The 72,089-nt window shown below is 34.0% G+C and overlaps 1 protein-coding gene and 1 long non-coding RNA gene across 7 annotated transcripts; one reads left to right on the top strand and one right to left on the bottom strand.

Moving 5' to 3' along the window:
- Positions 1-22,379: 22,379 nt before the first annotated feature.
- Positions 22,380-27,855, bottom strand: LOC116422217. 3 transcript variants are annotated; one of them, XR_004232780.1, is made up of 4 exons: positions 27,440-27,855; positions 27,088-27,230; positions 25,870-25,946; positions 22,380-22,714 (listed from the first exon to the last, which is right to left on the bottom strand). It is a non-coding gene; the product is annotated as an uncharacterized LOC116422217 (long non-coding RNA). The 3 variants fall into 3 exon arrangements; XR_004232778.1 differs by having other exon boundaries at positions 27,550-27,854; XR_004232779.1 differs by having other exon boundaries at positions 27,620-27,854.
- Positions 27,856-27,891: 36 nt separating this feature from the next.
- DAW1 (dynein assembly factor with WD repeats 1) lies at positions 27,892-67,993 on the top strand. Of its 4 annotated transcripts, none has more exons than XM_031957895.1 (14): positions 27,892-27,969; positions 28,362-28,595; positions 35,092-35,164; positions 40,028-40,172; positions 44,456-44,514; positions 47,823-47,945; positions 50,168-50,267; positions 56,234-56,341; positions 58,633-58,739; positions 60,811-60,913; positions 61,520-61,634; positions 64,019-64,095; positions 64,958-65,120; positions 67,578-67,993. In XM_031957895.1, exons 2-14 carry the CDS (start codon positions 28,514-28,516, stop codon positions 67,610-67,612), a joined length of 1,290 nt encoding a protein of 429 aa, XP_031813755.1. In that variant the 5' UTR covers positions 27,892-27,969; positions 28,362-28,513; the 3' UTR covers positions 67,613-67,993. The 4 variants fall into 4 exon arrangements, with proteins under 4 accessions (XP_031813755.1, XP_031813753.1, XP_031813754.1 ...); XM_031957893.1 differs by lacking the exon at positions 27,892-27,969 and adding an exon at positions 27,973-28,050; XM_031957894.1 differs by lacking the exon at positions 27,892-27,969 and adding an exon at positions 27,979-27,997.
- Positions 67,994-72,089: the final 4,096 nt, after the last annotated feature.

Genomic DNA, 72,089 nt, shown 5'->3' with positions numbered 1-72,089 from the left:
ATGAGGAAACTGAGTCAAACAGGTTTAAGTGACCTGCACAGGGGCTAGTAAGTGTCTGAGGACAGATTTGAACTCGGGAAGAGGAGTCTCCCTTTAGAAAAGACAGTTTTTAGGACTTGGTGGGGAGCTTCCAAGGACATAGAGAACCTTTGTCCATTAATTTTGATTTCTTTAATGACAGATTTTCTTCCTTTTACTTTTGAAACGAACTGTTCTTTAACTAATTGCCTTGGGAACTGCTGTTATTTGGGATTATTTGTATATATTTTCATTAAATTGGATTATTTGAATCCTCACCCTCTAAGTGATTCATTGCATCAGAAGCAAAAGCAGGAAGTTTTGTATACTTTTGTCATCTCCTCCATTAGAGTATAAATTTATTATTGTTTCATGCTTTGTAACAGGATTCCCAATGTCTTGTATACTACTTTTCTGTTGTCCTACCATCTTTTGTGTCTTGACAAATACTAACCCAGGATTATTTCAAGCAGCTACTTTTTCTGTTCTATTCATGGGGTACTGAATGTTTCCATAGAATTTGGGCTAGATGGTGAACTCATTATTGCAAGGCAACCTTTTTATTCTTTCTTTATTAAAATCTCTATCACAATCTCTAAAACACCTGTCTTTTGACCTCCTATATCATCTCTTCCCTCCTCCTTGGGAGAGCACTAATATTCATAATTTATACATTATAAAGTATACATAATAGGTTAGTAAGTATAGTAAAGTACACATATAGGTTAGTAAGTATAAGTAACTATAAGCTAGTAAGGCATGACTATTAATCCTTTATATTCTTCATCTTCTCTTTTACTTTAATCTCTGATGAAGAGATAGGTCTTTTTCTTATGAAGACAAACTCCTTCTCTCATATTTTAGGTACTTTTAACAAATTCTTTTCCCCTTTTCTCCAGGGCCTTGTTCCATTAATCATATTCTTTTATTTGCTCATCTTCAAACTCTTCTTATCCATTGGCTTCTTCCCCAGCTCCTACAAAAATGTCCAAGTTTCCTTAGTCCTAAAAAACTTTCACTTGGCTTTGCATTCTCTCAAGCTGTCACTTTATATCTTATCTCCTTTATATAGTCAGACTTCTAGAAGGTTATCAATACTCACTGGCTTCTTTTCTTCACTTCCCACTCACTTCTCAATGCTTTGAAATCTGGCTGCCACCCCACTACTCAACTGCTTTCTCTCAGATTATCAAAAGATCTTTAAACTATTCAGTCTAAGGGCAATTACTCAATCATTGTTTCATCACAGCAACTTCTTTTTGACATTGTCAATTATCATCTCCTAGACATTGTTTTCTTATTTGACTTAATGCATCTGATATTTCTTGGTTTTCTTACTACTTTTCTGCTGGGATGAATGAGCTGTCCAAGGAGGTCTAGCATTTCTTATATGAGGTCTTGCCAAGCCCTTTTTAGGACTGCTCATCGACTTTTGGTGTCTATCTGGCAGTCAGCTCTCACCTGTGGATCCAAGAAGCTGGGATCCACACCCTGATAAACCATTTCAGCAGATGGGCTAAACTATGTAATCAATGGACCTCAAACCTGTTGGTGAGTTAGATGAGGTGTTTATACCACGCTGGTGAAAACTTCTCCTGGCTCATTGGGCAGTTGACAACAATGTGTTCCATTGGTCACAAAGGAAGCTGAAGCAGAATTTGTGGAGTGCTTAGAGCTTGGTCAGACATTGAAACCTCCAAGGTCATCCATTGCATCCCAAGCCACTGACATCCATCTTTACTTTTATCTTGCTATTATACTTCAATGACTCTGGAAGAGAGAGTGAGATTGATGACTCTGCAATTTTGCCTCACTTAAATCCAAGTCACAAAGGAATGAAGACATCATCTTATGATGTCATTGGTCCTCTCTAAGGACAAACAACAACAACAAACCTTTCTGCCTGTTCCTTCTCAGTCTCCTTTTCTAGATTCCTCCCTTCTTTCTACTAAGTAACTATGCCTTCGGCTCTCTCCTCTCTCCCCTCCTCTCTCTTCTCTCATATGGGTCCAAATATAATTTCTATGCATATGACTTCCAAATCTTTATCTATATCCAGCCCTAACTCTCTTTCCAGAACTCCAATCTGTTATTACCAACTGCTTTTTTCTGTATACCTACTTGCATGTCTTACTGGCATCTCAAAGTCAACATACTCAAAATGGAGCTAATTTTACTTAAAACCTTTCCCCCTTCAAACTTCCCTCTTCCTTTTGAGGTTACTACTGTCCCTCTAATTACCCAGGTATGCAATCTTCATGTTATACTTGATTCATTACTATCCTTCAACCTTCATATCTATTCAATTATCCAGTTTTTTCTATCTGTCCTCCATAATATTGCACATATCTGTTTATATGTAGTCATGTACACATGTGTGCATAAACTTATCTTTCTCCACTCACATAGCCTTTACTTGAGTTCAGACTTTCATCACGTCTCATTTTAACTATTGCCACATCCTCCTAATTGTATTTCCTGCCTCCAGTCTCTTACATCCTAACTCCTACCACTACACAATAGTCAAATAGACAGTTCTAAAGCCCAGAACTGATCATGTTATTGCCCTACTCAAAAATCTTCACTACTATATTTCTTCTAGGTTAGACTAAAAACTTTTCAGCCTAGCATTGAAAGACTTTCACAATCAGACTCTTCCCTTTTTAGTTTTATATCATATCACTTCTTTCCCTGCATTCTCCATTCCAATCAAGCTGGCTTGTTAGACATTCCCATGGATGATATTCCATTTCTTGTCTTTGCACCATTGCCCAACTGCTCCTCCATGTGTGGAGTGAACGTTATTTTTGCCTTCACAGTATAGAATATCTAGCTTCTTCTAAAACATTGCTTAGATGAGACCTTCGTTCCTTTGCCCCAAATGAATTTGGATATAAACTGATTGAGGGGGGAATGATGTGGTGTAGCTCCTAGGGAGGATGTAGAGATAACCCTAAAGTTACCTGGCCTTGGGAGTGCTGTAGTTTCACAAACATTGCTAGCTATCAGAAGCAATCTGTTGGTCAGTGATAACAAAGTTTGTGAGACAATGAGGTACATATCAGAACACTCCCCAACTCTATTTCTGAGCTATAAAATTAGCATTTTAGTGACATGAAGCACCTAATCTCTCTAACTTTTACATATAACTTTATCTTCTTCCTTCTGGTTCTTTGCTAACTTCTTTGGAACTTAGCCCACTTTAATTGTAGTTACAATTGTAATAAACTTTTCTCCTTGACTTGGAAAAACAAAAATAAAACAAAAAAAAACATTGCTTAAATACCACCTACTATACCAGGGTCTTTTCTGATTTCTTACATTATTAGTTTTCTTTTTCTCTCCTTTGAAATCATTTTGAAATATATAAATACATACATATATGGATATATTATATACACATACACATTATATGCCCGTATGTATACGTACACGTATATGTATGTATTTATAGTACTTGTGTATCTATGTTCCCACTTCTAACTCCATTAGAATGTAAACCCCTTGAGGACTTTTTCATTTTTATCCCCAGTGATTTGTACATAGGAGGCAGTATGGGCTTACTAAATGGAATTGAATGTTTTATTTTTTTTTAAATGAACAACAAATATGGATAAAAATGAATGTCTGAATTAGATGATTTCAAGGCTCTTTTACTTTCTTGGTTTCCCTTGTCCAGACTTGCCCTGGATTTCCAATGTTTTTCATAAAATGTACCCATCAGAACTGAACACAATGGTGCAAAGGTGGTCTGAAGACTACAAAGATAGAGCAGGACTATCACCTCATGTCCCAAATTCTACTTCTCTTCATGAGGCCTAAAATAACTTTTCCATATTGTTCACTCACATGGAGCCTTCAGTCAACTAAATCCTCCAGACTTTTTTTTGAATGAACTGTTCCCTAATAATTCTTTTCCTATAAAACCAATGATTTTGGGGCAGCTAGATGGTGCAGTGAATAAAGCACTGGCCTTGGAGTTGAGTGTGTGAGGTCAAATCTGGCCTCAAACACGTAATACTTCCTAGCTGTGTGACCCTTGGCAAATCATTTAACTCTAATTGCCTGCCCCCCCAAAAAAAACAAAAACAGCAAAAAAAAAAAAGCCCATTGACTTTTAAAAACTCAAACCATGAGACTTTATACTAAGCTTCATCTTATTAAATTTACTTGAAAATTTTAATGTGCAAAAAATTCTTTTAGATCATACTCCCAAGCAGTTAGCTTTCTTGCTTAATTTTGTATCACCTACAATTTTAAGAAGCATGCTATTTATACCAATAGAGAAGTTATTCATAAGTTCAAGACCAAGTTTAATAAAATAGATCCACAAATTATGGATTTCAGGCAACTTTTGTTGTGTTTGTTTGCAAACAATAGTCCTGTGATAATAGCTGCAAGTAAACAAGGCTTCTGAAAAAAAATTCTAGAAAATTCATTTGTGGAAGAAAACATGGAAGATTTTTTAAAAGAGAGAACAAATACCATAAGTTTTAAATGATTGATGCTAAAAATCTGAAAAAAAAAAGTAAAAAGTACAGAAAGGAAGAAAACAGACCCAAAGACATCCTATATTTCATTATTCCAAGGCAATGAACACAGGGAAAATCAAAGAAATGGAAGAAACTTGAAAAGATTGGGAGGAGGACGGGGGAAAACCAAGTTGAGGAATGTCATGCTCATTAAGACTCTCCCTTTTCTCCCTCCCAGCCTCTCCCCCCCTTTCCACCACATAACCATAACTGAACTGCCTGGAAAGACAGGTTCCAATCATGCAAAAGTATCAGATAGGAAGTAACTTGATGAAAATCTTCCTCTGCTTTAGGCTAATTTGAGCCTTTGATGATTTAATTCTGTCTACCACATATTGACCTAGTTGAAAACTGGGTCACATATAGCTGTTTTTCTTTTCTTCTTTTTTTTTTTTTTTAAAGGAAGCCTAAAATCCCCTTTCCTTTAAGCAAAATAATTTTTAGGTTTTTTAACAATAATAATAATAATATTCAGTTTCTCTTCCACCCTCTCATAGATAATTATAGAAATTGTTTCATTCAACCAAAGGGTTAGATTTTTGTATTAGCAGAACATTAAAAAAAAGAGTTAAGAAAACTAACAGGTATTTATAGTATCCTACCATATGTGAAGCACCGAATTTTCATTTTAATTCTATAAACCTTGCTACTGTGTTTTAAATTCACAAAGTAATGGATTTAGAGACAGAAGGAACCTTATAGACCATCTAATCAATCCCTCCCCTCTCTTACAGATGAAGAAACTGAAGCCGAAAGAAGTCATATGACTTATCCAAGATCATAGTAAATGTTGGAAACAAGGATTCTAATCCATGTCCTACTCAAATTCAGTACTTTTCTTACTGGACTTTTTTTTTTTTTTTTTTTTTTACTTTGCAGCATTTAGATCTCTTCTTCTTTTTCCTCCTCCACCTCTTCCTCCTCTTCATCCTCATCCTCATCTTTCTCTTCCTCTTCCTCCTCCTCTCTTCTTCTTCCTCTCCTTTTTCTTCTTCATCTCTAGTACTTAACATAGTGCCTAGCTCTTAGAAGAAATTAAGGTTTATGTATAGCACTATCTAACATTATTAAAACTTTACATCAGAATTAAGCTGATTAATATTATCAACAGATGAACTTTTGTTCTGGGTATTTTTATTGGGATTTTTTTCTCTCTCCCATGCCATTTGCTGTTATATCATCCTAAGTGATAATTCTTCCTTCCTTTTTGACAAGGATCAATGACATCATGGAGTGATGTTTTGACTTGTGCATGAATTAGATTTAGATGAGGCAGATTTGCACAAAACCACCAGCTTTATTCTTTCTTCCAGAGTCATTTCCAGTGGCAAGACAAAAGTCAGGATGACTGGTGATGGCCTGGGATATGATGGATGACACTTGCATCTTCAAGTCAGGATGACTGGTGATGGCCTGGGATATGATGGATGACACTTGCATCTTCAAGTCAGGATGACTGGTGATGGCCTGGGATATGATGGATGACACTTGCATCTTCTAAGTATGACTAAGCTGCTTTCAGTGAACAAATTTTTCTCTTCCACTTATTTTGCCAGGGAAAGTCATTACAAAGTTGGGGGAGATGTCCCCCTAACTCACTAATGGTTACCCTCAACCTGGTTTAGCACCTTGGCTGAGATGGTTTCACTGGAAGGTGGCATGCTACAGCTTCTTGGAGCTACAGGTGAAACCTGGGTGACAGGTAGATAGATACCTGTTAAAAATAACACTCAACACTAAAAATCAGATATCAAAGGAAAAAAAAGAATCTTAAGGAATTGTCTTAACGTTTCTTGCCAGAGGCAAGGCCCCACTCCTCTTCAGGAAGAGGGAGCACTGAGAACAGAAATGAGGGAATCTTTATACTTGCTCATGGGAAGCAGCTTCTCCCTTCAGAAAATGGATTGGTCCCACTACATGTTTCCCCTTAATATGTATAAAAGACTCTCCCCCCCATCATATATCCCATGTTCAAAAATGGTGGAAAACTCCTCCTCTGGGGTGTGTTGTTTAATATTCAATTAGCCTATTAAGCCAGGGCAGTAGTGATTTGGTCAAGTTGGATCATTGACCCCAACTAGTTTGGGCTGGATGGGCTATTATTTTAAGTTTGAGGTTTTTTCAAAACCACAAGACTCCTTCTGATTGGCTGAATCCACCTATGCCTTCCTAGCCCCACAATTTCTTGTTTGCTCAAGGCTTCTATTGATGACTTAATTGTTCTGTGAATCCTAATCTTCCTTAACCTCTCATATTCTGAAAACTTCTTGGTCAGTGGTACCCACTATCTCACTCAAAACTTGCAATACTATGGAAATCCACCTTTTCAGAATTTTTCACAATACCAAACATGGATGAGCAACCCTGAAAAGGAGAGAAGAGGCAACAAACCTTGGCAACAGATTGGACATGGGGGTGAGAGGTAATAAGGACAACTTGGGGGCCTAAAAGGATGATGGTACCCTCAGTCGTATAAGGACATTTGGAAATGAGAATGGTTTAGGGGAAAGATGAGTAGAGTTTGGGGCATATTTAGTGTAATATCTGCTAATACTAGTTCAAGGTATTTGAAAGACAAAGATATGAATCTGGAGGTCAGCTGAGAAGTTAGCACTGCAGAAGCAAATTTGAAAATCATCTGGTAATTAAATTGATGATAATTAAATGATGAGATTTATAAGTGGAGTGTTATAGAGAAAGAAGAGAAAAGGGCTCAGAACTGAGCACAATCTGAATAAAGTTCCAATAGAAAGAGACTGAGAAGGCGTGAAGAAGAGCTGTTAGAAAGATAGAACCAAGAGAAAGAGTGTCATGAAAACCTAGAGAGACGAGAGTATTAAGGAAAAATTGACAGTGTCAATTGCTGCAAAGAGGTCAAGAAAAATGAAAAATAAGAAAGAACATTGGATTTAGTACTTACGAGATCATTTTTCACCTTGGAAAGAGTAGTTTTGGTTGAATAAAGAGGTCAAAAGTCGGATTATAAAGTGTTAAGAAGCAAATAAGAGATTAAGTGGAAACATTATGGATAACCTTCTCAAGGAATTTAGCTACAAAAGGTGGAAAGAAATAAATATCATCCATGTTGAATTTATCTGATACTTTAATTTAAAAAATCCTCAAATTTAGTTCTTATGACCTTCATTTTCACTTCATTACTGAAATATCCCAGGCAATAAAATTCAGGACAGCCAAGGTGTTTGCAAGCACCATGCAAGGTGCTGGCCGAGACAGATCTCTGAATCGAGTTCCGTGCTGAACCCAAGTAGAGATAGGCTTATAAGCAATTCTTGTTCTGCCTTGTGGTTATAACAGTGACTCGACTTCTCGCTCAAGAAAGGGGATGCTAGGGAGCTTATAGGATGTCTGACATTGTAGGGCAAGCATTATGTCTGAACATAATATTTCCCTTAATTTAGTTTAAGTAACATTTTCCTATAAGCCTGAGGCCCTTTGACCCAGGGATGAGGGGGCCAGTCTTTTGTCCATTTCACTCCCCTCTTTTTATTTCATAGTTGTGACTCATCTGAGGTCAACAGGGAATAAGTACGCAGGGAGCTATGAGGAGGAGGGGAAGGAACAAGAGGACTGGACCTGTGATTAGAGTGACTGATACCAGGACATTGAAGCCTTACAACTGGCCTCCCCGTATTCCAACCACTGAGGCAAGGAGGTGAGCAACTCACTAATGACCCCCACTGACTTGACAACCGCTAGGGAGTCCACTGATTTTTCTAAATGGGTGATGAGACTCTCTAGAGTCTGCATCAACCTGAGAGCTAAGAAGGCAAATGTAAGGCTGGAGAAACTGAGGCAAGATAGAGATCAGAGAGCTCCCAACATTCTATTAATTGGAGAGTTTGATTGACTGGACAGGATTCTATTCTCAAAGTATCCAGTGGTGAATGTGAGTTAGACCAAGGCAGGGGTGGGGTCAGAACATTGAGAGTGGGATCTGGTTCTGACAGTGTGGTTTGAGACACTGGACATTCTGATAGGAGCCAGGAAGTCTGAACTCCCCCTTATCTTGAGTCTCACACTAACAATTTATAACCTTAGAGCAAGTGGCCCTCAGTCTTCAATGAATCAGAGGGGGATTTTGCAACTAAGGGGATTGAGTCAGAACAGTTAAGGAAACTGAGGCAGAACCAATTAGGGAAACTGAGTCAGGACAATTAAAGAGGACTGTGGCACAACATTCCACACTTTCTTTCTTCTGAATCCTGTGTGAAGCAAATGAAGCAAAATAAAACTATAAAAAAAAATTCAAGGACAAGTCTTTCCCTGTCAACCCCAGAGTTATCAGCAGTACAAAGGCTCCCTGTTGCAAGCATGTCAGATCCTCTGCAGTTAGGGCACCATCTCAGCCAGAGAATCCAGTTTGAGATGGACAGTTCACTGTGAGTTAGGTGGTCTGTAGTCATTTGTGCACTTAACTTTGTCTCTGCTTACAGAGCAGCAGGGCTCAAGGGCTCAAGGCCCAGTCAGAGGGGCAACCCTTTCCATGGGAGAAGGGTGAGGCTTGGAATAGCTTCACTTGTCCCTGCCCAGAGGAATAGACAGGGCTGCAGAAAGGATCAGATTGCAGAGCAGATTATGCACAGTTAGACCATCAAGGCAGGCAAACCCCAAACTTTTAGATGCCTGATATCAAACTACAAGATGCTTTGAGATTGCTGAAATACTAATTAATGAACTGGGTTACAGGACTGGAAAAACAGATCAGGGAGACTGTCAGTCCCAGGACAGGTGTCTGATTTCTGGTTGTTTAAAAAAAAAATCCCAAGAACTAAGTCTGTCAGGGTAATTCTGACAGAATAAGGGGTACCAAAGCTAAAGCATCTGAACTAGTGAGATAGGGGGTGAGGTAGAAGTGCCTAAGGCAAAGTGAATAGGAACTAGGGGTTCCCATTCTTTCAGGTATTTTTAGAAAAATATACCAGTTTCCCCAATGTTCTATTTCTTCCTCCCTTTTTTTTTTTTCTCATGGAAAGGAATTATCAAATGACATTCCACATATAAATCCCAAGAGTGAATCAAAATCCCTATACATAACAGACCAGTACAGTAGCATTTCCTAAAAGTCCCTCAAACATAACAGCAACAGTTACATAGTTGTAACAACTCCCATCCCAAATCTCAAACACACAGTAACAGATGACCCAGTCAAGGTTTAACAGTCAGTCATCAACCATTCCCACAGTCCCCCATATCAGTCCATCAGGTGTGAGGGGACAAAGTTTCTCCTGGCGAAGATGATTGGTGGCTCTCAGTCCATGCAGAAGGTGGGTGTGCCATGCTGACAATCGAAGCTGATCAAGGTCCCAGAAGCAAGTCACTATCTGTGATTTGACACAAATCTAACAAATAAAGGTTAGAATAGTCTGAAATAAAAAGACTGGTCTACAAGACTGTTGCAAAATGTGAAGAGCCAGCAGCTTCCTATGTGAAGAGATGACTGCTTTACAGGACAGTCACCAGCTGTAGTCTCAAGTCTTAACAGCAGTTAGGTCTCACAGACTACTGTTAATTGTCCTCTTATCATTTAGAAACCTTCAAAAAACAAAACACAAATACCCAATAACAGACAGATGACCAAGCTAAATAATTTGCCTAAGCATTTAGGATACAATGATTACATATAATCAGACTGAAAACAGCAAGGTATGACATAATTGAATTGCATTAACAATCCTATTGACCATTGCTCTGACCATAGAAATCAGTTAAGGGAGGAAAAATTGCAAGAACTTAACTATAACATAACATAAGCAGTCAAAACTCAACCTTCAGCACATACAGTATAAAATAGCTTTACCCTAGTTTTATTCCAATAAATTGTCCCACTGACCGTCAGAGAGTGGAGCTTTAAAACTCCCATAAAGCATTAACTAATAAACTATAAGCCCAAGAAATTTTACCTCCAATAACAGGTTCCATTAATCAAATTTCTGGTAAATCCTAAACAAATATTTACCATAACCTTATAGTGATAACAGTAATAAATCTGTCCCAATAATTTCACAGCTTAAACAATTATCCAAGTAGATGTTTCATAAGTGAACATTATACATACAAATCAGTTTGCTTTTAAAATACCCAATACATAGAAAAATATCCCAAATTGCATATTGTCCAAAACAGAAACATTTTCAAAAGGACAAAGAAAAATTATTATTTCCAGAGGCCCTTTAAATAATCTCAGAATGATCCAATACAATAAATTGAAAACTTGTACAGAATGTCCAAATACCACATAAGAGAATCTGAAGATTCTTTAAACTTTTAGAAACAATCCTACCCAAGTATGGATCACATTTATGACCATATTCCTCAAACAAGAAAACCATTATGTATCAAGAAACAAATATTCAGTCAATTAACCTAAAAGTAAGCCTGTCCCTTTAAATCAGTTTGTTGCACTGGCAGTAACTTGATTAAAAAAAATGGCTGGAACACATTTAGAGGGGGTGAGGGGAGGAGAGGATTCCTTGTGACCACCCTTCCCCCACTCCTGCACTCCTGGACAAAAATTTCCTCAGGTTCCCCACTCAGTTTCTTACATGGGAATCCTTCTCAAAATGTAGCCCATCAGTTTCTTCCCAAGTCTACCAGATTCCCAACTTTCTCCTTCTTTCATGCTACATACTTAAACAATCTCCAACAACTTTCCTAACTAGACTCTTCAGTGGTAAAGTAGCAGGAAGCAGTGGGGGGTGGGTGAGTCAAATCTTTATTTTTGAAGACAAAGGATCCTCTTCCCATTTCTCTTTCCCCCACCTCTTCTTCCTGCTGCCAAAAACCTTTCTCTTACTTCCTAAAATCATGCAAATCTTTAATTGTTCCTACAAACCAATCTTTCATAAATCACTTGGATTCTTCTTTCCAGTTCTCTTCAAAACTTTTAAGATTCACAATATAGTGAATAGCTAGATAACTCTATAAAACGTAACTTACAATGTTAACATCTAAACTGAATCAAATCAAACTTTTTACAGAAGTTTTTTTTTTTTTTTTTTTTTTCTGCCTAAGTGTTGTCTGACAGCAATTAGCATCTCTCTTATCTGTCCAGGCAGAACTTGAATTTTATTGCTCTTTCCCTTCCTCTCTAACTAAATCAGACTGCTTTTTTTTTCTTTAGTAATAAAGGCATCAATATTTAAACAAATTCCAAGATCTTATCCTCAGAATAAACAGATCTAGCATGGAAAGGCAATAGCAAAATTATTTCTCACGATTCAGAATCATCCCAAAGTTCCTAATCATTATTTTCTCCTGAGTCTCAATCAGATAAGGTTTTATTGCCCTCTACTCTAGCAGGCTCTGAAAACTGCTTTAAGGGAAAAACTTTCCTATCAGTTTAAAATGGCCAGGTTCCATTTACTTACAAATTAATGCAACAGGTTAAAAAGTTTAAAATCACAAGCAAATTTTCAAATAACCAATTCCCAAATTTCTTATTCATTGTTCTTAAAACTTAACAGAGCTCTTAAATTAACAAAACAAGACAGACAAATCAAACAGAACACGTACAACTAGAAGAGTACCCCCAAAAGGCACTCAGAATCAGATCGGACCAGATGTGTCTAGATTTAGACACCCAGGACCACCACACAGCGTTCTATGGAGGTCAGCAAGGGGACTTTAGTTCTGTGTCCAACTTACCCCACTTGCTACAGATACAGTACTCACCAGACCAGACAGGTGGCTGCAGGATAGTTAAGCAGCTGTAGGGGCCCCTCAAAATCTTATTAACCAGAACTGGCTTTTAGGATGCTCTGTGCCAATTTTGAACCAAATTCAAAAATTTGGGTCTCACTCTCCTGGTCCACAGAAAGAGATTTCTGGAAATTGGGGCCGAGGAACATCTCTCGGTGGCTACCCCTTAGGATCTATAACCTCTTTTGACCTCCAGGAAGAGGGGCTGGCCTTCAAACTGAGCCAAAGGCTTATCTCGGTGGGAACCTCCAAATGAAATAGCCCAGGCAATAAAATTCAGGACAGCCAAGGTGTTTGTAATTTAGAAATCATTTATTGTTTATTTACTGGCCTGGACAGACTCTCAGTAGAGTACCATCCCGAACCCAAGTAGAGACAGGCTTATAAGCAATTCTTGTTCTGCCTTGTGGTTACAACAGTGACTTGACTTCTGGATCAAGAAGGGGGATGCTGGGGAGCTTACAGGATGTCTGACATTGTTAGGCAAGCATTCTGTCTGAATATAAAAAAACACTTCCCTTAATTTAATTTAAGCAACATTTTCCTATAAGCCTGAGGCCCCTTGACCCAGGGATAAGGGGGCCAGTATTTTGTCCATTTCAATTACAGCCACTCAGTAGAACAAGCAAATTTTTGACCTTGGTATCCCCTGGAACTGTTCCATGATCCCTAATTTGTTTCCTGAATACACACTCCTTAACTTTTATCTCTGATTCCTTTGGAGAGACTGACACTGTTCTTTGTTCTCTATTCACTCCACATATACTTGATCTCCAAGTCCATATGTTCCTTTATGGTTCTTTACCTAATTACCTGGACCCTATAGTTCAGGGAGGTTTGTCTTGTGTTGCTACTGTACCAGTTTTCCAGATAATGTTTTCCTTTCAACCAACTTGCCTTTTCAGCCTTTCCCCAACAGAACCATTTCATGGAAGTTCTACATCAAACAAAATGGATTATTGGGAATTTGACATATTTATGTTTTACTTTTAAGATTTTGAACATATCTAGATTGCATTTCCCTCCATTCCAATCCAATCCCTGCTTGATCTAAGTCAACAGCCAAAGTCATTGTATATTTTTGAGTATGACTCCTGCATAAATGCATTCTCTTTTCCTAATGAACACATACTTCAAACTAAAGATCCCAAATGAGGAAAAATAATATTGTAATTACTTAATACAGTGTAACCAAAAGAGGTTAAATTTGAATTAGAACACAGAATTCTCTATAATAATATGTTATGTTAGGGAAGGCTTCAAAATTGTAATTTTGCCACCATCACCATCATTCAACAGAGGTTGATTCTAGGAATGAGTTGTATATCATCAATGCTTGTTACATTTGAACATGAAATATAGAAATATGAAGTTAATATATTTGTGCTAAAATTAAAAGTAATATAATTTCAATAACATTTCTCAATGTCATTCATTTTTTACAAGTATCATATAGTAAGTTGAATCCCCAGAAAAGAATTTTATAAATATTTTTAATATAACTGAGATTTGATCAAGCATTATTATAAAATATAATAAATGTTTAAATTTCTTTGAACAAAATATGAGCTGAGATCTACTCTTTAGTCGTTTTTCTCTGTTCCTCTCCAACTTTTTCTACCTTCTTTTCCCCAATCTTATCCCTCTTAAGTAGCCATAATGTGGAATCGAACTGTAGTTTTAAATAACTGATACATTGATATACTCATTATTTTTAATTTTTTAAAAAAAGTCAAATATTTATCTTTTTAAAAAGGGACAGCTAGATCACACAGTAGATAGAGCACTGACTCTGGAGTGAATAGAACCTGAGCTCAAATCCACCTTGAAACATTTAACATTTACTACTTGTAGGCAAGTCATTTAATCCCAATTGCCTACTAAAAACAAAACACCCTGCTTTTTACATTCGTTCATAACAAAATGATTTATGGAAAAATAATTTTTATAGGAAAAAAATTCCTACTCTGTTTGAAAGGAAGGTGAACTTTATCTGTTATCAAGATAATAGAAAAAAAATGTGTCACACATACTAGAAAATATAGTAGATATTGTATATGATGTGACTAATGCTGTTGTACCAGATTAGGGCTTAAAGACTTCCTCTTTTGTTTCTGGATGTTTGTATGCCTGTATTTGTAGAATGATAGTGACCCACACAGGGTGACTGCAGCAGCGTAATCATCTATAACAATCTTTATTGTATAAATGTTTAAATTGTGGGACTTTCCACTGTGAATAAAAATAGGTTTTGTTTGTCTTTTTTACGGTTTCTGGCAGTGAAAGTCAAGGGTAAATTTCTCTGCCAAAGGTTTCCAATAATTCTGGAATCACAGGACATGTAACAGCAGATTTTTTTCAAAAGCTTTTTATTTTCAAAACACTTGCATAGTTTTTGGTGTTCACCCTTGTAAAACCTTGTGTTCCAAGTTTTTTTTTCCTCCCTCCCTCCCTCCCTTCTGTCCTCCCCTAGATGGCAAGTAATAAAATATTTGTTAAACATGTGCTATTCTTCTATCTCTATTTCTACAATTATCATAGCTCAATAGAAAAATCAGATCAAAAAGGAAAAAAATGAGAAAGAAAACAAAATGCAGACAAACAACAACTAAAAAAAGTGAAAATATATTATGATCCACATTCAGTCCCCACAGTCCTCTCTTTGGGTGCAGATGGCTCTGTTCATCACAAAACCATTGAAACTGGCTGAATCACCTCACTATTGAAAAGAACCATGTCCATCAGGATTGATCACAGTATAAAGTTATTGTTTTAATGGCAGATTGTTAATGCCTTCACTTCTACCTTTAAAAAGTCATTCTAGGATGACCACTGTGTTATTGAAAATATAAATTCCTTCTTCAGGATTAGATGAGAAGAACAAATAGGAATATGGGAATTGCATTAGAAGAGAATTTTAGGACCCATGTGACCTCAAAGCATAAATGTCATTTAATAGAATGAAGTTGATTTTATGATATGGCCATATTATTTTAATGGAAATCAGATTTATTCTTCAAAGAATATTATACTTACATTTCAATAATTCATCAGATTTGTGATTTCATCCACTCACTGTCATATAGATCATATCCCTATGTGACTTTCTATGATCTCCTACATCTTTTGTTTTCCTTAAGCTGTCTTTTAGGACTTTTTATAGTTTGTGGATGCCAATGGAGTATCCAGGCTATCTGTCTTTCAGCCCTTACCACATGACCAGTCCTACTTCCTTTTCTTAGTTCCCATAAAATTACCCTATCCTTACATAAAAAGGAGCTGAATCTCAGCTGCTATTGTACTACCCTTGGATTATTAATATCTCTTGTCAATCATGCAATTTCCTTTCCCTTGTAGGATTCAGAGCTGGAAGAAATATGAAAAATTATTTGGTCCAATTCCTCTCTTGATGAATAAAGGAGCCAAGACCCAGAGAGAGAAGATGATTTGTCCAGATTTGGGCAGATTCCAAATCTAGTACTATGCATTTAAAATCAGAAGACCTAAATTTGAGTCTTGCCTCCTTTTACTTACTAGTTGTCTATTTTAGGCAAATTGATTAACCCCTCTTATTTTCAGTATCTTCACTGGCAAGTAGGTATAGCATTGCCAGTTCTGCCCTATATACCCCTGATTATGTAAAAAAAAAAAAAAAAAAAAAAGGATTGTGAGTGGAAAAAGTTTAAGAAGTGCTGGTCTAGAAAGTCTACACTTGTTACTACTTACCTCTGAGGGTGGGGACAAAGCTATATTTATTATTCCCCTTTCCATTTCCACTATGATCTTCATGAAACTAGTACACAAATTTGCCAGGGTCTTGGATAAACTTTAAGAAGGCATTAGAACTTGTACAAAGATAAGAAATAGGGAGCATAAACTCTCTTTCTCTATTAATATTGTCCCTATACAAACTACCATACATACCTCTTACAAGAAGAGAATAATAGTTGTCATTTAAAAAAAGCCCTATATGGTTTCCAAAGCATTTGATATTGCATACATTATCTCTCTTGATCATAATCAAAATGTTATTTCAGAAAGATGAATTAAGCAGAAGGATGTTTTGGAGCAAAGATAAATTGAAGATGAAGGGATCATTTGGAAGGTTATTTTTAGCTTAGTTCCTGGCACATGAAAGATGCTTCATAAATGCTTATCCCCTTTCTTTATTTTAATTGGGAAGAGATGAGGCCTGGAAGAAATGAGAAATAGTTTCCAGTAAGAAAGACTAGGACTTGGAAATTGTCAGTGGAAGATAAGTTGAATGAAGCTATGAGTGAGGTTTTGAACCTTGAAGATTGAAAGTATGAAGGAATCATCGACAAAAATAGAGAGATCTGTTGGGAAGAGCTAGGGTGTTTGGGGGTTGGGGAAGTGAAAGGATAATGAATTTGTTTTTAGATGTGTTGAGGTTAAAATGCTGGTGAGATATCCAGGTGTAAACGGTTAGTGGGGAATTGGAAGTGTGGAACCAAAAAAAAATTGGATTTAATCTTGGAGTTAATTGTGAGGCATAAGTGTCCAAGATGAAGAAAGTAATGGTGTCATTATACTTTGCCCTGATTGTGCTAACTTTAGAACGGGTATTATGTACAAAACACATATTTTAGGAAATGGGTAAATAATATCTATAATGAGAACCTTTCTTTCTATCTGCGGTGTTTAAAATAGTGTCTCACATATAATAAATAATTGCTTAAATAAGTGTTTGTTGACTTGCATAAACAGGGTAACTTGAAAGGTAATAGAATTGGAGAGTGTGACATCGGAGGATCAGTCTAAAGATGGAGAAGAGAAAAGTTGGGAAAGCTGTTATCAGAATATAAGAATTGGATGGCTACCGGGTCAAGTCTTTATTAGGTGTTATTACATTTAAAGGGCATTTATAAAGCATAAAAGGGAGCTGAATGTAAACTGGGGAAAGATGAAGGTATCTAACCTGGGGGCACCATAGAGAAAGTCTAGATTACAGCCTGGACAGAAAAGGGGTTAAATTTGTTTTGTTTGAATTTGGGTTAGCAGCAGGAGTAAAAAGCATAGATTCTACAGAGAAGCAGATTTAAGTAAAATTTCTTAACAATCAAAGCAAAATGAGTGATCTCGAGAAGCAATGATCTTGCTTTCATTGATCTGGAAGCTACTGGTTATTTCATGGGATCATAGACTTAAAATTGGAGACTTTGTAGTTCAACTAATTCAGTTTCCTAATTTACCAGATGAGGAAACTAAAACCCTTTTTTGTTGAGTTTTATGTAAGTACTAAATGGCATTGAAGATGTGGAAGAAGGGATTCTTGTTCAGGTACAGGTTGGACTAGAAGGTTTCTAATGCCTCTTCCAACTCTTAACAATAGATTTTATGATTCTATGAAAACTTGAGAGGATATTTAGGGCTGGAGTTCAATATTTGTTCATTATTCACAAGAAGACAACTGAAACCATGGAAGTGGATTAAATTACCAATGGATAAAGTATAGAAAGGAAAGTGTGCAAAAGACAAAAGGAATGGGAGAAGATGCTTACTTCTAGGAGTTAGAAGAATTAAGCAAAAGCACTACATAGAGATGAAGCCTTTAAAAGAGCACCATGAGCACATTCTCAGAAACCCAAGGGAGGACAAAATACAAGGAGGAGGTCAAATGATTGAGATGTGACAAGTGTTGCTGTAGAGAGGATGATACTTGAGAGAAAAGTAGGAACAATATATAAAAATTCTGGGGAATTATCCAGGTGTTCAATGAAAACTCTAGTTTTCAGACATTGGGGAATTGAAATAGCTGAAAACCTACACAAATATGAAACAATAAGTTATAAAAGAGGTATCATGGCAAGTGTATATAGGGCTGACCATAAAAATCCTGAGGAAGATCTGGATTCAAATTCTACAATTGACACACATTGACTTTATGGCCAAGGGTAAGTTCTTTGAATTTCTTAGGGCTTCAGGTAATACTCTAAGACTCTAATTTATAGAGTACTAGATAACTGACATCATTAAAAGAAGTTTTCTTATTGGGACTCTTCACAATAATAAAATGATAGATCTGGAATCTTTTCCTACACACATACCTGCATAAACACAAATAATTTGTATTTGAATGTCTCATTACATTTCAGAGGATGTTCACATAAAACTCTCTGGACCTCAATTTCTTATTCTTAAAAATGAGGAAGACTGCACTAGATAAGCTCTAGATTCTCTTCATCTTCTGGTTTCATGGTCTTGTAATTGTGTCAAGGAAATAAAAGTAATACTAAGTTTCCCACTCTTCACGTATTATTTTCTGAGTGTGCTCTCTGTTTAGCTGATAAGCTTTTTGATAACTTATCAAAAAATACCCAAGCTATCATTATGTATATAAATATTGGACAATTGTGAAGGGAACAATAGAGTTCTGTGACTTATGCACAATAAATTGAAAGTGAGGAAGCAGTATTATGGTTAATGTTTGCTGACAGAGAAGGAACTACCATTTTAAAGAGAAAAAAGAATATTGATTCTGGAGACAGGTTCAATTGGTTTTGTTTTATTTGACAAAGTAAAAGAAAAGCAAAGATACTACGGGAATTACCAATGATATGTAAAAATGGAAGACTTATGAAGCCATGAAGGAAATAGAAGAAAGGAAAATATTGATTAGCTTGTCTATGTGTGCAGTAGGATTGACTGTTCAAAAGCATCTTTTAATTCATCAGTGCCTACTTTCAAAAAAGAATAAGGATTTTCTGATTCTCTAAAATATATTAAACAATAAACAGAAATAGAGTATTCACAATTAGGAACATCAAATATAAGAAAAGAGGAGGGAAGGGATTAAAGAAAATCAAATTAAAAAAGGAAAAAAATCTCTTAAAAGCAAACAAATGGAAAATCCTTTAGAGAAACAAATCAAGAATCTATGTCTCTCCTATTTCCTCTTTTGGAAGCACTAAAGATTATTGTCTTCAAAGACAGACCGCAGGAAGCCACAAGGATATTATCATAGATCCATGGGGTTCTGAACTCTGCCCTTTACACACATTTGCTGATTTGCTCCTCCTGAGCATGGGAAATCCCTTTCTTTATCAGGAAATGTGTACACTGCTGCCCTCTGCTGCTCCTAAGACATTTAGCAAAGAAATTTAGCAAATGTTCCTCAATATTCATTCAACAAATTTATCTAGAATACATCAGGCATTTGCTATGTATAAATCATTTGCGATAAGTATTGGGGATTCAAAACTTAATCTGGTCTTTAGTGAACTTACATTCTACTGGTAAAGATGACAATAATAAAAATAAAAATAAAATAAACATCTATTCAGTGCTTTAAGGATTGCCAAACATTTTACAAGTATTACCTCGTGTTACACTCATAAAATAACACTGAGAGGTAAGTATTATTATCATTTCCTTTTATAGATGGGGAAACTGAGGGAAATAAAAGTTAAGTGGCTTGTCTAAGGTTTCCCTATCAGCAAGTATCCTAAGTCACATTTGAACTTGGATCCTCTTGACCTTAAATCCAGTCCTTCAGCCCACTGTACTATCTACGTGCTCAGATACACATAGTAATGCAAAATGATTTCATGAGAGAGAAGAAGGTTTAGTTTAAAAACTAGTCTAATAGACACCAGTTGAGTTATACTTTGAAGGAGGGTAAGGATTCTATAACACGAGGTAAAGAGGTAGCAAATTCTAGACATGTATCTGTGCAAAGCAATAAAGGTAAAAGATGGAATATTGTATATAGGGAATAGTAACTAGCTGGGCAGTTTGATTAAAAGGAATAAAAGGAAACAAGACTGGAAAGATAGGTCACAGTTGTATAGGGTGTTAAATGGTAGACTGGAGAACATAGAATAAAATGACTTTTATTGAAAGAGCATCATACTTCTCTTTTTCCATTTAAAAATTTCCCCCCCAGTCACATGTAAAACCACACAGTTATACATGTCATTTTTTACATATTTTTGTATGAATCATGTTGGGAGAGAAAAATCAGAATGAAAGGGAAAAAACATAAGAAAAACAAAACAGAAGAGAAAAAATATGAACATAGCACGTGTTGATTTACAACTGTCTCCACAATTCTCTCTCTGGATGCAGATGGTATTGAACATTCAAAGGTTTTGAGATTGCCTTAGACCACTGAAATGCTAAGAACCACCAAGTATACTATAGTTGATCATGGCACAGTCTTTCTGCTGCTGTGTACAGTATTTTCCAGTTCTGCTTGTTTCATTCATTGTGTTTAGTTCATGTAAAATCTCCCCATGTTTTTCTAAAATCAGCCTATTCATTGTTTTTTTAATGGAACAAAAATAGTTCAGAATGGCTGGATCATTTCATAACTCCATCAACAATGCATTAATGTCCCAATTTTCCTACAACCCCTCCAACATTTATCATTTTTTCCTGTCATCTTAGCCAGTCTGATAGGTGTGAATTGGTATCTTAGATTTGTTTTAATTTGCATTTACTTAATCAATAGTGAGTTAGAGCATTTTTTTATATGACTATAAAGAGCATTGTACTTTTTAAAAAAGCATGAGAGTTTATTATGATAGTGCTACTTTAAAAAATAATAACAACTTTTTATTTTTCAAAATAAAAGCAAAGATAGTTTTCAGCATCCACCCTTGCAAAATCTTGTGTTCCAAATTCTTCTCCTTCCCTTCCTATCTATCCCCTCTCTAAACAGCATGTAATCCAATATAGGTTAAATTGTGCAATTCTTCTAAACATCTATTTCCACATCTATCATGCTACATAAGAAAAATCATATTGATGCGGGAAAGATTCCAATCTTTGATTCCCAACCTCCTTCCCCCCCCCCCCCCCCAAGCTAATGTAAATTACCCTTTGACTCACAAATCCTGGTCCCTTTGAATTCCAATAGAAGGTCTGGACCTGTCCCAGCCCCACCCGGATCTGAGCTAACTTTGGGGCTACATCCCAAAGCCTCTCGAGCTAAGTCTCTGACTTAAAAGGACCACACTGGGAACCCCTCTTTGCAGAGATTCCAAACATGGTCGCTATGTGAGGACCCTCTGTCCACTGGACCCTCTGTCCAGTGCCCTCCTTATCTCTACCTTCCCCTATCTCCTACTTCTAAACTCAGTAATAAACCTCTTTTATTAATCTAGCTCTCTGGGCCAATAAATGCTTTTATTGGGAATTCCACGCCGCTACTAGACCTCATATACTGCCGTATCCTTGCCCCGAATCCAAGGGGGTTGCAGGGGAGCTCTGTTTGACTCCCTGTACCCCAAACCTGCCACTAGACCTTAACTAAACCCTAATTGCATTTAGGTACCTCAAATGTAGACCTCAACATGTGGTCCACACCTCAACAATATCAATAGGGGAAAAATGAGAAAGAAAAAAAAAATAAGCAAGCAAACAACACCAACAACAAAAGTTAAAATACTATGATGTGCTCCATATTCAGTCTCCGTAGTCCTTTCTTTGAATGCAGATGGCTCTCTCCATTACAAGTCTATTGGAATTGGCTTGAATCACCTCATTGTTGAAAAGAGCCAAGTCCATCACTGTTGATTATCACAAAATTTTGTTGTTGCTCTGTATAATGTTCTCTTGGTTCTACTCACTTCACTTCGCATCAATTCATGTAAGTCTTTCCAGGCCTTTCTGAAATTATCCTGCTCATCATTTCTTATTGCACAACAATATTCCATAACATGCATATACCATAACTTATTCAGCCATCTTCCAACTGATGGACATCCCCTCTGTTTCCAGTTCCTTGTCACTACAAAAAGGGCTGCCACAAACATTTTTGCACAGGTGGGTCCTTTTCCATTTTTAATGATCTCTTTGGGATACAGGCCCAGTAGAGACACTGCTGGATCAAAAGGCATGAACAGTTTGATAGCCTTTTGGGCAGAGTTCTAAATGAACATTTCACTTCTTAGACATTTCTATATTCATGAATGGATTAAAAAAATTTTAATTACATTGTTAGATGTCTGTGGGATAAGAGATTTTGAGGGAGGCCATTCAACTTTTGCTCCAATGCTGCCTAGGATAGAATCATATTATTACTTAAGAATTGTATTGTTTTGGGTTAACTGAATCTGGAAAAAAAAAATTCGAGGAAGCCATAACTCTAAGAAACAAAAGAGAAGTCACAGATTTTATTAAGTAGCACAGTTAAAGAGCTCAGTCAACTGAAAACTGTTTACTTTGCGAATTATTATAACCAACAAATATTTCATCTCAGATTTTTCCTGATGTGAGGTATATTCTTGGATTCCATTTTTCCATTATTTTCCATTATTTCATTATTCCATTATTCATTATTCACTTACTTTTTACTTTGTTTATCCATTTATTTCATAGGGATTTGTTGAGTGCTGTAGTTAGATTTACCCAGTAGATTCAAGGACAAGGAATTTGGGTTTTCATCCTAGCTTTGTGATCTTGGGAAAATCACTCTTTACCTGTAAAAAAGAAATGTATTTAAACTAACTATCTATTTGAGAAGAACGAGTTTTGCGAATTTTAAAACCCTACACAAATGCTTGACATTTATTTAGTTGTTGTGACAAAAGATATACCCATGATCCTGCAAAAGAAGTACTACAAAGCAATCTGACAAAAAAGTAGAGGAGAGGAGAGCTGAAGGAAGGAATTAACATTTATATAATACCTACTCTGTGTCAGGCACTGTGCTAAGTACTTTTTACAATCATCTCCTCACAATGACCCTATAAAATGATGCTATTATTATCCCCATTTTACAGTTGGGGAAATCAAGATTAAGTGAAATACGTCATGCAGCTAGTATCTGAGTTGGATTTGAACTCTGCTTGACTGCAGTGCTTTATCCCCTGAACTATTTAGCTGCATATGACATCACAAGGGCATCACAACAGAACACAAGATGTATAAATAAGTGTTGAGATGCTTAAAGAGTAAGACTACACACATCAAGGAACATGATAGGAAGAATAATTTAGAAGTGGATTTTGGACCAACTTTTAAAAGTTGATATATTAGGACAGAAAAAAAGAAGCAAGCACAAGGGTACATAGTGGATAACATGAGCAAAGACTCAAATCAGGAATAAAAATTTCCTAAGTATTCCTGGCACATAGTAGGTGCTCAATAAATTTTTCTTGACTTGACTATGGAACACTGAAAGAATAAAGCACAATGAATGTTCAAGGGTTTATCTCTTTAGGCACTACAACTTTAAACCTTCTAAAATGTGTTATAGACTTCTGTTTCTGGCAGAATGCAAGCCCCATGAGGGAAGATATTTCATTTTTGTCTTTTTGGGTTCAGGATTTAACATGGTATTTGACATATTCTTTTGAAAGTTTATTGAATAGAATGGAATAGAATAGATTGAATTTTTATTTAAATTGATGGCTGAAGGTCATTCTCAACATCAGTTATTGTCAGAAGGGCCTTTGAAGCTGTTTTAGAGCTATTTTTCTTTTTCTTAATCAATCTCAGTTTCTTGGACTTTGCTGGTTCTTTTTGGATTCTTTGTAGTTTTTCCTCTTTCCTCTTGCATTTACTATCAACTGTGATGTTTCATTGCTATCTATACACCCCCAAACCTCTTCTTCTTTCTGGCTTTTGGCTTTTAATCTATGGGCTAGAGAATCAGATCATCAAGCTTGCATTAAATCCCACAGAATTTTTGTTTGAAATGTTTATTACCTGAAAAGCATTGTGCTCGGTTTTGAGAAAGATAAAAGATAACTAAGACCCAGTTTTAAATATATATGTGTATATAATGTGTCATATATAGCTATAGTCATAGTCACATTTATTGTCATAATAGTAGTGGTAACAGTAATGATGGTAGTGGTAATAGTATGAGGATCATAGCAACTTTCCTCTGAGCAAAGTACATGAATGCACTTAAACTTGGACTTAGTGACATTGATTGTTCAGATACTTGCTGTAATCTCTTTGCTAATATTTTATTTAAGACTTTTGCATTAATATTCATTAAGGAATCTATAATTTTCTTTCTGTTTTGACTCTACCTGGTTTAGGTATCAGCACCATGTCTACATCAAATATAATTTGGTAGGATTTCTTCTTTCCCTATTTTTCCAAATAGTTTGCATAGTATTGGAATTAATTGTTCTTCTAATATTTGGTAGAATTCACATGTAAATCCATCTGGTCTTGGAGATTTTTTCTTAGGGAGTTGATTAATACCTTTTTCATTTTTCTAAAATGGAATTACTTAAGTAATCTGGGCAATCTATGCTTTTGTAAGTATTCATCCATTTCATTTAGATTATCTGATTTGTTGGCTTACAGTTGGGCAACATAGCTTCTATTTATTACTCTAATTTCCTCTTCATTGGTGGAAAGTGTATGTGTGGTGTGGGTAGATATATGTCTCTATGACGTGAATATGAGTTTTTATTTCTTGCTTTTCTGTTACACAATTCTAGATAGGTGAGATATAAATGGAAGAATAAAAATTATGAAATTGTAGTTTGCAAGTAGCATTGGAGTCATCTTCATTAAATATCTACTAGATAATGCTTTAGTTTCTGCCCAATAACCACAAATAATAAGTTTTGTTATTTTATAAGGAATTGTATGACAGGAAGAAAAGACTGGACACAGTAGCAAGAGTGAGGGATGATACAAAGAATCAGAAGTGATGCATGTGTACCACTGAAAGGTTGCTGTCCTTTGTTCTCAGTGAGGACCAAAATGATATTACACATGTTAGAGTATGTCTAAATATGACTGATCAGCCCCAGAATACTCTATCCACAGGTGGGACACAAATAATACCTATGAACATTTGGAGTGGATTCTTTAATTTTGTACAGTTTGTGCATCTCACCTTGAATGAGGGAATGAAAAAGCATTTAATGAGCACTTAGTGTGTTCTAAACACTATGTTAAGTATTGGAGCTACAAACAGCAAAAAATGAAGACAGTTCTTGCTCTCAAAGAGTCCACAATGTAGTTAAGGGAGACAGCATATAAAAGAGTTCAGCTGGAGGGAAGATGGAAAACCTTGAAAGTTCTTAGAGCTAATGGCAAGAGATGCTATCCTTGGATTGCATCAGTAAATCAGATGACAGTACCCAAAGGTCTAAAAGACTTAGAAACAGTAAGAGCAAGTGGTCCTCCCTCCTGGACCTTCCTCCTGAAAGGAATAGAGTGGGAAAGACCCATTTCATCCAATGGCTATGAGCACTCAAATGATCAAATTAGCAGTTAGGTGATACAATGCATAGAGAGCTTGTCCTCCAGTCAAGAAAACCCAAGTTCAAATCTAACCTCAGATACTAGTTATAAGTTATATAGTTATAAGCAAGTCCTTCAGCATCTGTTTACCTCAATTTACTCAAATGTAAATTTGCATCAATTTACAGCATCTGTAAAATGGAGATAATAATAGCACTTACCTTCCAGGATTGCACTATTTGAACCTAACTCTACATGTCTGAAAAACCAGACCTATTGCTTAGAGACCAGATTTGTTTAATACTTAACTTGGGACCTACATAATGTTGACCAAAACCCAGGCAAACACAAACCCATGTCTTATCTGGAAACTGCCTTCATACTGACCAATCATTTAATGTTTTCTTATTTAACTTACAAACAGATGGGGAGGGCAGACCATCCTCTTCATCTCTTTCTTCTTCTTTTCTGGACTTTGTTGTCAGCTAATAGGATCTAAAGAGATAATAATTATAAAGTGATTAGTATAATGCCTGGCACATAGTAAGCACTATAAAAATAGTAGTAGTTGTAGTAATAATAATAATTGTAGTAGTAGTAGTAGTAGTAATGCTCTGTGATCTGGGTGAGGGAGGAAGGGAAGGAAGAAAATGGGAAATTAAAGCAAGCTTCTAGCTTGTGGGACAGATTGTCTGTGGTGAACTTTTGGCAGATGGACAAGATGAGTAGAAATCCTTGGAGGAGGTTCCCAAACTAATGAGCTCACAGATCTACTTGAATATTTAAATATTCATACATTTATGATATAAGGAATAATAGATCAATAATGTCAGCAAATGATTAAAAGTGCTTTTATAACTTTGATCTGAAATTCTCAATATGTCAATATGCAAGGAAATTTAAGCTAATCTGGTGAATCATCTATGAAGTGGGTTGACAAACTGTGAATCTTTAGGTAACACGAAATTTTCTGAATCTCATTCTTTGATGTTCCCACCTTCTAAAAAAATAGCAAAAAATTATGTGCAGAAAACTGCCAAAGTACTACTACTAGTACCCTGGGACTGCATGAGAGATGAATTTCTACTTGCTTTGTAGTTTATTTTACTAAATAAATGTTGCTGATTTCCAGTTAAAGATATGGAGGTTAGGATAGTAAAAGGACTTTACATTCCTAATTGACAGCCATTCTTAGTGAATGACTTTCTATTTGGATGAAGAATGAAGTAGGGAATGGATGGCCAAGTTAAAAATAATGAGTAAACAACTTTTTGGAATTGAATCAGTGATGAATCAGTCCAGCACAGTTTAAGCACAATTTAAAGCAATGCCACAAGGGAAAGTCTTCTGGATTTGTAAACCATGCTTCTCTTGCTTCTTGATCATATCTGCACAAAAATTGTGTCCTAAAATTCCATATAGTGTTTGGTACCCTGAACTAAAATGCATATGGGAAAAAAAAATCCCTAAAATCACAAAGAAATGTGCCTAAACTTTCAGGTAAGTTTCATTACCTCATACTCCACCATTCATACCTTTTATATATCTGAATGCTATCACACACACACACACACACACACACACACACACACACACACACATCTAGAAGGGACCATAGTCCAATATTTTTTCTTACAGATCAAGAAGCATCCCCAGGTAAACAGCCCTGGATCCCCCTTTTATTTTCCTCTTCTCTCTGACAATAGAATCTTCCCAAAGTTTTATTAGTCAAAAAGATTGACCGATAAACTGAAGGTGAGCCAAAAAAGAATCTGTAATCTGTAAAAGGAAGTGAAATGAATAGAATAATTAGTACTGATTTGACTACCATATTCCCTTCCTATCCTTAGGGTTTACTTATTATTCCACGAGTCTATACTTGGGCTTTATTTTATCATGGAAAAAGAAAGCCGAGTGGGAAGGGAGAGTTACCCAAAAGAAAAGCAGTTGTTCAGGAATGAAAATTGAAAACTGACTGATTTATTTACTTTGGCTTCATTTTCTCCATCTTGTAAATAGGGATAGTTGAAATAAATTCTCTTAAGTTTTTTTCTCTTTCTATGTTCTGCCTCTAAAATTCAGCACACCAAGTGGATACCTCAAAAAGTTTAAATCATTTTCAGACACTTCAAAATCCAGAGATCTGAGACTCAGATAAAATATCTTACTCCCAAGTCCTGGGTAGAGTCAGTCCAATTAAGAGACAAATAAGGTGGAATGGTTATTCAAAAATTCAGAATTTAAATCCTGCCTCTGACGTCTTTCTCTGGGTCTCAGTTTTCTTTTCTGCAATATGAGATGATTAAGACCTAGGATGACAACAACAGAAATAATAGCAGCAAGCATTTATATAGCTTTACATATTCGTGATGACTCAAAAGTCTAAGTGATGACTGGCGTTTTAACAGCTGCATACTTCACTGGGGGGACACCCTGCATTCATTATCTATTACGTCCTTTCAGCAACCTTTTAAATAGATGCTACTGTTATCTCAGTTATACGGAGGAGGAGACTAAGGTACCAAGAGTTAGATGATATGCATAAGGTAGCCATATGAGTGTAATCAGAGGGACCATGATAGTCCTAAATTAGTCCATGGTAAACTGCCAGATTTTGATTTTAGGCTAGGTAGAGTATTTACACAGAATTGAGGAGTAGAAATTATTTTTCTTTCTGGCGAGGGAGGGAGTTTGGGATAATGCCCATTATTTGGCCCTCCAGGACTCTTCACTTAGGTCTAGGGGGTCTCAATTCGGGGTCCGGGAACTTTTTTTAAAATAACATTGGAAAGCTATCTTTCAGCAAACATTTTATTTTATGCGCTCAAAAAGAGAATTCTGAGAAAGGTCCCGGAGGATGCTGGCCAGGACCCCCCAAAGGTGACGAAACCTTCCTTCATTCTGTTCCAGGTAGACTCGAGACCCTCCACTGGTACCAGCAAAGGAATCCCGGTGCAGACGCTCTGGACCCCTCGAGCCCACCACCCGCAGAGCCAGAGCTCTCCCCTATGAGCGCATGCGCAAACGTTGACCTACCGAGCAGCTTCTGTTAGGCAGTTACCATGGAGATGCAAGTCTCTGGCCAGTGCTCCTTAAGCGAGAGAATGAAGCTTAAAAGGCTCCTGCTTCGATATTATCCACCAGGTACTGGCAGTCTTCAGTCTCCTCGCCCTAGACTGGTTCTCACCTCTCGGGAAAAGTCCTGGAGAGTCCCCTAACGGGAGTTAGAGATCGAAGCCGAGATGGGAGGGCGGGATGGGGTAGGGGCGTAGGAGGAAGCGGAGGGGAAGCAGGATTTGAGGAAGGGGGGTCCCACTCATCGCGGCAAGGTGGGGGGGATGAGATCTCTGGCCGGGGATTGGAAGCAGAAAAGCACGAGTCCCCCACCCCATTTTTTTTTTTAAGTTAGAGAACTGAGTTCCAGAGAGTTTAAGGGACTTAAAACTCATAGATTTGGAGCTGGAAGGGAACTTGGAGGTTGTTGGGTTAAATCTCCTTATTTATAGATTAGGACCCTGAAGCTGATTGATTGACATATTTAGTGGCTTCTAGCCTCGAAAGTTTCTCTCGCCCCCCCCCCCCCCCCCCCCCCCCCCCCCCCCCCCCCCCCCGCCCATCCAATCCTTCCTAAACAAAGGTATGATTACGTCGATCTTCCCCCTCCCCATAACCTCAAAAATCTCCATGGCTCCCTATTTACTTCGGAATCAAATACAAAATGCTCTACGTGGCTTTTAAAGCCCTTCACTAGACCCCTTCCTTCTTTTCCAGTCTTGTTATATCGCTTTGTAAACTCAATGACCCCACAAAGTCTATTTGTAGTTTCTTGAATATTATACACTTCCATCTCCCACTTTTTTTTTTTTTTTTAACTGGGGAAGGGAGTGGAGGTAGGGGGATTTTGTTATTCCCGATGCCCGGAATGTTCTCCTTCCTCAATCCTATCTCCTGATTTCCTGCAAGATTCAGTTCAATGCTATTTTTGCCAGGTCTTTTCCCCTTCCTATCCCTCCCCTTCCTCCTCCTTCTCTTCTTCGTCCTTCTCCTCTCTAGAGCCTTCCCTCTGAGATTCTTCAATTTACACCAAAGATATCTTGAATATAAATCATTATTTATATGTTGTCTTCATTATTAGAGTATGAACTCTTTGAGGGCAAGTACCTATCAGCTTTGATTATTAAAAGAGTACCTGGCATGTAAGTATTTAAACAATAGGCCATTGGAGATTCACTGATAGTCAAATGAGTGCCAGTGGCAGAATTTAAACTCAGATCTTCCTGATTTCAAGTCCAGAGTTACTTGTTTTGCTAGAGAGATTGCAGATCATAGTGAGGAGAAGAGGGGAGGTGGGAAATTAAGCAGCTGTTTAACTTTAGAGAGGAGGAGACTCTACTATCTCTTAAGGTGGATCTCTTGACCTCCCATTCTTCTCCCCTTCCAACAGACAGGAGCACCCAAACCTTAGGTTTGAGGGTTTATACAAAGATGCCATTCAGACCTGAAAAGGAAATTGAGCTTTCATCCAATCTCCTTCTTTTCAAATGAGGAAACCAAGACAACAGAATAGATGGAATTACATGAAAAAAAAAAGTCTACAATACATAGTTTGTTTGATGAAGTGTGAAAGAAGGTAAAGAGACATAGAAAGAATACTAGCTTTGGAGTCTAAAGGACCTGGATTCAAATCCTACCTGTGTGATCTTTGTGGCAAGTCATTTTTACCTCCCTAGATCCTTATCTGTAAAAGGGAAAGATTTGACCAGATGGGTTCTGGGGTCTCTCCAACTCTAGCATCAAGAACCAATACTAATAGCTCTGTACAAATACAAGTAGAGTAATGGGTTGGCAGGCTTTCTTGTTCAAATCAGGTTTGAACTTGATAGAACTTCTTGATAGAGCTTCATTAAATCTAGTTTCAATAAGTATATATTACTTCAACTGAACCAGACAGACTATGAAACTGAATCCCAGAAACATTAAAGTCAGAGAGTGAAAAAGCTAGGATGAGGACCCAATTGTCACAACTCTTAGGTTCAGTGTTTATAGGAAAAGTGGTTTGTTTTTAGGAATGTGAGTATTTGGGGCCAATTAGTGTGAAGGGACCATTCTGGAGGCTGCTGTAGTGTGTAAATGTAGAGTAATAAAGATCTGAACTTGCATTAATGGTAATTAGGAAAGTAAAGAAAAATGGTGGTGGTGGTATGATAAAATAATTAGTTCTCCTTTAAACTTGTTGAATCTGGGGTCATCTATGCAGAAATACAGGATTAGAGTTCAAAAGATTGGGCAGGAGTAGAGAATGTAGTTTAATATCTTTCAATTAGAGATAAAAATATCTTATTTTGGGGGGAACCCTATATTTTAGAGATAGAAAACATAAAAGAGACAAATATAAATGAAAAATGGCTATAATGAAACCATATCACTTTAATAGTTTTTATACATACAGTTCTTCAAAATCATTGGGATTTAAACATTTATTTTCATATGGATAAAATTTTATTGATATCAGATATTCACAAATACAATTTTTTTTTATTTTTCCTTAATATTTCTACCTGTTTACTCATTTTTACTGATCCCTTTTACTTATCCTTTGAACTAGTGCTGGTATGTAGTAAACATTTGAAAGTAGAACCTAATTTCTATTTTACTAACAGATTCCCTATAAAAATAAAAAAAGGAATACTATGAAATAGTTTTTTCTTGCTTCTTGCTGGTTCTTATTAGGGCATGACTATTTTTAGTGTTCAGTATGTGGCAGTGATTGTTTTCATGTCTTTTATCTCTGTTTTTAATGTCAAAAGCAAATACCAGTATTTTATGGCTTACATGCAAACCTTCTCTATCCAAGGGAAAATTTTTCATTAAGTTTTTGAGCAAAATTTTTTTTTATATAAAGTAAACTTGTATTTGTATTCTAAATTACAGACTTATACACTCTAAATTTGATTTGTAAATATGCTCATTTGTAATTTTTTTGAAGGTCTACATCTATAATAATTTAGTAATTGCTGTTAAAAGTTTTTGCTTTTGTGATTTTCTAATTAATAACACATTGGTCACACTAATCTTATTAATTAAAATGGTTTTAAAATTTGTTATAAGATTAAAATTATGAGATATGTTATAATATTATGGGTCCATATTGTAGAAATGCATTTGAAAGAAATACTTGCAGTATTTCAGTAGTTAAATCCATTGTGATGATTATTAATAATTATATTATTAATATAATATATAACAATAATATTATATATAATACATAAATATCTAAATCACAATACATTATATTTATTATATCAATGCTATAATTATCAATTAAATATTAATATAATTGTTAATATTAATATTAATCAAATATCAATATCATAATTATTAATATTAATAATTAATAATAACATAAATTTGTAGTAAATTTCTAATATACTTTAGAAGATACCCTTGTAGAACAGTTGTTGAAATAATAGCATTAGATAGGAACAAGAACAATCATTCTCGAATTATTTATTCCTACCCTGATCACTTTATTCAGCTCTCACACTTCCTTATTTATTTATTGTGCAGTTTTTCCTGGCTGAACACTTGATTTTCTTTCTTCTAACAATGACAATTAAAATACATATACATAATGTATATGTATACAAAATATCCATAAGCATGTATATGTACATACATAAATTCATATACACAAATATAATTTTTTTTATTAAATTGGTTGGAATTAAATATAGTATCTTTCAGTTTAAAAGCATTTTCACATGTCAATTGATTCTCACACCAAAACTATGAAATAGGTTAAAATTGTAATTATCATTATAATTACTAATAGTAAGATGATTCCTGTTCATACAGTAATTTAACATTTATTAACAAACATATTATCCCCATTTTACAGATGAGAAAACTGGAACCCAAGAAGTTAAGCCCAAGGTTACTAACTTTAATTCCCTCGTTGTACTACCCCATGTTAAGCATCTTATCTCTAGATGAAATCCATTACTTTACATCCTCCCTCCCTTCCTTCCTTCCTTTCTTCCTTCCTTCCTCCCTCCCTCCCTCCCTCCCTCCCTCCCTCCCTCCCTTCCTTCCTTCCTTCCTTCCTTCCTTCCTTCCTTCCTTCCTTCCTTCCTTCCTTCCTTCCTTCCTTCCTTCCTTCCTTCCTTCCTTCCTTTCTTCCTTCTTTTTCTTTCTTTTTGGTTTCCCTCTACAGCATCCATTATAAACATAATTACTCAATAAATGCTTATAGCAGGATAATTTTTTTAGTGAATGAGTTTTGAAGTGCTCCAAGAATATATTTCATGATAAAAGAGAATTAGCTTAAGATAAATATTTGTTGCTGATAATAGAAATAGCTAGGAGGTACCATGGGATGGAGTGTTAAGTATAGAATTTGGAAGAATTAAATTCAAATGTAGCCTCAAACACTTAATAGCTATATGACTTTAGACAAGTCTCAGAAATTTACTAGTGATGTTACTCTTGGAAAGTCACAACTTCTGGCAATCTTATTTTCATGAAAATGAAATAATATTTGTAAAACACTAGCCATTCATTATATCATATTTAAGATAATATGTATTTTTCATCCATTTTCTTTTTCCATTTTAGATAGACCAATATTTTTCAAAGTACTGTAGAGTCTTTGTAATGTTGTGAAGTTTTATGTCATCACTAAATAGGAACTGTGAATTGGAATTTCCTATTTTATTTGGATCACACATATCTTCCTGCCATTGGTTTTCACCTTTAGTGATGTTTTCAAAGTATGTTTACATAATATATAACCTCTAAGTATCTATCACTCTGAGCTAAAAATTCAGAGTTTCTTCAGATACTTGATTTCCAAAGCCCTTACCATCTGCCACCTTCCTCTATGTATGTTCCTATTGTGTCTCTTTGGGAAGTGTACATCGGTGCTCAAATTTCCAAAAGGGGGTCTGTGATCTCATTGATTGGACATTTTCTCCAGGCATCTCTCTCCACACATTTCTATGTGTGACTCTGAGCTGTGTCTGCTTTTGAGTTCATCACAGCAGGATTATTCAAAAATTTTCAGGTCCTTCTGGCATCCTGAGGAAGATACCAGTGGATTCGTGGGTCATTTATTGATTGTCTCTCACTGCCAGCATATGGCCAACATATTCAAAACCAGCATTTCAATCCCATATGTCTGGCACAGTGTCTGGCACATAATAAGTGTTTGTTGACTGACTGCATGGAGTCCTTTACACCCTTTTATATCCACCACTCACATATTCATGTTCTTTGGGTGATTCCCAACTTGAACTATTTGAAGAGTGACTGATCTATAACTTGGAGTTATATAATTTCCATATAAGAATATTGATGTTAAAAAGTTGAACCTTTGTGCCAAGGAGAAAATTATTTTAAAAAACTAACAATTTTCTGAAAATAATTCATCCTCCTAGTCAATTCAGGGCCCAACTTTTCGTCAATCTACATTGCCTAACTAAGGGGTAGGTAGGTAAGTAGAGAGATCCATAGTTTGTCCAGTCAACTGCATACCAAAGTCTGGATAGTAGGAATTTTTTATCCACTTGGTTTTCCCCCTTGATTAAACTGACCAAAAATCTGAGTAATTATGGATCTCACTCTACAATGTTTTGAGAGTTGACAACATCTTTTACTCATTATTCTTGAAGTGCCTCATTTGTTGTATGTAGTACCCCGCCCATGCCTACCATATTGTTCTTCATTCACTCTCTTTTGTGTGATGCTTATTTTAATTTTCGGAAAATATTGTCTTCTGTGGGTACTCACTATTTAGGAACAGCAGGAGAAAATTAGAACATTTTAAAAATGAGCCATAGGAAGTTGAGGGCTATAAATTACTTTCAGAATTTTTTTAAAGAGCATAGTAGTAGGAAGAAGGATTAGTGTTTATTGATGATCTCTTAGTCATTATTTTTAGGGGAAAGATCAGGGTGACAATTAGATCTAAGATTTTTTCCCTCACACATTTTCTACTTTACTGTTGTTCACTCATACCTTTGAAAATGTGCCACTTCTATCATGGTCTTCTGTGTTTACTTAATTTATTCTAGTATTTTTTTTTATCATGATCACATGGAAATATGATTCTAGATTTTCAAAGACTATATTAGTATAGACCTCCACTTTGAAATATGGAGTAATTAGTAATGAAAATATATAATTATAATAGCTAGTATTTACAAATAAGATTTACAAAATGCTTTACTATGTTATTTCATTTGATCTTCATAATATCCCTGTGATTTAAGTACTTTTATTATTTCCATTTACAAATTTTACAAATTGAGGATGAAAGAGGTTAAGTGATTTGATCAGAATCACAATAGCCTGAGGCAGGATTTGAACTCGGGTCTCTTTCTGACTCCAAGTCAAAGACTGTATCTTGGGGCAGCTAGTTTTTGTAATGGTTAGAGCACCAGCCCTGAAGTCAAATATAGGATTTGAATCCTGGGTGCAAATCTGGCCTTAGAATTTAAAACACTTCCTAGCTATATGGCCCTGGGCAAGTCACTTAACACCACTTGCATCAGCAAAAAAAGCAAAAAAAAAAATAATAATAAAAAACAAATAATTTACTGTGGTATCAGTGATATTTAAAATTGTGATTTTTTTTTTATAGGTATCATTCTGGAATATGAAAAAAGTGGAGAACTAAAGACAAAATCCATAGACTTACTTGATCTCAGTCCCAAGTAAGTTATCTAGTTAATATGGCATGTAAGTTTACATATTTAAAAAGTTCTACATTGTTAATTATATTAATTAATAGGCAGACTTTGAGTGATCCATAGGTGTACAGAATAAACCTCAAATAAAATAGAAATGGCACTATATTGTTTTTTTTCTTTTCTTGTTTTGATAGAGCTGGGGCTTACTTAGGGAATGATGGGAGAAGGTGGGGTACTCTTTGTGTCTTGATATTTTCATTTCTGTTCAATCTTTTTGCTGGCTACAAATGATAAACTTAATGAAACTTAGATGATTATGTCACTGAGAGACACTGTATATTTAAATATGAATGTTTACACCTTCATATTCCACAATAAAGACATGAGAATGTGTTTCATTATAGTCACACCTCAAAGAAATCACTCCTCAGCAATATTTCCCTGAAGAATAACTGCTATTTCACAAGAGCTTTGTAGATAGTAACTCTATGTCTAGGGAGGGTGAGAGGCCACTTCCAAGAACCACAGATAGCTTGGGAAAACTTATTTTTGAAATAATATTGATCTTTCCACAGTCAGTGTTAAGGTGAGGGAGAGACTGACAAACATCTTTATTACTAGCATCTATTATCTTCTTAGAGACCTTAAACTTAGTTGCTGAACTAGGAAATAATTGTAATTATGCTGAAGATTATTTCTTTTGCCATGTCTCCTTTTGGGACTGTGCTGTAAAAATAAATACATGGAATATATTGTCCTCTTTAGAGCACTTTATCATATCATACCAAACCATCATACACTTGGACTGCCAACTGTTGTGAATTGAACAGAGTTATTCTCAGGGCTTGACTCTTAATTCTGGAAAGGGCATTTATGTGCAAGAGTATTTAATTGCAAGAATATCTTGCAAAGCTCCTCCCTAATTCTGGAATCCCCCAGCACACAAAGGGGTTGATAAAAACTCCAACTTACCACCGGCATACCACAACTGACTGGCTGGCAGAACTTGTAGGGACAATTGAAGGCTGAGTAAACAATGAAATATAATTTTTGTGTTATTATTTTTCTGCTGACTAGAGGTCATATTTCATTAGTATTGACATATAGTTATGAGGTCACCCTATGGTTCGAAGTTTAATCTTGCCTAATGATCAGTGAGAAATTCTAACTGGGCAGGTAGCAGAAAGGAGAGTAGGGGAAAAAATCCTAAGCATTTAATAGTAATAATAACTCATGAACATTTTCCCCTAGTTTTTATTATGGCTATTTCGAGATAACATAGCACACCCATTGGGCTACTTGTTTATGCTTTAGTCTTATCTCTGTTCCTGCTGGGAATCCTCCCTCTACCAATGCATGCTACAGTCCATACATATCTTACCATCCTATTCTATTCCTGCTCATGTCTTTTATTAGTGTTTTTTAAATCCTCCATAGAGGATCTGGCCAAAGGACAGGAGGCCTTTCTTTCCATCTCTTGGTCATTGTATTATATTCAGAATTAATTCTCTTTTCCTGAAGGTTCCATTTAATATATATCTGATCTGTTTCTCTGACTCTTCACTTATATTTCAGTAGGTATTCCCCTGGTGTAGACACTTACACACAGGATATTTTATCATACAAAACATCCTTCTAGATGCTATAGGGAATATAAAGAATAATCCTATCCTACCCAAATTTTTAAAAATGGCTTAAAGTCCTTAACTTCAAGGCTCAGTTCAAGTGCAAACTCCTACAGGAGTCTTTTCAGAATCATCTTCATAATGCTGCTCCTGAAATGTCTTTGGCTTGTCTTTGTATGCAAATTTTATCTACTTTTAAAAATCTACTTTTTTATCCTCTGTTATTTAATTACTATGTTATAATCATCATAATTATATACTATCTAATTATTCTAATACATTATCTATATTTTCTAAATTCCTTTTGTCATCAGTCTCTCACACAAATCTGGAACATAAGCTCTTTGAGAGGAGAGAACTTGGTGCCTTACCTAGTTGGCAATTAAAAAATGCTCATTGAATTTAATTAATTCTTGGAGCCATTAAAGAGATTTTTGAGTACAAGAGAGACATGGCCAAATATAGTGTTATAGGAATCAAGTAATAAGTAACAGAGCATTTTATTGATCATTAGGGATGCCCCAGACACTATTAAAAATGCTCATTGAATTTAATTAAATCTTGGAGCCATTAAAGAGATTTTTGAGTACAAAAGTGACATGGACAGATATAGTGCTATAGGAATCAAGCAGTCAGTAACGGAGCATTTTATTGATCATTAGGGATGCACCAGACACTATGCTAAATGCTAGCGTTACAAATACAAAGAATGAAACAATTTCTACTCATGAGACACATTATTTTGGTAGCCATGTGAAGAATTGGTAGCATGGGGGAGACACAGGGAATTTTGGAAGCTAGAGCAAAACCAGAGATGATGAAGGCTTGAAGTAGGGTTCAGCAGCATAGAGAATGAGGGAGGTGAGAAGTGATGCTCAACAGGATTTAGGAACTTTTTTGACATGTTGAAGAAGAGAAGGAAAATAGATCCGAGGTTTCTATCCTCTCTGATCTATAGAATGGTGGTGCCATCAATAGAACTAGAAAAGCTGGAAGGAGGTCCAGCTTGAGGAGAAACTCTGGAGTTTGAGGTTTTTTATAGGTTTTCCAGATAGCAGTAGCAATAGATAGTGCATGAATGAAATTCTGACTATACAACTTCATATAATTTTAAAGATGACAAGAAAGGGAAGAAAGCTAAGGAAAATAACATGACTACATACAAAATTCTCCATTGAACTCAGATTTAAAACACACACATACACATGCACACAAGATGAAAAAAGAACATATAATAGAACAAATCTCTGTTACAAAGGTGTAAGACTCAGTAGCATAAAGGTAAAAGTCCATAACAAGCTGAGTTTTAGAAAAGTGTAGAAGACTACAGAAATATAAGGTACTTTAAACTTGTGTTTCAAACAAACCAAGTCATAGAGAAATCAGAACTACTCGATTCCTATTATGTTTTCATCATTTTCATGAAGGAGAAGAATGATCATGATACTGGAAATTATTCCTCAGCAAAATTCAAAATTAGATGAAAGAAATGATTTGTAAGCACATGGGGAAAAGAGAGCTAATCATGAGGAATCAAGGGTCATTGAAAATGCCATGTTTGTATAATGTATTTTAAATTGTCTTGGAAGATGGAGAAAATTTGACTGAAAAATTTTTAAATGAATATTAAAATTTGTTTTTACATGTAATTGTAATGTCATGACAAACAAACCTCATTTTTTCTTTTTGATTTTATATTTTTTGGCTAGAGTGAAAGGGTAGTAAAAAAATGTTGAAGACAGATTTAATTGAAAAAAAATCGACAAAATCATTTTCACTGTATGTGATGAATGATTGAATTACATGATGATGAGTTGGAAAACTGTATCTAAAGCATTTTGATTAATTAATTGATAGATGATACCTCTCTCCAAACTAAATAGTAGCATGTCACAAGTTTTTCTTTCCTTGGCCATGCCATATTCAATTTTGTGTGTGTATATATATATATATATATATATGTGTGTGTGTGTGTGTGTGTGTGTGTGTGTATGTATATGTGTGTAAATGATTCCAGTTGTTTCTGTCCACTCCATCATCTATCCACCGCTGTATTTACTTCTTTGAGAAGGACATTGATAAACCAGAAAATATCCAGAAGGTGACTAGATTTCTAAGATATTTGGAAGCTGTCTCAAATTGAGCAAGAAAAAGTTGAGGGAGCAGGAAATGTTTGACTTGAGAATATAAAACTTATGGGAAAATTATTTTTTCAAATACTTAAAGAATGACTTCTGGAACAGAGAAGTAGACTTCTTGGAGTTACTCAGTTACTCCAGGGTTTGCTTGCTCTTCCTATTCCTAGGAGCACTGTGCCTCGCACATGGTAAAAGCTCAATTGATGCCCATTGATGGTGGTTGGTTGAATACTAGATTTAAAGTTAGAAGACCTGAGTTTGGATCCTGAATTTCCTTAGTTAGTAGCTGTGTAATCTTGGACAAGGCATTGAACCTTTCTGTGCTTTGGTTTTCTATAAATTGAAGGGATTTGGTTGGACTGGGTCCTGTTTTAGGTCCTTACCAATTCTAAATCCTGCATTATATGGATAGGGACAAGACTAATGATTTCATTGATTTAGGGAACTCTTTGGGGAGAAATTTTTTTCTACCAAACAATTTAGTGTCTTTTCTTCAAATTTCATATAATCTTATAGAGTTGTCTAGAATGCTGAGGTAACTTGATGGATTACCTCAGCCAGATGTGTCAGACAGGGGATATGGTTCTAGAGCATCCTGGTTTTTAGGTCAGCTCTTTGATATGATATCAATGTGTAGGGTATTTTAATATTAGGCAGTTTGTAGGTGAGTATTGTATTAGATTGGCTACCAGGTAGATAGTATGGGTTGTTATTGATGTACTTTGGGCTTCATTCTCAAAGAGTATCAATGACATAATGAGGACGACATCTTGATTTGTGTGAGTATGCATAAATAAAAAATTCAGTTTACTAAAAGATATCTCAAATGAAGTGTGCTTGCTTTCAATAGTAAAGAATGAAAATAGTACTATAATACACTAACACTGGATTTTCTAAAGCCATCACATCCATCTATCTTATAATATTAACATGACAGAGATAATTACAGGAAGAATAACATAATTTGTACTGATAGATTTTTTAGAATCTCTTGTCTTCCAAGATGTTTGTATAGTTTTCACTTTGTCAAAATTTTGCTTAATGAAGTAATTTAATTTTGTGTTTGCTTAATGCACGTGCAATGTTGTTTTCATATGGAATAATCATTTTCTTTTATATTATAGTACAGATGTAAGTGCCTTAGTAGAAGAGATCAGGAAAGCAGAGCCTCTTATCACAGCTTCACGAACAGATCAGGTCAAACACCTAATCCTGAAATTACAAGATAAACTTGGACAACAGGGTGACCACAAGTTCTACCTTTTTAAGGTAATAAATAATATTTTAATTATAGATGTATTATCTAGTTTTCAGTTGAACCAAAGATGTTTCATCAACAGTTTATATTTGTTGGTTTTATTCCACTTCTTTCACTCTCTTCTATCCTTTATCAAAATATGATAAAGAGTTCTTTAGGGTGTAGCAGGTTTTTAATCACTCCTGTACCTATGACAATTTGAATTGAATTCTGGAAATTCTTTGTTGTATAAACTTTTAGCAGCTAAGGCTTTTCAGAATCCTAATTCCTTTTTTAGGGTTAGCCCACCAGTCAATGCTGTAATCCCCAACTAAATTTTTTTTAAGGTTAGCCTGCCTTATGATGGAGCTGGTTCTCTAAGAACTTGCCATCCCTTAATGGTATCTTCCTCCATAAGGGCAGCATTCTCCCTAATTATTTGTGAGTTCTACTAGGGAACTTAGCTCTTCTTTTTTCCCTTGTTAATTGCTAAAACCTCTTTTCTTTTCTAAAACCCTATATAGATTTAGCCCACTGTTAGTAGCAAAATAAAACCTTTGCCTTTTGGGGAGAAAAAGATTTTTTTTTTTAACAAACTTATCATTCCACAGATAACAATAATACTGATACTTAAAATATTTAATATCTTTTTTCTTTAAATGATGTGACTGAATGAATGATTCCAATGGATGGTGCATTATAATCTATGTCATCAAGTAAATGGATGTGTCTCATTCCCTTTGAGTATCTTTGAAGTCTCTGTTCTTTTCAAAAGACTTGTTGTTTATTGCCTATTAGACTAATAATAGGCAAGAAATATTTGTATAACGAGCAATTTTTTTCTTCTATCTATAGCCATCACTGCTTGAGTTTGTGCATTAATGAATTCTTAATTTTTTCTTTTAAAATCTTTATTTATAAAGTAAATATACACAACTTTTAGGTAATATAATTTCAATATACACAATGTCATATAGTTTTTTTCCTCAACCTGTTCTTGAAGTCACTTTCAAGTTTTCTTGTCTGTTTATTCCCATTTCCTATTAATTGTTCTTCCTCATTGTGATTCTCTTTTGTCTCCTGAATCCTAGATGTGGCCTGCCGGTCAGCTTACTGCTTACAGTCAATATAATTTTATTCAGTTCAATTCAACAAGCCCTAAATGAATGTTTACTATGTGCAAAGCAAATAATAATAATGGTCACAGTAATTGAATATGATCAATGCATCAAAAGTTTTTGTTTTGTATATAAACTAGATCAGGATACTGAAAAGTTGACATTTTTATTTTATTTTATTGTTACAATAAGAATAAAAGAAATGCCCTTTTAACATTTCAATGAGTACATGATATATTTCCTATTCTAATGATTTAAATATTAACAATTTTATGGACATTGCTATTACTACTGTAATAACATCAATATATCACTGCTATGATAGCAGCTCATATGAATTACAGATCCTTTATTTAAAAAACTCATTGAGGTAGATGACACAAGTATTATCATTCCCATTTAAATATGAAAAAGTTAAAGTTGTAATGAAGATGCAGAAATACATATTTAATGTTTTAGAAAGCTTAAAGTATTATTTATGTGAAAAAATCCAATTGTCAGCAAACATTCATGCAAAAATTGAACATATATGTTAACTACTTCAAAATGGATAGATATTAACATGCAAGTGAAAATGAATTTATGTGAGACGCTTAGTCTTATTGAAGTTCACTGTGCTCCATGACATCATTATTCATTTCTTGAAAATTAAAAGCAAATAATTAGTTACTAAAGAGTTCTCTTCAAGTTACCTTTGAAAGTTAGACACAAAGCTATGGGACTGAAACTCTATCCATTGTATCATACCACCCCAGAATCAAGGCACTTGTAAGGAGAGAGGGGAGCAATAAGAAAGGGAAGGGATGGAAAGAACTCTTATAAAAGGGAAGGTCTAAGTTAAATCTTGAACAAAGCCAGAAAAACTTTTTGGCAGAGGGTGAGGGCTTTGCCAAGTAGGAGGGAGGGAGAGTCAGAGCAAAGATCTCCCAACTATATTTAGAAGTTAAATTTTTGTATATATTGTATATATTTTTAGATTTTCTTAATTCACTGAAATTTCATGTTTTCTACTTCTATACAATTTGTACTATTTCCCTGTAGTGTAACGAGTGATGACAAACACGGTTTTAATGAAATTAAAATTGGTTTTTGATCTAGCTTTCAAAATAATTAAATTAATATATGCCATTTAATATCTCTCTATCTATCATCTATCTATCCATTTATCTATACTATATATCTAATAGTTAAATGTCAATTTTTTTTCCTTCTTCCCTCATTTTCTTTTTGCTCTTTTAATTTTTTTTCCTTCCTTGCCCTTCTTTTATTGGGATTTTTAAACATTTGATGCACAGGAAATGGATTTACCATACTATATATAGTGGATACAATGGATAGTAAGTAGAAAGAGCACAATAGACTGAGTACAGAGCCCAGTTTTGCCATTTACTAGTTGTGTGAACTTGGCCAAGTAATATTTGATTTTGGGACACTGTTTCCTTACCTGTAAAATGAGTGGGTTAGCTTAGCTCTAAGATCCTAAAAACCATGATAATTTTATATAATTATAACAATATGTAAAAGGCAAGGAGATTGGGGAGATTGTGTGGTCTACTGGAAAGAGCACTGGATTTTCAATCAGAATCCCTTTGATTTGTAATTCAATTCAATTTTTAACTCCGATTGTCTCTCTGCTACTTACTACCTAGAGCAAATGATTTGACCTAAATTAGGAGCATAAATTGTATTATCTTTAAGAGTCTTCATTTTCCAAATCCTACATGTGTCAACATACTCAGTTTTTTGTCTGCCTTGTTTATTTATTGATTTATATAATAATTATTTTTAAAAGAGGGGATAGATTTCATTTATTATAGCAATATTGCTTACAAACTGAACTTTTTCTTTCAGGTACTGTACACACAAGCAATCTTTTCCAGCCACAGGCAACAATTTAAAGCAAAGGAAATAGATTTATAAAGGCATATAATTGTAAATTAATTTCCCCCCCCCCCCCATTCTTTTTGTCTTGACATGATCTTTCCAGCAGGTGGCAATATTCAGCTACAGATATCAGGTTTAGGAACCCATTTTTCTCTTCTCATTCCTTAATTACACAAACACTAATAATTGAGACCCTATTAAATGCCACAAGAGATACAAAGATGAATAAAATTCAGTTCTTGCTCTCCAGAGGAATTTGTAAATGGCAATGAGTTTGAAGTTGTTGCTTTTCAATTATAACACATACACAAATACATTTAAAAAACAAAAAAAAAATTAAATTGATGATTCTGGGATAATGGATAATTATTGTCAGTTTTGAAAATAGTGATGGCATTTGATAATAGAAGTATAGCACTGAAGAAAGAACACTAAACATGTTTTAATTCTATTTCTTCTACTTAATACCTATTTATAGGTACTTATATAACTTAAGTTTTAAAAGAAGTTTTATTTCATCCTCCCAATAACTATTTGAGATAGACTATATAGGTATTACTATAATCTCTAGTTTGCCTATGAGGAAATAGATTCAGATGTGGTATAAGGGATTTATTTTATTTCTTCATGATCATACAATTGGTAAGTATTAGAGGCAGAATCTTGACTTCAAGTTTGAAGATATTTCCACTTTGTCATTATAATACCTCATTATCTAAAAAATGTCTCTAGACTTCAGTTTCCTCATCTTTAAAATGGGAGAATAAATATGATCATCTTTAAGGTCACCTTCTAGTTCTTAAGCCAGTAATATGCATATAATTTATAACAAATACACACACATCTATGCCTGTGCTTGTTGTATATATTTGTGAGATTATACACACATAATGATTGTAAAGTCAAGCTTAGTAGATTGACTTTTTTGTGGATGATGCCACTTTTTTATTTTACTTTTGACAATGAATTTTAAATGAATTCACTGTGTTTATATAAGTTCTTATACCTGGAAAATGTATTATTGGTCTTAGAAAAATCACAATATTTCATTTCTTCTTTATTTTGTTTTTTTAAATTTATTTTATATTTTGTTATTTTATTTTTTGTTTTAATTTGTTATTTTTTGTTAATTTTTGTTTTTTTATTGTTTTTGTTATTTTATATACATAAATATTTTGCTTTTTGGATTTTTGTTATTTTTTTAATTTTTAAAATTTTACTAGGGAATTTTATTTTTACTAGGGAATTAAAAGAATAATGACTTCTAATAGTTTGGTTTTGTTATAGAATAAATATGTTTTCTTATATTAAAGGTACTCAGAGCACACATATTACCATTGACTAATGTCGCTTTTAACAAATCGGGTTCATGGTAAGTTTCTCTTTTTCATTCTTAATATTTTTGTCATTTATATAGGTTGGATAATTTTTAGGGGAATTCTAAGCTGGTGCATTATGTTAAAATGTGCTTCAGTTTATTACATGAAATATTTTTAAAGAAATCTTCTGGCGCTTATTTTAATGACTTTTTTGCAACATATAATTCATACTACTTTTAATGATGACCTCAATAATTATGTACCTTTAATATTAGTGTACTATAATCAGTCCTGACCAATCAAAAAACATTAAGTATCTATCCTCTCAAAGAATTCACAGTCTAAGGAGGAGACCTTATTTTAAAAATAAAATAAAACAAGCTATTTACAGAAGAAACTGGAAATAATCAATGGAGGAAAGTCCCTAGAATTAAGGATTGGGAAAAGTTTCCTCTGGAAGATGGGATTTTTATCTGGGACTTGAAGAAATTCACTGAATGGAAGAGGAATAAAACAAAATTACAAACAAAAGCTTTTATAGTTCATACCTATGAGCAGATAACACTCTTGGGGGCAGATAAAGTGTTCAGACATTCAATATTCCTTCATATCCTTTCACTAACAGGTATAGAGATGAAATTCCTTTGTATAATAATCACAAAATAAAGAGAACAGCTTATTGGAATTGGAAATACAATCTAGACAATCTGAAGAAGAGAAGCAAAAAAGCAATAATGTTAAAAGAAAACCACAATCCCTATGCAATTAAAACAGATTGATCCTGTATATAGGAGGAGTAGAAATAATAAGAATTACAGGTTTTCTAGAACAAGAAGACAAAAGTAAAAAACACACACAAGCAAAACTTGAATGTCATAAATCAGGAAATAGTACACAATAAACTGCCCAGAACTTTTGAACATAGAAAGTATCAATTGAAAAGATTTCACATTGTCTCAAAGAAAAAAAAAACAACAAAAAACAAAATAAACAGAAAAAAAACTACCTCTGTCTTTCCTTACTTCCCCACAACCCACCGCCCAAAAAACCCACCTGTGCTTCAAAAACTCCAAAACATGCTATTGGTAAGTTTAATAATTTTAACAACTAATTCTTCAAACGATCACCAGAAAGGCCTTCAAAAATAAGAGAAATTCAAATGGACAAGACTATTCTGCCCCCTTTAATAACTATAGGAGGGAATAGAATATATTCTGAACTGCAAAGGAGCTCAAAATGCAATCCAAGAATGCCCAACCTTTAGGTACAGTCTTTAGGATTGGCTCTTTCTTGTTACCCTTGCCATTTGAAATGATAAACAACTCTAACTTTTGGAAATAATTTTTTTGGTTTTAAGATTTCATTTTCAAACAAAATTCAAATTTCTCAAATTTATTTTTGAAATAAAGGTGGTTTTCTTCTCTCTGAAATAGAGATTCTAGAATAGATTGTTCATGAATAAATGATTTTTTTTTTTTACCCTGGAATTTTAGAATTCTAATCACTATGGAAAAGCCCTTGTCTTTTTCTTAAACTCCAAACTAAGGCTACTTATTTTTAAGGTTACATTTGTAAACTGCATTTATTACATTTTTCTGAACTTTTAAAAACAAATCTCTTGTGTCTAGGTAGATTTCAGTGTAGATAATATGAAATGGGAAAGAAAAAATAGTGGGAAAACTATAGTAGCTACTATTAAGAGTTCTCTTACTACTCTTACTGAATCTTCAGAGATTTTCAATTTAAATGAACTAACTGCCATAGGAAAAAATATTTTCTGAACTATACAGCTGTATTCTACAGTAGGTATAGCATTTCAGTATATCTTTGTGGTCCAAATGAAGAAAAATTTGGGTCAGTGTCAGTCTTTAGTAGTGAGGTGGCAGTTTAACAAAGAATTGTATATTCTCAAAATCAAAATTACTATTTCAGACTATTGAATAGATTCAGGCCATCCATGTTCAATTTTTTATTGTGTAATTTCATTGTTTATAATGAGATCAGTTAATAAAAGCTGTCTTCTACTTTTTGATTTTTAAAAAATGTAGTTAAAAGAAATGATAGTGTGAAGTGCTTTGCTTTCCTAGGTAAGATATCTTCATCTGTCTATCTATCCATCTATTGAGAATAAGCTATTATACTATGTTTTAAATGGATTCCATTTTGGAGGAAGGAATATGGATTAAGTGAGCATCTACTATAAATCCCAACCAGTGTTTCATGCAGACAAATATTCTGTTTTTAATGATGACACCAAGGATGTGTGTGACGAACTAAGATATCAGTCTCCAAAATGAGAAATAACAGTATGAATATTTCTTACTTCTGTTTAATAATCCATAGATTGATGATTCATTGTCTAAACTCTCCATTAACCTTTAAATGATTTTTTAAACCATTTTGATTTATTGAATCTTACACATTACTGCCTGTTGTAATAGTTCAATTAATTCATTAAAAACAGATTTTATATACCCACTATCTGTAGAGCACTTTATTTTCAGGGAAAGAGAAAATTTAAATAAGATACCTTTTTTATTCTAATGACAGCCCAGATTACTTCTTCTCTTTTCATTTATTCTAAAATGAGTTCTTTCAAATTTGAAGGCTATTAATATTTTCCAGAAGGGGGTTGAACATACATATATATGTTCCTTTCCTTCAGAATACAACTCAGATGTTCTCTTCACTGTCTTTAGTGACAGTGGACTTTCTTTATCTTCTCAATTGTGAGTGTTTTCTGCCTCCTGAAACCATTTTGTAGGAAACTTATTTACCTGTATACATTGTGTCCCCCAGCAGAATGTGAACTCCTTGGGAACAGAAAATATTTTATTTTAATGTTTTTGTTCTGCTTTCAAAATATCTTAGTCCCTGGCATGGCATGTTGCACTTAACTAGCAGATGCTTAGAACATTTTTGTTTTATTGAATAGTCACTCTCAGCTTCATTTTTTCCAGTCTGAAAGTTTATGTACATATTTATCTAAAATAATAATAGGAGGCATTATAAAGTTTATAAATTTGTAGGAAATGGTGACTTTGTTGGGACTAATATTTTTCCTCTGCACTGCACATAACTCAAATCCCTCCTCCCCCCTTTTTAGGGAATTAAAGCCTAAGTAGAATTTTAGGTGGTATTTTCTTTGGCGGTGTTATCTTGTATTACTTGTGTTTTTCAAATAAGATGAAATTGGGATTTAGTTTTGGTTCTCTTGTGCAGCTAAACCAATTCCATTGAGGAATGAAAGTGAAAAAAACACTTTTATGATCTACTGATTTTTTAAAAAAGGAGTCAAATGGGATGCAACATTTTCACCCTTTTTCTCTTGTATATCCCTTTTTTTTTTTTTTTTTTAAAGCTTTATTACTGGTAGCTATGATAGAACATGCAAACTCTGGGATACTTCATCTGGAGAGGAGCTGCATACACTGGAAGGTCACAGGAACGTGGTGTACGCCATAGCATTCAATAATCCTTATGGGTAAATATAATTTTATTTAATCATTTATGTATTTGAATTAAAATGGCATTAATATTTTTGAGTCATTGTATAAAGTCAAAGCCAATGACAGACAATCCCTCAGACCTGGTAAAGGATATGGCTTTGTTCACTTTCATCAAGAGATCCAATTTTGGGCCAGAATACTCTACTTAAGCACAAATAACACAAAATAAAGACAAAACTCTCTGGAAAGTCTCGGCCCCTGAGGAACTCACCATTTAATAGGGAAGCCAAAGTGAGCTTATCTCCAAGTCATGAACCACAGAAATGAAAGGAATAGTTTGAGGAGAGAGGACTCTAGTTTGGTGTGTTTAGGGTGCGATGATGGGATCTAGGATGGGGTCTGACAGGTGTTCAGAGAAATGGAAAACAGATTCTCTTCTAGGATCTTAATCGAGTTTGACTAGGGAGAATAACACAAATGAAAAATTAAATAAGAATACAAAGTAGTGTATGATTGAGGGCCAAAGGAATGGTAATGGTAAGAAATGGCAATTTCATATACAATTATATCACTCTGATTGGTTTGGTCAGGGAAGAAGACTTCATTGTTTATGGGGTACTTGAGTTTGGATTTAAATAACAGATATAACTGGATGGTTAGTAGGAGGAAAAATAGTCTAGATTGGATGAAAATAAATATAAAGCAATTTGGTGCAATAGGACTCAATTAGCCCTGTTTGGGAGACAAGTAGACTTATCTAGATGAAATAGACAAAATTGGAAAGATAGATTTGGGGTTATATTGTGTGGAAGGCTTTGATAATGTTGAGGAACAAGGCTGGAATTATACATTTGAGTTGTTTTGCATTTGACCTTAAATGCTAGACTAGTAGATTTGAACTTTACTTTAAAGAAATGGCCGCCACTGAAGGTTTTTCAGAAAAAATCATGATGATGAAAGTAGTATTCTAGTCATGTGAATTAGGTTTTCAGGATGGTTTTAAAGGGTAAAAGCCTGAAAACAGGAAGGGGCGAGGCACTTAGAAAATTGTGAATAATACAGATCTGGTAGTAAGGGCCTGCATTTGGAATGGCAAAGAATTTTGTAACCTTTGATGTATTTAGAGTGAAAAAATTCTACTATTTTTCTCAAACTTTGTAATATATATGTGTGTATATATATATATATAATGAAACTTTATATATATATATAATGTTATGTATATAATATAATGAAATTAATTTTGAAATAAGGCTTACCTAAACTTTATTAGTATGTCAATATATTTTTAATGTGTATTTGAAAAATGATTAAATTCTTTTAGTTAAATTTCAGATAATTTAATTCTGATCTATCAATTCTCATGTTAAAGCAGAGAAAAGCAAGTTTTCATGATCTTAATACATAGTCATAGAAGAGTTTTGCTGAAAATGATAGCAGATATATTATAACTTCTGATATAATTATTTCATTTGCAATATCTTTTTAAATGTTTGATTGTATATTATCTTGATTTTCACACAATATCTATCAACACTTCTCTTAACAGACTTGCGTCTTTTTTCTTTCTTCCTGGGTATGTAGAAGAGAGAAATATACATGTTTACACACATAAATATAAACTAGTACCCTCTCTCCTCAAACTATTCCTTTGATGTCTATAATGCATAAAGTTAGAGATAAACATACTTGGGACTTCCTATTAGACCATAAGATCCTTAGGAAGTGTTTAAAAGTAGAATAGGTAGTCATTTAATAGGAAATAGTAATTTTGACAGTTTTGTCTCTTGGGAAGAGAGTAGAAAATACTTTACAACTTTGTGTGCTGCTCTGATTCTTTGAATTCTCATTTATTTTATTTGAATACATTATCATTCATTTAGACATTTTGGTAGAACTTACTTTTTTTATATCTGCACTGGACCACATTTTATAGCTGTCTAGTAGTAGCTTTCCAGATAGAATTATTCCCTTTATTTATATGCATTTAAAAATCATAGCAGTCATTATTTAAAGAATTTGCAAACTAATTATAGAACAAATAATAGATTTTATATTTGGGTAGACTTTTTAAGTAAAAAATATTTTTGTCAGATACGAATCTAGGGTACTATTTATAGCTCTCTGAATTAAGGTACTTTTCCTAATGTTTTATTATTAGTGGTTCCAGAATCATAAATCATTTCTCCTTGTCTTTAAATAATTTATAGTCATTGAATTTTATTTTTTGCTATTAATAAAGTTTTCTCAATTTTAGTGACAAAATTGCCACTGGATCATTTGATAAAACCTGTAAACTATGGAGTGCAGAAACTGGAAAATGTTATCATACTTTTAGAGGCCATACAGCAGAAATTGTGAGTATACTTAGAATTCTACTGTATTTTTAAACATTGTGATTTGTTTTAGAGGTTCCCATGGAAATTAACTCATGTGCTACAAAAACCATGATGAATAATCCTCAGGTACCTTCCAACTCTAACATTCTATTTTTTAATCTTTGTATTTTTTTATTCTGTGCAATACCTTTTATATAACACAGCTTGACTGATGTGAATGTCACTTAAAGGTAATTGATTTTTAGTTTAACATAACTTTTATTATCTTTTGAAGAGCTCTGTAATACATAGTAAATGAACATAATATGTTATTTCTATCTTTTCAGTACAGTTGGTTTTCTGAAGGTTAAATTATTAAAATGACTTTTCTGGACTTAATAAAAAGAAAATGTATTTCCTGATAAATTGAATATTTCCATTTTTAATTAATTAATTAATTAATTAAGTGAGATTATATAACATGGTAAATTGAGAAAAAACTGGGTTTGAATTCTTCTTCAAAAGATTACTAACAATGTGACCCTGGGAAAATACCTAGACCTTTCTTCTGTAAAAAAGGAATAATATCTACCAGATATTCTGATAGTCAAAACTTCATAAACCTTAAAATGCAGTATAAATGGGAGTTATTAAATACCTTTGCACAAAACACTGTGAGAAAAAGACAAAAGAAACAGTCCTTTCTTTCAAGGAATATTCCTTTCTATTGGAAAATACATGTATAAAAATAAAGACAAAGTGAATGCAAAGTACAAATTCACATTCAAATTACATACAAATTAATATACAAATTTTATGCAAAGTAGATACAAATTAATTTTAAGAGAAAGAAAACTCTTGACAGCTGGTCAACTAGAGAGGGATAGTTGGGTGCAGGAAGTAGAACTTGAACTGCTTTGAGGGAACTTAGGTTTAATGGAGGCAGAGGTGATAAGGAATTACCAAATGGGAAGAGCCACATGTTCAATGATGTGTGGAGATGGATAAGAGGCTATCCTTTCAAGGAGCTGGACTGACTGAAACAAAGAGTATTAGAAGAAAAATGAAATGAAATATAGCTAGAATATAACTAGAAATATATAACTTCTGTTATATATATATATATATATATATATATATATATATATATATATAGGGACTGTATTATGAAAAACTCTAAATGCCAGATTAAAGATTCTTTATTTCCTTCTAGTAACATTAAGGAATCACATAGTATGGATTTCTCTACCCAAAGGAATATAAATTTTGATTGCTGAAAACCTCTCAAGATATCTTGGGGGGGTTTACAAGGTCCATTTTTTTCTTCTTCCCTATTTATTTATTGTATCATTAAAAAAATACAAACTGTAATTATTAACTCTTTTGCCCCATATAAGTTCATTTATGATTTTTTTTTAAAATAATTGCACTTGCAAAAAAATAAGTTTTGATAAAACTTATTGGACTTCAAATAGAACTACTTGACTATACTTTAAATCCAAATCCAAATCACCATTTGCCAACAATAGGTCCCAAAGCCTTAGTTCATCATTGTTTGGATTCTGATGGCTCAACATGAGTGTAAATAGAAATTATTTCTGTTCTGGCCCCAAAACACTGAAGGCCTCTCCTTTCCAATTAGATTTTTTTGGACTAGGTAAAAGAGGTCATTCTTTGCCTCATTTTCTTACCTAGCCTTAATCACTGAATGGGCTTTGCTGCAGACAACCTGAAACTTGGAAAGACCCCAGTTTAAAAAGACCAAGGTCTCCCACTGCATTGGAACCATCTCCAGTCATCTTAATCTCTATCTTGCCATTGAACTCAGATGACTCTGGAGGAGAGAGAGGGGCTGGTGACTTTGCATAGGTCTCCCTTACTTAAGTATAATTCACTTGCAAGTCAAGTTATTATCCTCCTGGTGTTATTGGTGTTTTTCTGGAATGAAAGACAAGAAGGAACCATTAAAAGTTTTTTTTAAATAGAGGAATGACATGTTCAGAATTATATTTTAAGAATATGAATTTAGCAGTTTTGAGGGAGATATATTGAAAAAAGAAAAAAGCTGGAATCAGATAAATTAAGAGGATATTGCAGTAATTGAAGCAAGAGGTAAGCTCAGTGAAGAGAAAGGAATAGATGAGAGATATGGAAGTTGGAGGAAATGGGTCTTAAAGGAAGAGCCAAGGATGACCAGGATTGTAGAACTTGGTGGGTATTGGTAGCATCAAGAGAAATGGGAGAATCTGGAGGAGGAATGGATTTAGAGGAAAGCAGAATTAATTATTTCAGACATGGAGAGTTTGAAATTCAAGCGTTTTCCAGCAGGCAATTAATGTTGCAAGACTAGAATGCAAGAGAGATCTTAGAATTGTAAACATTTATTTAAATATCATCTATAAGAGATAATGATTGAAGTATAGAGATAAGAGAAAGGAGAGGCAAAAGGATAAAGATCCAGTAAAGAAAGGTGAGAAGGAACATTCACACAGTTATTATCAAGCACCACTATAAGAAGCCTAGAAAAGAGATCACCCTAAAGAAGAGAATGGAAGTCTATAATGTCAAAAGCTGCATAACATTACTAGAATGAGGTCTGAGGAAAGGCCATGGGTTTTTAGCAATAGAGAGCATTAGTAACTTTAATAGCCTTAAAACTAAATTTGTTATGAATAGATTTTGCACTCTAAATATCAGTTGTTCCCTTAAAACTGTGGCCAATTAATTATGTGTTACTTGGCAGCATAATTGTGAATCTTTTACAAGTTGAATAATCACATCTCTGGTTTCTTTTTTTCAGGAATGCCTCAAAAGCTTCTATTTTGTTGAATATCTATTTTTTTTAAGCTCAGGTTTGCCGAATATGTCATTTTGGGTTGCAGTTTGAACTGTTTTTATTTTTTGGAATATATGATTCCTCTTTTTTATAATTTCTTATGAATGCAGAATAACTCTAAGTTACTTCAATTGCCTTTCTTCCATATTTGAAGTTTCTCCTCCTTACTGCATGCAAAGTTTGTCATTATTGAAATTATTATATTCAATCCCTAAAAGTCTTGTAATTTAAAGCATAGTTTCTAACCCCCAAACCCTTGAAAACAATTTATGAATCTCTCCATCATTGCTTTTTGGTCTGTATTCATATATTTTCAATACTTTCCTTCTGTTATTTCCTGTATTATGATGCTCAGATTTTTTGATGATTCCTGGTCTTATATTGTTACCTTTTACCTCTCTTTTGATAATTTTCTCAACTTCATCATTTTTGTTTCAAATCTGTTATACTTTCAAAGCTTATGCTACTTTGAAAAGATTTATCATTATGTATTAAATCTTTTCTATGCTGCTGTTTGTATTTAAATTTTTTAATCAATTTTGCTTTCTTACCTAAATTCTTACCTCATTTCTTATTTTCAGAGTCCTGTTTCACTTATTATTCCACAGTCTCTTAAAGAGTCTACAGGACTGTCTCTTTACATTGGGTTATATTGATTTATTTTCCCTTATATTATAATACTTGTTCAAAATAGAAAAAAATGATATTTTACTCATTTTTTTTGTTTTTATGATCTTCCTTACTAGTTTCATTATATGCTATGCTTTTAGTTTTCTTTCTTTATATTTTGACATTTTAGCTTTTCTCCTATATTAACAGCCACACCTGCCTTTGGGAATCTTTCTTACTCTTAATATTTAATCCCTAACTCTAATTTATAGTTCTCTGAAGTTGGGCCAGAGAGGAACCTCAAGCTACTTGCTTTGGAAGAACAGGGAAGTCCTGATTACTATCTCTGATGGGAATGGGGATAAGACTTTCTACTATTGATATTTCCAATTGTATTTATCTGAGGCCCGATTCATCTGAGACTCTTTCCCCTTTGAGCACCACTTTATCTTGTCTTACTCTTCTCTTTTTCTTTCTCCTCTACTGTTTCTGCCCCTTTTCTTTTTATGGGCTGTGCAAAATCAGTATTGACCATATTTTGTGGAGTAAAGAGTTTTTGAATTATTGTCATTGCTGTGGAGGAACCCATACAACAGGACTCTGGATCCCAAGTTTCAAAACTTTATTTATCCACAGTGTTAGGCAGCTTCTGAAGTCAGTGACAGATGAGAGATATTTATGTCGTCTTTTGTAAATTCCTGAAATATGTTTGCCTTGTGTATTGTATATTGTAGGTTTAGTTTGCTTTAGATCTGGAACATAACTTCTTTATTTTAAAGTTTTGGTGGGGGAGAAACTTGAAATAAAAAATTGTTTTGCCATCTTGTTGATCACTTCAATTATTATCATTTTAATTAACTAATTTAATCAGTAGTTTTTTGTTTTTAATGAACTAATTTATTGAAGAGTGGAATTTCTCATCCTATATCTATTTTTGCATTTCATTTTTCTGGAAAGAACATCATATATGGTGTAGGAATCCCAAGTTGAAATAACTAGCTCTTCTATTTATTATCTTCATGACTTCTCTGGCCAGTATTTTCTCCATTTATAAAATGAGGAGCCTGAACTGGTTGATTTCAAAAGTTCCTTCCATCTCTTGAAACTATGAGCAGATCATATTCTCTGGGCACTTTGATAGTTGTTATTTTTTTTTTTTTCCAGTATACACTTCTCAATTAGACATTGATTTCTTCTTCAATAATTTTGCTAGGGCTATAGCTTGCAATAACTAGGTCAGCATTTACAAGTTCCTTTTTTATCTGTACTTCTCTCTCTCTTCATCTAGCACCTTAAATTTGTGCTTTGTGGCTATTAATGAATTTTTTGACACATGAGAACATATCCCAATATTTCCCCACACAAATGGTCTCAAGAGGGATGAATTGTAATCACTGAGTCAGGTTGAATGAATATAGGATTTATTTGTTGATTCAAGGTCCTTTCCTACTTTTTTAAGTTTGTCTATTTTAGACCTCCCTATCTATCTTTGCCTTTCTGGAATCAATGATTTACTTTTGCTAGACAGGAAGACCACAGAACCTAAATGAGAAAATAGTTGTGCTTAGTGGACAAAATATACCAGAAAAGAATCTGGAGTAAAGGTGTTAGTGAAAGTCTTCTAAATCATTTTAGTTCCTTTATTTGGAATATAAACACAATAATACATAAGTCATTAATGCAGCATATAAGGTGCCCAGGTATTATTCAAATCATCCTTGTGGTGCATTTTGATGCAAATTTGAAGGGGAACAGGTTGTATTTGAATAAAAAGGCTAATTTTAATCAGAACTTCTGATTCTTATTAATTGGGGTGTGTCTTGTAGATAACAGCTTGAGATTCTAAGCAATAATGACTGAAAAACCACATAGCCTATCTTTGCTAGTAGATGAAATAAATACACTAGAAATTGTGTGTTTATATTTATTTGTGTATGTGCAAATATTTTCTGAACCAAGATTCAATTTAGCATAAAAACATCACTGTTAAAACAAAGGCACTTTTAAATTCTTTTTTTTTAACCTCAAAATTGATGTCTTTCTCTTGGATACAAAATTGAATTTCTTTCTTAGGGCTTCTGTCCAGTATATAACATCAGTCACCTAAGAAATAAACACACATTTCTTAGATTTCTTAAGACTGTTTGGGTCAGTCTGTTTCTTTTGGTATTGCTATTGCTCATATGCTCTTTATCTTAATTTTGTTAAATATACCATTTTTCTGTATTATGAAGATCTGCAGTTATTCAGTCAATCTTTCAAAATTCTAGTTAATGACTTTTTTCTGAAGTCAAAACATTTTATGTATCAAGCATTTATTCATAAACAATAATTTGTAACTAATTTAATAAGTAATTGAGTCCCTGTATTCAAGGATTCATGGTAAATTGCTGCTTCATTACTTTCTGTTTACAAGGGGGAGCCCATGTTTCTAAAGTGGCTTTTTTTCCCTTTTTAGGGTAACAAACAAATAACCAGAATGTAATGATGTTATTGAATTTTAAAGCCTTTTCCTAAATGAGCAAACTTGTTGCTGTTTTTTTCCCTTCATGTGATTTAGGTGTGTTTATCATTCAACCCTCAAAGTACATTGATAGCTACTGGAAGTATGGACACTACAGCCAAACTGTGGGACATTCAGAATGGAGAAGAAGTTGTCACTCTAAGTGTAAGCTGATTATTAGTTTACTGAGATAAGTACATTATCAAATATAGTTTGTTTCAGATTCAACTCAAGTAAGCACCTGGTTATATAGAAAGCATTTTACCAAATGTCTGGCATACAAAGCCAAAAAAAAAAAGTAGCTGCCCTCCAGGAGTATTTTCATTTTACTGGACAAGATATGACATGGCCACAAAGTATATATGTAACCAAGGGCCCAGAACCTCATGTTGGGATGTTAGAGGGGCTAGATTTAATATTGAGGGACCCATCTCCTAAATCATGTCTTTGTCTTGTTCTGCTCTTTCTTAAAAATTCTGTAAATCTCAAAATAGACCTTCTATCTAGGTTTTCACAGATGGTAAGAGAATCCCAACTTTTCTGGGAGCCCTTAGGGTAACAAACAATGAATTTTTATTATATTATACTCTTTTCTCCATCTCACAGACAGCATGCAGGAAACATTACACAGTAGTCCATAGACATTGAAACAATTCTCTTTTCCTCTTTGCCAAATTCTTCTTTCCAGACTTGTAACATCACCTATAGTTCAGATTCCCCTCAGAGAGGGAAAAAATTGGATATCTCTAGAGAGACAATCCCCTGACATTCTGGTGAGCTCCTTCTTTATTTCAGAGACCTTTAGTTAGTCAATCAGTACCCTAAGTACTTGGACTCCTCTGAAAAAGAAAATAAATTTTGGCATTGGTTTTTTAAGATATTCCTGTGATTCTCAACTTCTGATATTCCTGTGAATATCATGGCAGGGGATCTTCTGGGGTCATATGCTTGTGAGATCCCACCAATTTCTCATGCTGTCAATTCTCAGACCATATGGATAGCTGCACTTCTCAAAGTGTAGGTTATAAAGGTTCTCCAGCTTTGTGGGTCTCGTTTCAAAATGAAAAAATGGATATACTAAGTTCTGGTGAATCTAAAACAGAGTGAAATGAAAGAAGGCAGGGCCATTTACAATTAGTGATTTTAATTTTCAATACTTTAAAATTCAACACAGCCATTTTCTATTGATTCTATTTAACAGACATTGCTACAAAATTTCCATAACTGCTAGCTTGGATATAAGTAGCAAAATAATGAATCACAATATCTTTTCTTCAGATTAATGCAAATTTTCTACACACATAAAAGAAGAAATGGCAGAAGGGGGAGTACAGAAAATTTTAAAGCTTGCATCCATGGCACTCTCTTTTGTTTTCCTTTTTTCCCCTTTTGCTATTCTACTTTTGATGCTTAGAATCTCGCTTTTTGTTTTTTTACTCTTCCCTGAAGCTTGAAGGAAGAATGGATTAAAAAATAATATTCCACAAGATGAATTAATCACCTAATAATTCATTCCTCCAGTCTGTTCCTGTGTACTATACTATTCAGTAGTCATGTTGATGTAATATTGGCAACAAGTAGAACTATTCAAGCTTGGTGTGATCCCCTGAGATCTTTGGTTCCCCCAGAAATGGTACACAGGCTGAGGAAAAATACAACTGCTATTCAAAGCAAATTTATTTAAATTCTGGACTAAAAAAATAACAATTTTGCTATTTTACTGCTAACCATAAAACCAAGTTTAATTCCATTATTATTTCCCTCTTTCCCCAAGTCTTTTGATTATTCATCTAGATAAAAACCTCCTGTCATTAATTCTTATTATTTTATGGGTCACTGCTTCTTTTCAACAGAAGAGGCAATTAACTTTCCCCATTAATACCTGTGCTTAAAACTAAAAATATGACTTTCACTGCCTTAATGAGTCATATACTGATACTTGCCTATCCATCTGCTTCAAGAGAATTTTCTTTTGTTTTTAAATTATAGAATCAAATGTTCAAAAATTTTAATTTCAATTTTTGAAGCTTATTAAGCCTAAATGGATTCTGAAAGAATATTTATATTTTATTTTAATATGAATTATATATATATATCTAATTTTAAAAACTGTTTCTAATAATAACTTTCTGCACAATTAAAAAGAATAATTATAGCAGTGAGAAAGACTAAAAAGTCACTTGGGTAATACATAAATACAATTAAATGAAAACTAAATATTTAATGTTACAGGACCATGATTTTCAGTTTACAGGTATAATAACTTCTAATTCCATCTTGCAATTAGGGAAACAAAGTGCTCTTAAGACTTAAAGATTTGAAAATCAGACAAAATTCAGTAACGTACCAATTTCTGTGCTTAGATAATCATTTCTATATTTGGGACACTTAAAAGTCAGTGTGGGAAAACTGAAAAGACTTTTACTCATGATGATATATGCTCTATTTTTCTCTAGGGACATTCAGCTGAAATCATCTCCTTGTCATTTAACACCACAGGAAACAGAATTATCACTGGTTCCTTTGATCATACAGTTTCTGTATGGGATGTTGAGACTGGAAGGTATTTAGTTGTTTATGGTATTGAATTGACATACTGCAGCTATTCATTAATTTACCATTAATTTCTGGTTTCTACCATAAAGGACTAGAACACACTGACTCATATATATCTATTTTTCTCTTTAAAAAAAAGTTAAATTAAGTATGTTTAATTAACAATCTCTCCCTCCTCTCTCTCCCACCTCAGAAGAGGGGGAAAAAAAGATAAAAAACCAAAATTTGGTAACAATTGTGTGCATAGCCAAGTAAAACAAAATCTCATATTGGTCATTTTCAAAACTATATATTGCATTCCGCATCTTGAGTTCATTGCTTCTGAGGAGTTGTATAACATGATCCATCATTATTTAAAGAAAATGATGGCTAATCTTTTCATTTTTCAGAATTCTTAAGTTTTTCAAAGTTGTTTATATTTATGATGACATTTATTATATAATTTGTTTTGTTTCTACTCACTGCACTTTGTATAATTTCATATTGTCTCCACAGTTTCTTTTGAAATTATCCCCTTTGTCATCACTTCTGCTATAGTCATATCCCTATACATTCATATATCATAATTTGTTGTCATTTCCAAAATTATAGTACCTCTTTTATTTGTTTCTTTGATACTATAAAAATGCTACAAATATATTTGTAAATAAGGGTTCTTTTCATTTATTCTTTAATATATCATTGGAGAATATTGGAGAATGATATCATTGGGTGAAAGGCCACAACACACTTTAGTGATGTTTTGGACAAATTGATTTCTAGAATGACTGGCCCAATTCACAACTCTACCAATAGTGTATGAATATTCCTTTTCCCCAAAGTCCTTCCAATATTAGTTATTTTGATTTTTTTTGTCATGTTTGCTAATCTAATGAGTATGAGATAGTTTAAATTGCCTTATTTAAGTTTCTTTAATCTGGAGCATTTTTTTCATATGATTGTTGATAACTTGGATTTCTTCCTTTGAGAACTGCCTATTTATATGTTTTGACCATTTATCAATTGAGGGAATAGCTTTTATTTTATTTTTTTGATAAATGTGAATATATATTTCTTATTTATCTTGGAAATTAAACTTATCAGAGAAACTTTTTCCTCAAATATTTTCTCTCTTCCCCTCATGTCCCCCAATCTCTGGTTAACTGCTTCCCTTAACTTCAACTGTGTTGGTTTTGTTTGTGCAAAACCTTTTTATGTAATCAAAATTGTCAATTTTATCTTCAGTGATCCTCATTATCCCTTGCTTGACCCATTTTTCCTATGAATTCCCTGTTGACAGAAATATCTATCTTCTGTAAATTATTGAAATAATGTAAAGTTGAAAAAAATGAACACAGCATAATGGTTTCATTTGGTTTTATATCATCAATTTTAATGGATTTTTAGTAATATCAACATCTCGAAGATGAACACACACAGATTCACCAAATTTGATTTGATTTCAGTTTTTTTCTAGTTTTTATTTTTGTCTTAATAATAAAGAAATTAAGCAATTTATCTGATTTCCATTGTAAAAGGCTTGGCTGCAAATTCTAATTCTAATTTAGGCCCTTCTAATCTGAAGGGCCTAAATAGCAAGGAATTGTTCAACACACTTCTACCAAAAGGAAAGAAGAGAAACAAAGGGCCTCTCTATGCCACAAATTTATTATTCATTCTCTGAATAGGCAATAGTTCACTAATCATGCATTAGGATATTTTCCACTTTCAGGATTTTAGACTGACCCCATTATTTTCACAAGTCTCCAGCTCTTTCAGAGATGAGGGGACTCTTTTTGTCATCACTGTCATTATTAATATTTTTTGATTTTTTTATACTGCCTATCAAACCATTGCCATTACTAACCATTTCATTAAGCCCAAAGTTCATTTTGGGATCCACATGAAACAAAGACTTTGGAATTCATCAGCTTTTCCTTTGACTAAGGTGTCACCATGTTCACTTAGATCATGGCCATGTTAAAAATCACAAATGTTGATCTTTTTTGCAACAGCTTAAATGTCTGGAATTGGCATTATTTAATAAGCCATGAATTTTCACTTTTCTTCTTTCTTTCTTTCTCTTTTTTTTTTTTTAGGAAGGTATATACTTTAATAGGTCATCGTGCAGAGATTAGTAGTGCCTTATTCAACTGGGATTGCTCTTTAATTTTAACTGGATCGATGGATAAAACATGCATGGTGAGTTAAAGACCTTTTGCTAATAAATTCATTGTCTGTCTGTGTGCTAAACTTTCATAATAAGACATTATTAAATTTGGAAGCCAAAAAAGTGAATTTTAAAGATGTATTTCCTTTTCTTAATAGTAAATGATGACTATGTGTAAACCAGTGGCATTAATGAATTTTTACCTTTAAGATTTCTTCTGTCTGAAATTTTTTCTTGTCCTTCTAAGGGAAAATGGAAAATTTGATAAAAATATAATCAAGTAAGCTAGCATCATTTTCATTTTTTAAAAAATCAGGAGAAATATTTAAAATAATATATTTTACTATGCTTCCTAATCTTGAAAGTATAACATAATGGATTGTGAATTTAGACTGAACTTCACTATTTAGCTGGTGCACCTCTGGATTTGTTTGAGGGCAACTGGCTGTAAGAGAGGCATATGTGGCCATGGAATGGAGGAAAGCTAACTGCAGGATCAAATTCATGATCTAAAGATTAGCACAGTGTTTCAAATAACTGAGCCCCTCTACTTAAAATTACATCTTAATAATGCTTTTGAATTTGACTTTATATAGTTTTCTTAAATAGAAATTCATGTTTTTCACCCTATATTGCAGCTCTGGGATGTTTTGAATGGAAAATGTGTTGCAACTTTAACAGGTCATGATGATGAAATATTAGATATCTGTTTTGATTATACTGGACAACTTCTTGCTACTGCTTCAGCTGATGGTAAGTAACTGATAATATATTTTACTTAAGCTTGCTATTACTCTGTATCTGTGAGTCCACCATTATAGAAGCTTCTTCCAGTATTATAACTTTAGCAACTAAACTACTCATGTATATAGTTTCAGAGAGTTGCCAAGACCATTGAGAGGTTAAGTAAGTTGTAGATGGTCACTAAATCAGTCACTCAGAGGCAATATTTGAACCCAGGCATTTCAGATTCTCAGGTTAACCTTCTATTGACTCTTCCCTGCTGTTTCTTGTGATGTTCTAAGCACAGTTGCTTATTTGGTGGGTGATAAAATATGATATAACAAGTAATAAAATACTAGAGGAAAAAATAAGCAAATGATGAATTTTTTCCCCCTAAAGATAGTATTTTTTTCACTGATAGGATTATAATATTCCCTGATGCAAGTAGGGAAGTGCACTGATGGGATCTTCTCAGCCTTAAGTGAGCCTTTTGTTGAACAGGTCTCTTGTTCAAATGGACTTTTGATTATAATAGCCAAGTTATGTTAAATGCTTGAGGTTATATTTCCCCTATAAAAGATCTGATCATTGTGTAGATCTTCCCTAAATCTTTGTTAGGATTATCACACCATGGGGATAGTCTTGCCATCTTTCTTCTTATTAAAGCTAATTCTTTTTAGGATTCTAAATCCCTTCTAGGATTAGCCTGCTAGTTGATGATGTAATCCCCTTCCCAAATGTAATCCCCTTCCCCAGCTAACCTCTTTTTGGGGTTAGTCTACTAAACTTCTCTATAGATTTAGCCTCTCAGTCAATGAGATTCTCCCACCTCTTCCCTTTAATGTTTTTTTCTTCATGCTTAATTGTAAATTCCACTAGGGAACTTGTCTTCCCATTATTTATTCTTAAAACCCCCTTTTTTGTTAACTCAAGTGTGCTATTTGCATAATAAAATAGCAAAACTTTTGTAAAATTTAAAAATTTTTAAAAATTAAATTAAATTTCAATTAATTAAATTAATTTGAAAACTATTTTTATTTTATTTAACCATTCATTCATGTATTTATTTATTCATTTGTTTGTTTATGCTGAGGCAATTGGAGTTGTGACTTGCCCAGTCACAAAGCTAAGAAATATTAAGTGTTTAAGGCCAGATTTGAATTTTTTAATGTGAATTTCTTGCCCTTACTTTACAGATGTCTGTGAAGTAGATAGAAGGCATTTGCTAGTCAGAAAGACTCTTGGGGCTGCTTCTAATAAGTACCTGGCCACAAGCCAATCATTTAACCTCATTAATACTCCACATTAATACTCCTCCTTACCTTTGCCTTCTGTCTCTGGTTTCTTCAAGACTTATCTCAAACTCCAATTGAGAGAGAGGTTTTTGCTGGTTTCCCCAACTCCCGGTGCCTTCCCTCAGAGATGATCTTCCATTTGTTATTTATAAATTCTGTGTACATTATTATTTGCCCGTGGTTTTCTTCCATTAGATTGTAAGCTCCTTGAGGACAGGTACCTACCTGTGTTTTTGCTTTTCTTTGTATCCCAGCCCTGTGTTTTTGCTTTTCTTTGTATCCCAGCACTTAGCTCAGTGTCTGGTGTCTGTAACTCGTTAACACTTAATAACTGACATAATTCTTTTTTTTTTTTTTCCAACTCTTGCCTGTGTTGGAGTTTGAATTCAGCTGTGAGGACACAGGAGGATGTGTTTATACTTTTACCCAGCCTTGACTTCCCTGACTTACTAACCTGCAGACCCAGTTAGCAAGTGACTATCACTACTCTGTACTGTCATTACTTAACAGGACCACCCATCTCTCCCTGAACCCAGTTCACTCAGAAACAAGCTACATTCTGTTCTCTGACTTCTTTACTTGCTCCCGATGCTCTAGAAATAAGGCAGTTTTAAACATTGCCTCAACCTATGCAAATAGCACCTTGATATATTAGTCATTTGTTTCCTTGTACTAATTGAAGGCATGGAGGCAGAAGGAGTCAGGAGCCAGTCATCTGGACGTTTGGCCCATTCAGTACTGGCCCATTAAGTTTTGTACTAAACACTGACTTCTTTGATCTCTCAAGAAATCAAATGAAGAATTAATGATGTTTGCAGAGCCTTTCATGGGCTTTTATGCTTAGTTGGTGGGGCATTTACCATCAAAACTCCTCCTCAATATGCTGTTTTCTCACTTCTCTGGTATAAAGTTAAAGAAATGGATAAAATTTATCAGAATCCATCTACTAATTTGTAGGTGTAGGGTATAAAGGAAGGTAGGACCCCTTTGATATGTGGAATATAAGGGTTATTGGTTATTTTTTTTTTTTTTTTTACATTCCAACACAGAAGTTTACAAAAACAAAAATCAGATGCTCACACTCAGTTCTGAATATGTGTATTTTTTCCTTTGATAAAGGAACAGCAAGAGTTTTTAGTGCTGCTACAAGAAAATGTATTACCAAATTAGAAGGTCATGAAGGTGAAATTTCAAAGGTAAGTTAGTTTCTCCTTTTACAACTATTTAGTTAGAATTTATATCTTTTGAGAATAACCTAGCTAACCCAAAGAGCCATATATCTTAAATGAGTTACTTAAATAAAACTCCTAAGGTATAAAGAGACTGAAATTTACTACATGTATTTTATGTGGTAAATTTCAGTCTCTTTATACCTTAGGAGTTTTATTTAAGTAACTCATGGTATTTTATGGTACACATTTTTTAATAAGTGTATCCTCAAGGAAGACATGATGGTTGAAAAGTAAAATCAATTTTCCTCCATAATATAATATTCATGTCAGCCACAGAAAATTATTTGCACAGCAATAAAGAATTGAAAATAAAGTAGTTAACTTAACAAATGGGGAATAGCTAAAGAAATTGTGATCTGCTGGAGTAATAGCCCATTACTGCTATGAATATGTTGTTGTTTATCCTTCTTTCTCCAAGAGAACCATGACATCAGGGAGGTGATGCTGTGATATTCAAGTGAATTGGATTGATGTGAGGGGGGGCTGAGCAAGATCACCTTGATTGAAATCACCATATAGCTATATAGTATAATGTTGTCTATAATATTTTACATTAAAAGAAAACATAGGAAAAATATGGGAAATAATTTTATAGAGCTCAAAACTACATATACAATTGTTTTCACTGTTCATTGTAGCCTTGGGTTTGCCCATATTTAGATGATCAAAATATATCTTAGAAAGACATTTGAAAACAGTACATGGACTCTAGAATTCTACACCCTCCATCCTCACTCTCCATCTTAGAATGTTGTTATTAGAAATATTGTATGCTTTTCCATTAGTAATATTTGAAAAATATTTTTTTTTCCTTTTTCTTTTTCAGATTTCCTTCAATCCTCAAGGAAATCGTCTTCTGACAGGCAGCTCTGATAAAACAGCTAGAATATGGGACTCTCACACAGGACAGTGCCTCCAGATTCTAGAAGGCCACACAGATGAAATCTTCTCTTGTGCTTTCAACTATAAAGGAAATATAATCATTACAGGTAAGTTAAGAATACAAATCATTGATTTAATTTTAAAATAAGTTTTCATTATCAATCAGGATTGTGGTGTGCTTGACTTGAAATATATGGCTTATTTCCAAGAGGAACTAGCTAAAATGCCTTTCCCATACCTTCATGATATGGCATTTTAATTTCTATTAGTCAGCTAAAGTGCTGATTTAGAAAAAAGTTTCATGACTGGTTATGACATTGAATAATGTTGTATAAACTATTTACAAAGCAAATTTCCCTGACGTAAAAAAGTTAGCTTATCCTAACTTTTACCAGATACTTAAATTACATTTTTCATTAGTTTCATTGATCTTTCTCAAATTTCATTAATCTTTATCAAAATTCCATTAATCTAACAGGAATTTATTACTGATGCTGAGACTATTCTCTGAAGTAGTAATAATGTAACTGGGTTAGCATCTAGCCTCACAGATAGAACAAGCAGACAGTCTATCTTGTATGCTTTAGGGGCAGGTGCCAAACAACCTTCCAGTCCATATCACATTTTATAAATGAGGAAACTGAAGCTAAAACACTTTTCTGACTTGCCCAGACCTTCAGACCAGGCTTTCTAAATCCAGGTCCTTGACTCCTCCAATTAGTCATGTAATATGAATGTGAATTAGTTTATCTGGAGAGTAAGAGAAAAAGATCTAGAAAGGGTCAATATATTTATGAAGAAAAGTAATGTTAGGACAAATGGGAGTTCGGATATATCTCTTCACTATGGCATCCAGGCCATCTCGCACTGTCTGCTCTGGTGGGATGTATGTGGTGAGTAAAGGCCAGCCTTTGCTTCATGATTCCTATTTTTTTTTTTTTTTGGCTGAAGCATTTGGGGTTAAGTGACTTTGCCCCAGTGTCACACAGCTAGGAAGTGTCACATTCGAACTCAGGTTTTCCTGACTTTAGGGCTGATGCTCTATACACTGCACCAACTACCTGTCCCCTACTTGTTTTTTTTTTTTTTTTCTCAATTTTTACTAACCAACTGGTTTCAATGGAGTAGGGAGTTCCCAATACAGAACTTCTCCCAATGTACATCAGCACTTTCTCTGCAACTTTTAGTCTTAGAGAATTGTCTGGGTCCATATATCAAAACTGGGACCTGAACGAAGCTCTTCCTTATTCCAAGGCTGGTGGCACATTCGCTAATCGTTATTAAACTAGTTAAAATGTGAGCAATTCAAACAAGGTTTTCTCTTTTTATTATTTTGAGGCAGGGACACACAGCTAGGAAGTGATTAGTATCTGAGGCTGAATTTTGAATTTGAGTCCTCCTGACTCCAGGGCCAGTGCTCTACTCATTGTACCTATTTAGCTGCCTCTTATTACTTTGATTTTAAAAAACCAAAAAATTTTAATACATTTTAAAGTCCAGAATTCATTCAGAGCAAGCATTGGCATAGATATATAACCACAGGTGAATTTCTTTGAAATGGGATTTAATCTCCTTAATCCCTATACTTATTGATCTCTGTCAACTTACTTAGTTATGGGACATTAGGGATCATTCTTTATTTTATCAGGTTTTGAAAATTACTAGTGACTGATATTGCCTTTGAATTGAGGGTTTTTGTACATTTAAACCAAAGATGTGCTTTACAGAAAGATCCTTGTCTGTGGAGCTAAGCAGAAAAGAAGTCTTGACCACTAAAGCCCCTGATTTTATATTTTAGTATACAGGTTTGATCTATTGCTACCAACTAATAATTAGCCTTTGGGAAGGTGATATGGTCATTTCATCTTAATGAGATAGTTTTTTCTGCTCCTGTCCTAAGGATAGTTTTGGTTGTTTGGGTATAAAGATGAGAGAAGAGTATACTAGGTGTCTTGGACCTTCTCTGGTGGGAAAGAAAGGCTTAGGAGAGACCACGGTAAAACTAATTCACAGGTAGGTAAGATCAAGAACATATGGAAGAGAATGATTCTCTCTTTGGAAATTAATCATATCTAAGAGGGTTATAGAAAAACACTGAAGGTTATATTGATTAACACCATGCATTTTGTGAGAACACTGAATTTAAAATTCAATCAATGTTGAGCATGGACTAATAATGATAATAACTAACATTTCTATAACACTATGTGCCAGGTACTGTGGTAAGTACATTGTATTTAGAAACTCCTTTAATCCTCACAACTATCCAGAGAATTAGTAGGTGCTATTATTCCCACTTTACAGATGAAGAAACTGAAGCAAATGGATTGTGACTTAAAGTTAATACAGTTAGTAAGTGTCTGAGGCTGGATTTGAACTCAGATCTTCCTGATTCCAGTCTAGGAAGTTCTATTCCATTGTGCCATCTAGCTATACCCTGATGGTGGTATTTAGTAATATTCAATAATTCATCATAGATAAGAAAGTTTAAATTGTAAAAGATAACAAGAACATAAACTTATTAAAAGTAACAATAAATAATAATAATGTCATTTATATTACAGGTAGCAAGGATAATACCTGTAGGATATGGCGCTGACTTGTGAAATCTGTATTCAAGAACACAAGCTTTTCAAAATGCAAGCAAGATTTTCTGATGCATCATTTACTTTCTCTTTTCAGTATTTCTCCAAAGCAGGCTACTTACATGTATTGTATTTAGCTTGACAGGTATGACTAAAAAGACTGAATAAGTAGGTTTGGTAGTTGTGTGTATGTTATTGGATGGGAATTACTGAAAACAACAGACGAATGGGATGTTTTGACATGGGTTCTTTCTTTCTTTTTCTTCTTTTTTTTAAAAAAAGTTATGAATGGTATCATGTTACTGTTCAATGAAAACTAGTAGCTGAGTCCCTCTAAGATTCTGTTTTCAAGGACCATTGTAATGCTTTGTTTAATAAAATTTTTAAAGAAAACATCATATGTGTATTTCCATAATATTTTATTGGGGAAAGATATTGCTTTGAAAGTAGGGGAATTTTATTTACAGTTAAGAGTTCAGGGATCCTGCAAATAACAATAGGATTGTCAGACTATAGAGAGCAGGGATTTCCAGCCTTTAGATTTCTTTTTAGGATCATACAAATATAAAACTAGAATATCCTTCATTATTAAGTAAACATACTCTTTATTGACAGTGTTTCGGTAAAAATATAGGAAGGTTTCTCTGTATAGACATAGTGAACAAAATTTGAGATGTGTGACATTAAAAGCTAGATGTTTAGGTCAGTTATCCAGAGATATAAGCTCAAGGATATAAAGAGTCATCAGATGAGTTCTGTTAAAATACAAAGTAGAATCCTAATAAAATCATTTGTATTGTAGTTCCATAGCAGCTACTTAGCAATTTCTATGCCATTAAAAAAACAAAGCCTACATTAAGACAAGTGACACACAAATATAAAGATAAGAATATTGAAATATCTCATCAAGGAAATTTTAAATTAGCAAATTAGGTAAATACCTACAGTAAGAAAAATTTCTCACTTTACTTCATTTCTTCCCTTGATAGAGTGGAAGCAACTTGTTTAATTGTTTATATATCCTTAGAGTACAGAGTACAGAGTACAGTGCCTGGTTTGTAGTAAAATTCACTAAACGCTTTATCTAATCTAATCTCTATTTTTAAAAGTGCTATGAGCAGTTTTTTTCAGGAAAAATCAGATTTCAAAGAGACTGGGTTTTCTTTATAATGTGACATTTTAGAGAATCATCTGATTTCTCATTGAGAGATAAAAACAACTGCAATTTAACATATCAAAATGGAAATTTCTTTCATTTTGTCAACAATTCACAGCTGGGAAATCGAACTCAAATTTGAAAGGAACTTTCTGGTTGAAAGAGAAACAACTTGAACAAAATCATTTTGCTTCCTTTTTACATCTTTCATTTCCACACTAATCACACTGTACTTCCTACCCTGCCCATCCCTCTTTCACACACTTTTTATATTCCATTCAAATTGACCTAATTGTTCTTTGTTATATATGAAATCCCATGTCTTTGCTCCCAAACTGGGAATGACCTCTCTCTTCAGCTATACTTTTAGAAAAACCCTACTGACACTTTTTATCAGTTAACTTCCCAGGGTCTATTGTCTTGTTTAAAAATTCTGTCTCTTAGTTTTAGGGTATATTGTGGATAGATTATTGGGCCTGGAGTGAGCAAGAATTATTTTGAATTCATATATTCCTAACTCCCCCTATATTCCCTATATGGGGTCATTTGTTTCCTGTCTCAATTTACTTTTTATTCACTTTTCCCTTTTCAGATTGGGGCTCCAAAGTTTTTTTCCCCAAGGTAAAAAATGGGAGTAGAGATAAATTAAGGATTTAATTTTCCATGTCTATCAAGCCTGGGTTGACTGTAAGCTGGAACAATCCTTCATCCTTACATTTTTCCCAAATGTGTTCCTAACTTCTAGGATGTAGACCACACCATACAATAGCCTAGAAACAATAGCTGAAGAAGAAAAACAATTAGAATCATTTCACATTTATTATGTGCTTGGAGCTATGATAATTCGGTTAAATATTAAGTATCTCTTTAGGATGCAACGTATTAGCCATTTGAGACAAAATCTTGTCCTTTTGGATCTTAAGAGTCTACTTGGGTATCTGAAACTTGGAAATCTCAGAGAATTTGAAGAGCAGTCCAGAAGTTGATCTAGTATTAACTTGTTAACCTAGTGCTACCTTCTGGTGGAATTTAGTGTTACTTTTCTTTAGTATGGGAGCTCCTCCAATCTCATTCCTCAAGATGTCAGCTAATTAGAAACTCTGATTCTAGGTAGCACTATGTCTAAACCAAAAAAGTGTCACTCATTCACAGTGGTTTCTTATGTCAGAAGGACCAGTGAAAAAGTACATTAAATTCCTTTTTAAAATTCAAAATTTGATGAGGGGTTGGCAAAGAGATAAATTAGAAAAGCTCCCTTCAATATGTAGAAACTCATTTTCTCCCATCCTTAAAAAATAAAGAATATTATATTTATACTACGCAAAGATAAGCAAATAACAAGCACTAAATGTCTACTCTTGTGTCAAACACTGTGCACAAAGACAAAAATGAAATTGTTTTTGCCCTTAAGGCTATAACAGAGATAACATATAAGCAAAGGGTCTCTTGTTCACTATCCTAGAGCCAGACCAGCTTTGTTCTCCTCCTTAGGTTTCTAGGGCTGCCCCTTTCTGTAATGCTGTTGACTTTTTATTGTGCTATTGCCCTGTTAGCCACCAGTGATTAGCTTGCCAGCTCCATTTATCTAATATCTAATTATATTATCTATTTGTCTATCTATATCTAATATCTATAATCTAATATATCCATATATAATATCTAATATCTAATTAGCTTATACTGAAGAATATTTATTTCACAGGTATGGCAAGAACAGAAGTATAAAATATTTGCCTCTAATGCTGAAGTGTCATAGTCCTCCTTATAATGTATTGGTCTATGGAGAGACCTAATATAGTTTCTCCATAGTGTTGATTTCACCAAGTTCATGTCCAAATGAAGAATAATTACTGGATGAACCCTCATCTCACAACTGAGCTGGCTCCATAGCTCCTAGCTTCGCAGGTCTCAAAACAGGACCCAGCTGGCTGCAAATCTCAACAAAGATTATACTTCTATATCTGCTGGTGGCTCACCATCCCGAACTCTTCAGATTCATAAAGCTGTAATCATTTCACCTCCTTCACATAAAATGAAAGAACAAAGACGAAACCCAAATGGAACAAAGCATGGAGTCACGGACTCCACCTTAGAACCCTGAGAAAAAGTTAGGACTCAGAAAAAAAGGATCTAGTCTTTCAAATGCCCCCAGATATAGACAAAATCTTTTCATCACAGGGTTAGTAGAATAGAACCACTGGTTGAACATCTGCACCTACCCCACAGGTCTCCTGTGCCTTTCCATTTCATGTCATTGGAAAATTGCAACTATGGTGACATATGTATCTTAAGTAGAGACCAGGTTTAATGGCTAATTCCTTGATATAACTATATTAAGAATATATACAAAATGAATAGAAGGCAAATTTGGGATGGGGAGAAGAGTTGGGAAGAGAAGTTTTCTTTGTGTAGTTTTCATCAGTATTATTGAAAATTTTTAAATGACTTATTTCTTGTTGGGAATAAAAATGAAGTTGATTCTCAATGCAGAACTGCAGCAAGCTGATGATCCAATCATTCTTGCAACATCTTTGGCTCAGATTTTCAAAATTTCTCAACACTTGGGGATTTTAAAGCATTACCATTAAAGCTCTTCCAAATTATTTTGGAATATCTGTCAGAGAAAGATATCAGTATGCTAAGCAAGGTGTTGGAAACCATCAGTCACTGTCTTATTAATTACATCTCATATTCATTAGAAAGCAGAAGGCTTTAACAGTGAGATTTTTATAATCTGGAGTTGTTTGGCAGAAGACAAGTCTCATATGCTGGAGTACTACAGATTTCGAGGTGACCTATGTAATGAGAATTGTGACAAAAAACTGCACCTAATTAAGGGGAACCTTTTGTGTAACTCTTTCCATTAGAAAGTGGGGATAGTTATCAAGTATTACCTGGGTGTATGGAAGATTTCATTATTCAATATTATCTTTATCCATTATAAGTCTAATTATAAGTCCAACAGTTCATTTATTATATGATTATTTTTAAATATAAATTTTAATTTAAAATATTTAAATATAAAAGTTAAATATAAACAAATTTAACAAATTTGAAAGGAACAAATATATATGGTCACTTTTTCTCATTCTGTTACTTGGATTGAATTGGAGCATAAGAGTTGAGGGAACTGATAATTCTGTACAGCATCTTCCTGCTGAAATAAATATGAGCTTTATCTCTGAACATTTTATCCCTTTCAACTGCATTCTAATCTAATAAAAATGAGTCAAGATTTTAAAGTAATACATTGAATAAAACGACTTACTCTCTATTAAAAAAAGGATTTTTAAAGAATCAGATGCTCCTGTAATTTTTACTTTGTTCCTTTGTCT

This window comes from Sarcophilus harrisii, chromosome 3 (genome assembly GCF_902635505.1).
Source record: "Sarcophilus harrisii chromosome 3, mSarHar1.11, whole genome shotgun sequence".
Classification (NCBI taxonomy): Eukaryota; Metazoa; Chordata; class Mammalia; order Dasyuromorphia; family Dasyuridae; genus Sarcophilus; species Sarcophilus harrisii.
Note: the sequence above shows the minus strand (reverse complement) of the source record. Positions and strands in the feature narration are given on the sequence as shown.

Coding starts and splice junctions, on each gene's coding strand:
- DAW1 (XM_031957895.1), top strand. CDS start 28,514: ATGGAGATGCAAGTCTCTGGCCAGTGCTCCTTAAGCGAGAGAATGAAG. Junction 35,165..40,027: donor TTACTTGATCTCAGTCCCAA/GTAAGTTATCTA, acceptor TTTATATTATAG/TACAGATGTAAGTGCCTTAG. Junction 50,268..56,233: donor GAGGCCATACAGCAGAAATT/GTGAGTATACTT, acceptor CATGTGATTTAG/GTGTGTTTATCATTCAACCC.